Source organism: Arachis ipaensis, chromosome B8 (genome assembly GCF_059453495.1).
Source record: "Arachis ipaensis isolate K30076 ecotype BB chromosome B8, ASM5945349v1, whole genome shotgun sequence".
Taxonomy (NCBI): Eukaryota; Viridiplantae; Streptophyta; class Magnoliopsida; order Fabales; family Fabaceae; genus Arachis; species Arachis ipaensis.
The window spans coordinates 54,527,349-54,599,437 of NC_142443.1; the positions used below are offsets into that span (position 1 = coordinate 54,527,349).

At 38.2% G+C, this 72,089-nt stretch overlaps 3 non-coding genes across 3 annotated transcripts; 1 reads left to right on the plus strand and 2 right to left on the minus strand.

Annotated features, from left to right (window-relative positions):
* The first annotated feature begins 5,692 nt into the window (after positions 1-5,692).
* Positions 5,693-5,796, plus strand: LOC148548148 (small nucleolar RNA R71). The gene has a single exon (XR_015897936.1). It is a non-coding gene; the product is annotated as a small nucleolar RNA R71 (small nucleolar RNA).
* Positions 5,797-19,307: 13,511 nt separating this feature from the next.
* On the minus strand, positions 19,308-19,415 carry LOC148548149 (small nucleolar RNA R71). The gene has a single exon (XR_015897122.1). It is a non-coding gene; the product is annotated as a small nucleolar RNA R71 (small nucleolar RNA).
* Positions 19,416-41,589: 22,174 nt separating this feature from the next.
* On the minus strand, positions 41,590-41,697 carry LOC148548150 (small nucleolar RNA R71). The gene has a single exon (XR_015897123.1). It is a non-coding gene; the product is annotated as a small nucleolar RNA R71 (small nucleolar RNA).
* Between the last annotated feature and the right edge of the window lie 30,392 nt (positions 41,698-72,089).

Below are 72,089 nucleotides of genomic sequence, written 5' to 3' on the forward strand. Positions count from 1 at the left end.
CTTTTTCATGGCCAAAGACATTTATTCATCAAGATCCATAGACAGTTTTCAATTTCTACACAAAAAATGATAATTCTACACTCTATTTCCAGTGATCTGACTTAAACAATCAAGCATACATACCACCACTTAATTCTACTTGATTTGTCACTAATTGAGCCAAGTTACTTTTGTTCAAACTTTTCTTTTATTTTTGGAAACAGAACAAGCATGGCAAGCATTTGTTTAAGAAGGTGAAGTTATATCCAAACATCTAGGCATTCACTTTATTCAAAGCAATAAACAGACAAACATACTAGTAACTTCACATTCCAGAAAGATTCAACAATTACAGTTTAAACCAGAACAAGCATGCTTTTGTTTGCCCTTTTTAAAGAATTGTCAAGGAACAACACCACCTTGTGAAATTTCTTGTTTTCTCTTTGTTGCCAGGAAACAATTTGATTTCTCCTTCTTCTCCTAATTGTTGCTTCATGCTTTAAGATCCTTGTTTCCTTTCCTGCAAAGAGTGATGAAGTTGCTTGCTTCTCAAGCACTTGAGTGGTTAGCTCAACTATGTGTGGGTAAGTCTCTGAGTCTTAAGTTGGTGTGTGAACACCAAACTTAGTCTCCCACTTACTTCTCTGTTCTTTGAATCCTTGAATTCTCTTTGGAATGAAGTTGCTGCTAAGGGTTTTAAGCATTTTTGTGACTGCTTAGAATGGTTGTTCCTTTCATATAATTCAAAGGTTGTTGTGTACAGTTGATCTTTATGGTGGAACACCAAACTTAGAGTCACACATTCCCCTTTGAATTATTGATCCACGAATTCATTGTTTGGTGTGAAACACCAAACTTAATTCTTTGCAATGCACAGAAACTACTTCACCCTTTTTATTGAAACAAATAAAAGAAACAGCAAAAGGGTATTACCTCAGGTTGGGTTGCCTCCCAACAAGCGCTTCTTTAACGTCATTAGCTTGACGGTCAACTTCCTCAGTTGAGGTGATATTTAACCTTGTTCTTCTCCTCCACATCTCCCAAGTAATGTTTGAGTCTTTGACCGTTCACAATGAAGATTCGTTGTGACTTTTCTTCCATGATTTCTACTTGTCCATATTGGGAGACCTTGGTGACAAGGAATGGTCCAGACCACCTTGATTTTAGCTTCCCTGGAAATAGCTTCAGCCTAGAATTGTAAAGCAATACTTTTTTTCCTTCTTCAAATTTCCTTGGGGCTATGTTGCTGTCATGCTTCTTCTTTGCTCTTTCTTTATAAATTTTGGCATTCTCATAAGCTTCAGCTCTGAATTCTTCCAACTCTTGGATTTGCAACATCCTTCTTTCTCCAGCAGCTTTGCTGTCCAAGTTCAAAAGTTTCAAGGCCCAGTATGCCTTGTGCTCCAACTCTAGTGGCAAATGGCAAGCTTTTCCATATACTAGTTGGAAAGGAGACATTCCAATTGGTGTTTTGAAAGCTGTCCTATATGCCCAAAGAGCATCATCTAGCTTAATCGACCAGTCCTTCCTTGAAGTTCCCACAGTCTTTTCCAGGATTCTTTTGAGTTCTCTGTTAGATATTTCGGCTTGTCCACTTGTCTGTGGATGGTATGGTGTGGCTACCTTGTGTTTGACTCCATATTTTAGAAGCAATGCCTCTAATGGTTTGTTGCAGAAGTGGCTTCCTCCATCACTGATGATTGCTCTTGGAACCCCAAAACGGTAAAAAATGTGTTTTCTGAGGAAGTTCATGACTACCTTATTATCATTGGTTGGAGTTGCTATTGCTTCAACCCATTTGGAGACATAGTCTACTGCCACAAGAATGTAATTATTTGAGTATGAGGAGGGAAAGGGTCCCATGAAATCTATCCCCCATACATCAAACAATTCAAGTTCCAGAATGAATTGTTGTGGCATTTCATTTCTTCTTGGCAGGTTCCCCGCTTTCTGGCATTCATGGCAGTGCTTCACTAGTTCCTTTGCATCTTTGAAGATCGTGGGCCAATAAAAACCACACTGCAACACCTTAGCTGCTGTTCTTTCTCCTGCAAAATGTCCTCCATAAATGGAGCCATGGCAGTCCCATAAGACTTCCCTTCCTTCTTCCTCTGATATGCATCTTCTGAGTATGCCATCCGAACATTTTTTGAACAAGTATGGTTCGTCCCAGATGAAGTATTTGGCATCATTTACCAATTTCTTCCTTTGATGCTTGTTAAATTCCAACGGCAAACTCCCAGTGGCCTTGAAGTTTGCTATGTCTGCAAACCAGGGTGCCTTGTGAATTACCATGAGTTGTTCATCAGGAAAGCACTCATTTATATGTGTGCTTTGTGCGCTTCCTTCTTCACATGGTATCCTTGATAAATGGTCTGCCACCTTGTTCTCTACACCCTTCTTGTCTTTGATTTCAATGTCAAATTCCTGCAACAAAAGAACCCATCTAATAAGTCTTGCTTTGGATTCTTGTTTAGCAAGTAAGTACTTTAAAGCTGAATGATCAGTGAAGACAATGACTTTAGATCCAATGAGATAGGATCTAAATTTGTCAAATGCAAAGACTATTGCCAAGAGTTCTTTTTCAGTGGTTGTGTAATTCCTTTGGTTATCATTCAAGACTTTACTGGCATAATAAATCACATGTACCAAATTGTCTTTCCTTTGTCCTAACACTGCCCCAATAGCAAGGTCTGATGCATCACACATCAGTTCAAAAGGTAAGTTCCAATCAGGTGGGGCAATGATAGGTGCAGAGGAAAGTTTTTGCTTCAAAAGTTCATAGGCTAGCATGCAATTTTTATCAAATACAAAGGGTGTATCAGAGACAAGCAAGTTACTCAAAGGTTTGGCTATTTTAGAAAAGTCTCTAATAAACCTTCTGTAAAAACCAGCGTGTCCCAAAAAACTCCTAACTGCCTTGACATTACTTGGTGGAGGTAGTTTTTCAATGAGTTCCACCTTAGCTCTGTCCACCTCAATGCCTCTATTAGAGATTTTGTGGCCAAGGACTATTCCTTCTGTGACCATAAAATGACACTTTTCCCAGTTTAATACTAGGTTAGTCTCTTGGCACCTCTTAAGCACCAAGGCAAGGTGGTGTAGGCAGCTAGGAAAAGAATCTCCAAACACAGAAAAATCATCCATGAAGACCTCAATAAATTTTTCAATCATGTCCAAAAAGATGGACAGCATGCATCTTTGGAAAGTGGCAGGTGCATTGCACAATCCAAAGGGCATGCGTCTATAAGCAAAAACTCCATATGGACAAACAAATGATGTTTTCTCTTGATCTCTAGGATCAACTACTATCTGATTATAGCCTGAGTATCCATCCAAAAAGCAATAGTAAGCATGTCCTGCAAGCCTTTCAAGCATCTGATCCATGAATGGGAGTGGGAAATGATCTTTTCTGGTGGCTTCATTGAGCTTCCTGTAGTCTATGCACATCCTCCACCCAGTGACAGTTCTTGTGGGTATGAGTTCGTTCCTCTCATTTGGCACCACAGTTATGCCACCTTTCTTGGGAACTACATGGATGGGACTAACCCATGGGCTATCAGAAATGGGGTAGATTACCCCTGCCTGCCATAACTTCATGACCTCCTTTTGTACCACTTCTTTCATGACGGGATTCAATCGTCTCTGAGATTGGATGGAGGGTCTAGCATCCTCTTCTAACAAGATTTTATGCATGCATATGGATGAACTTATCCCCTTCAAATCAGCTAGGGTCCATCCAATGGCATCTTGATGAGTTTGTAGCACCTTGATCAATTCTTCTTCCTGTTCTTGACTCAGGGCAGAGCTAATGATAACAGGATGACTCTCATCACTACCCAAGTATGCATACTTGAGATTAGGGGGCAATGCTTTGAGCTCAGGTTTTGGTGCTTCCTTCTCTTCTCTCACTATCTCTGGCATGCTTGGCATGGTTGTTTCAGCAGCCTTGATGTCACTAACTTCTATGTCCTTGGTGAACTCCTCCTCTGCCACTTCCTTTGTTGTTTCCTCAAAGGTTTCTTGTACTGCAATGTCCACTACATCCACCCTCATGCATTCCCTTAGTGATTCTGATGGATAGCTCATTGCCTTGAATACGTTAAACACCAATTTCTCATCATGTAGTCTAAGAGTGAGTTCACCCTTTTGTACATCTATGATGGCTCCAGCAGTAGCCAGGAAGGGTCTTCCCAGAATTATTGAAGCTTTGGCTTCTTCCTCCATATCTAACACCACAAAATCAGCAGGAAATATAAAATCTCCCACTTTCACCAACAAATCCTCAACTATCCCATGAGGGAATTTAAAAGTTCGATCTGCCAATTGGAGGGCCATTCATGTTGGTTTGGCTTCCTCAATCTTCATTCTTCTCATCATTGTTAGAGACATCAAATTGATACTGGCCCCTAAGTCACACAAGGCCTTCTCCACCATGACTTCTCCTATGATGCAGGGGATTTGGAAACTGCCTGGATCCTTCAATTTCTGAGGCAATTTGTGCTGAATGATGGCACTGCATTCTTCAGTTAACAACACAGTTTCCTCATTTCTCCAGCTTCTCTTCTTGGTCATCAATTCCTTTAAGAATTTTGCATATAGTGGCATTTGCTCTATTGCCTCAGCAAAGGGAATGTTGATTTGAAGCTTCTTGAAAATTTCCAAGAACCTGGAGAATTGGCCATCCTTTTCACTTTTCATCAAACGTTGAGGATATGGTGCTTTAGGTGTATAAGACTTCAGGACCTCTTTTTCTTTTTCTTTTGCTGCAGACGATGTAAAAGATTGTCCTTGTTCCTTATCTCTCACATTTTCCTTTGCTTCATCCTCTGTGGTTTCCTTTGAGATCTCCTTTAGATTTTTCCCACTTCTGAGGGTTATGGCCTTACATTCTTCCCTTGCAATAGCCTTGGCAGGATGAGAAACGCTTGTCCCAGGGGTTTGCTTAGACAAATACACAATTTGATTTTCTAGCTTCTGGATGGCAGCTCCTTGGTTTTGCAGGTTAGAATTTACTTCTTCCTTAAAAGCTTTCAATTCGGTTATGTCTTGACTCATGGTTGCAAGCATTTCTTCTATCCTGTTTAATTGATCTTGAAATTGTTGGTTCGGGTTAGGTTGGGTAGGTTGATTATTTTGGCCATGATATGGTGGTTGAGAGTAAGTGTTTTGTGTGGCTTGGTATGATCTTTGGTTAGATTTTTGGTATGTGGAATCATTATGTTGGTTGTGGTTGTAAGGTTTGTGGTTTTGTGGTTGGGTTTGTTGGTTTTCCCACCCAAAGTTTAGGTGGTTTTTCCATCCTGGGTTGTAAGTGTTGGAATGTGGATCATATGATTGCCTTTGTTGGTTTCCCACATAGTTGGCCTCTTCCCGATCACCTCCTTCAGTTTTTACTTCCTCTTGATCTTGTGTGTGTATTGCAGCCACTTGTTTTGTTTCTAATTTCCTGGTGAGCTCTGCTAGTTGCTTGGCAAACACCTTGTTTTGGGCTAGAATTGTATCAACATGGTTCAGCTCCATGACTCCCTTAGTGTTGTGTCTCTCTGATGCATAGTAGTACTCATTCTCAGCCACTGTCTCAATCACTTCAATGGCTTCTTCCACAGTCTTTTTCCTGTTCAATGAACCTCCTGCTGAATGGTCTACAGCCTTCCTTGATTCATAAGACAGTCCATCATAGAAAATATGCAATTGCACCCAATCATGGAACATGTCTGGTGGGCATTTCCTTGTCAAATCCTTGAATCTCTCCCATGCCTCGTAGAGAGTTTCACCATCTTGTTGTCTAAAAGTCTGAACCTCAGATCAAAGCCTATTGACCTTTTGTGGGGGGTAGAAACGTGCCAGAAACTTGCTTTCCACCTCGTCCCATGTTGTTAGGCTCCCCCTTGGGAATGATTCCAGCCACTTAGCTGCCTTGTCCCTAAGTGAAAATAGGGACAAAAGCAGTTTATAGGCATCTTCCTGGACTCCATTGGACTTCACAGTGTCGCAAATTCTCAGGAATTTTGTGAGATGTTGGTTTGGGTCTTCATTAGCACTTTCACCAAATGAACAATGATTCTCCACAAGTGATATTAGCTGTGGTTTGAGCTCAAAATTGTTGGCCTGAATGGGTGGTTTCTGGATGCTGCTACCACAATTCCCAGAGGTTGGGTTTATGTATGAACTAAGAACCCTCCTCTCAGGAATGGCATTGTTTCCATCAGCTCTCTCATGGTTGTGAATTTCTCTATCCATGTTGAGATCTAAAGCTTCCTCAAAATTGTCCTCAGATTCTCCTTCAGATTCTTCTTCTCCCAGTATTCTCTTCCCTCTTGCTTCCCTTCTAAGTCTATGAAGGGTCCTCTCTGGTTCAGTATATGGAGGAGTTGATGTCTCTCCTCTCCTACCTGTCATACAAGAACACAGCACAGGCAACAAACAAGTGAAATACTCTTGGTTAATGGAAGAGTATGGTTAGAGCAGTTGAGGAATTAATTCAAACAGTTAGTGAGTCAGTGAGTTAGTTGCTTGAATTTAAAGGCATGAAGAAAGAAAGCATGTAACAGAGTGCAGAAATTAAAATTCAACAAGTAACTTGTACTGAATTAATCAAAACAAAAAAAAAATGCTCAATCTAGTTAACTTCCAATTTGAGAATTGTCAATCGAAAACCAATCCCCGGCAACGGCGCCATAAACTTGATGCGCATAAACTTGTTATGCCACGATTTTAGGAAATTGCACGATCGGCAAAATTCCTTCCGGCAAGTGCACCGGTTATCGTCAAGTAAAAACTCACAATAGAGTGAGGTCGAATCCCACAAGGATTGGTTGAATGAGCAATTCGGATTAGAAGTGTGTTCTAGTTGAGCGGAATCAAGATTTAGATGAGAATTGCGGAATGTAAAATTGGCGGGAAAAGTAAATGACAAGAAATTGAAATGGCGGAATCTTAAATTGCATGAATTAAAGAGCAGAAGCTAAATTGCTGAAATTAAAAGGGAATGGGGGTGATTGCATGAATTTAGTTGCAGAATGTAAAGAGAAAGTGGAAATCAGAAATGGGGAATTCATTGGGTTATAGGAGATATTGAGATCTCCGAATCAAAACATGTTTATCTCTTCCTCAACCAATGCGTTCATTAAATTTTGCTTGGCAATCTTATATGATTGGATCCCAATCCCTTGGCTCACCAATTCTCTCTAAAAACAAACAAATTCCCAATCCCTTGGTTTAAATGTTCATAAGAAGAGATGATGCTCGATCACTGATTATACCACACAGCTTCATGAACCACAATTTGGTAGGATTACATGTCACAATATCCATCCAAACCCCAATCCAATTCACTGTGAGAAAGCTTCTCTAGCATGAATCCTCCATTCCTTTCCCAAGGTTCCGAAGGATTCCAATTATGGGTAGTTTCTTTCCCAAGACAACTACCCAATGGAATTAGATCGAGAAGCTTTCTAACAAAATTCAAGAGAAAAGATTGAAGAAGAAAATAAACTATTATTGATTCATTGAATTACAATAGAGCTCCCTAACCCAATGAAAGGGGTTTAGTGAGTCATAGCTCTGAATTCAATTACAAAGATATGAAAACTAGCCAAATGAAAAAGTAAAAGTCCTTCCTAACTTAAATTCTATCCTATTTATACACTTTCTATATTGAGCTTCTGTTGTGTTTCTTGGGCTTTGAGGCCTCTCCCTGCTTTCCTTTTTGCCTTGGGTTTATGATCCATAATCTTGATGAGGCTGTTGATCCAAATTCTGTAATATTCATTGAGCCAACTTAGTGATAATCAAATAAAGACACATGACTCAATAAATTGAAATTTCAGACTCATCAATCCTTCAGGCCTAATCCCATAAACCATGATATTCAATTGGGTTTCATACCAGAGTAAGTTTAAGTTAATGTTTGTGTTCAAATACTAACTTAAACTGCAATATTTTTGGCCCAGAACCCTTTTCCAAGAGTGGCGTTTAAGTTGCAGTTTAAGCTTAAACTGTAGCTTAAACGCCAGACACTTCCAGTGATGCCTTTTGTGGGAGCACGTTTAAGCTTCAGTTTAAGGTTAAACTGAAGCTTAAACGTGGAAATGGAAGAAGGCAGCCCTGGAGGGTAACTTAGTCGAACACGTTTAAGCTTCAGTTTAAGGTTAAACTGAAGCTTAAACGTGGAGATAGGAAAGGCAGCCCTGGAGGTCGAACACGTTTAAGCTCCAGTTTAAGGTTAAACTGGAGCTTAAACGTGGAAATAGAGAAAGCCATCCTGGAGGTCGAACACGTTTAAGCTCCAGTTTAAGGTTAAACTGGAGCTTAAACGTGGAAGCTGAGAAAGGTAGCCCTGGAGGTGTCGAACACGTTTAAGCTCCATTTTAAGGTTAAACTGGAGCTTAAACGTGGAAATGGAGAAAGCAACCCTGGAGGAGAAAACTTGGTCGAACACGTTTAAGCTCCAGTTTAAGGTTAAACTGGAGCTTAAACGTGGAATTGGCTCCCTGGTGCATTTCCCATTTCTGGCGTTTAACCTCCAGTTTAAGGTTAAACTGGAGGTTAAACGTGGAAATGCTTCCTGAGTGGCATTCTCATTCTGGCGTTTAACCTCCAGTTTAAGGTTAAACTGGAGGTTAAACGTGGAAATGCTTCTTTGGTGAGACTTTCATTCTGGCGTTTAACCTCCAGTTTAAGGTTAAACTGGAGGTTAAACTTCAGTTTCAGCATTTCTTAGCCTTCATGATTCTGGCGTTTAAGCTCCAGTTTAAGCTTAAACTGGAACTTAAACTCCACATGTGATATTCAAGCTTCCTTTATTGATTTTGTTGCTTCCTTGCTTAGCCTCTTCTTTCCTGAAATCATCCAAACAATTGCATCAAAGTCTTGCAAAATTTCATGAGAATTCTTCCATTCATAGCATTCAAGTAATATAACTAAAACTCATGGAATTTGCATCAAAATCATACTGTTTGGATGGTTCATTGTTTTGTTATTCATTTAACCATTCTTGGTTACTTTAAGCTCAAGAAAATGCATAAAACCACTAAAACTAACAGAAAAATGCTAGTGAAACTAGCCTAAGATGCCTTGGCATCAATAGTGTTATTTGAGTTATTTTTTTCTATTGATAATTGTTAGTGGGTACTTGTGATTTCCAATTAATTTTACAATTTAAATATGTCTTTAGTTAGTGCCTACCATGTGTTTGATGAAATGTTTTCTTTGATTATGGAGTAGTTTTCTATACTCTTGGCCTAGGCTAAGGGAATTGGGTGACCTTGAGTCATTGGGTCTAATTGATTTGGTAGTTTGAGAACCCTTAGTGGTCAAATTGATACCCATTGACACTAATCTACTACTAAGGCAATTAGTAGTTGGATTGGGACTTATGAGTTAAAATTGATCAAGCTATTTGACATACTTCACTTGTAGAAGTAGACTTAATGGGATTGGTTCCTCATAATTGTCAATATATGGTTATTAGACAAGGATAGTGATCCTAATTCCTATGACTTAGCCAAGAGTCCTTTTTATAATTCATATTTGAACCCAAAAATCCGAATTGCTTGATTCTTGTTATAGTTAGTTTAGTTGTATACTTAGTTCTAGAGTAGAAGTAGATTTATATGTTACCTTGTTAGATTACATTTACTTATACCTTGCCTTAATTGCTTCGATTTAGTTTCTTTTGTAACACCCTAATTACCCTAAGCCTTACCTCTAGCCGTAAAGCAAAGGTTAATCAAAGGTTATGACAATTCTAAGGCTTGTACATATTTATATAGAAGGAAATAATATATTCTATAAGCCCGATAAAGGATTAAGCTCAAAGACAGAAATACGAAAGCGCGAAACGTTCACACAAAGCTAACGTACAAGATACAAGATATAGATGCAAGAGAATAGAACATATATAGATATAAGAATATAATAATCATAGGGGACTAGCCGCAGCTTGCACAGTTTAAGCCGACTAGTTAAGACCAGAGAAATACAGAGTTTTGGAATTTAAAACAGCTTATACAACTTATTTCTCAAGTAGGCCTCTAAGGCCATAAAAATAAATATACAAAGAGATGTGAGAGTAACTACAAAAGGTAAAACAGAAATGAACCAAGGAGGAACCATACTCCACTCTGTCATCATATCCGCAATCTCACCGAAGTGGATTTGTAACCTGCATATGAAAAACAACAACAACATATGATATGAGAACCGGAGGTTCTCAGTATGGTAACAGTGCCCAATAATGTAAGATGTAAGGCTTCGGGATGCCAAAGGCAATCCTAGAACTTCACATCAAACTGATATTCAAGCCTAGAACAATTATAATTAACGTAAACCTTAAACAATAAACAGGGTTTTCTAAACTTAAAGGATTTTAACTAATACTAATCATACTGTTGTATCCCACAACCTTCGCCAACCTAACCTCCGTGCGATCCCATCACCACCACCTACCTAACCTCCTCAGCACCAGAAAAACACAAGATAAATGCAAGCAAGTAAAACACAGATAGTATTCATTTACAGCAAGTAATTCAAGAAGCAAGTAGGCATGTTATACAATTAGGCAAGATCAAGTAAACAAAGCAAGCAAGCATATAGAAGATTCATATGATGAATGTCTATCCTATTGGCTGTGATATCATATGTCGGTTGTAATGCCAAACCCAACAGAAAATCCGGTCGACAACTCCCGGATTAATCTCCCTATTGCGCATAAGGAGGAATAACTCCGAGGGATGAGTGCCTTACAACCTTCTCCTTTCAGAGGGAAACATTCCGAGGGAGCGTGTCCTACCACCTTCCTCTGGTTGTCGCATGATTCCGTGGGTTAGTGCCCTACCACCTTGCAATCAGAGAGACATCGCATTTTCAGGAGGAATAATTCCGAGGGATGAGTGCCCTACCACCTTCTCCTTTTTAGAGGGAAACATTCCGTGGGAGCATGCCCTACCACCTTCCTCTGGTTGTGAAAAATATGAGTGAGAAGCTCAGCTTTAACTCTCACATCTGCACGTTGGCGGGAGACTGCTACAGCCCCTACGACGGATAACAAAACATATCATAATCACAATTTCAATCTCAAGGGCCAGTGCTCATGGCACCCTTCCACCCATACTCATTCCATTAACCATAATCATTACTTTCCAAGTTCTCAACTCATCACAATTCATCACCAATATCATAAATATTCCATTTTGAACTCATTGGTTCATCAGTTTGCTCATCTCATTATCGGTAATCACCAAGTTCACTACTCTTCCTTTTCTCTTAACCAAACTCATCCTCAATACACCAGAATCCTAAACCTCCGTTCGCTAACTTTTCAAAGTAACACCAAATAAATTCTCCTAAGGCCTTTGCCATGTTCCAATGCCCCAAAAATAAGCCCAAGAGTCTTTAAATGGTGTCATAGAAGTATACAATCTTGTTGGGAAAGTGAATAGTTTAAAAACAAAGTTTAAGTTATAAAAAGGACTTGTGCGTACATACAGGGGTGTGCATGCGCACGCCCAGTAGATTTTTAAGATGTGTGCATACACATAGAGGTGTGCGTACACACAGGCATTGACCTTCCCAACTTGTGCGTGCGCACAGGTTGTAAAACCTCATTGGGTATGTGCGCGCACAAATTGTGCTAGCGCTCTCAACAGGAAGCCTTTCCCTGCCTGTGCGTACGCATAGGGCTGTGCGTGCACACTGGTTTAAATTTACACAGGGGTGTGCATGCGCACATACCAAAAATCACAAAATTCTGCAACCTTGCAGAATTTCAGATTTTGACACCAAACTTTGAATGATCATAATTTCCTCTACAAAAATCCAAATTTTACAAACTTTATATCAATTTTAAGACTTTTCAATGAACTTTAATTCTAAACAAGTTTCAACAAATTTTTAAAACTGAGGCATAAGTTATGACTCATCAAAATTTACTAAAAACCAGTTTTTACCAAAAACCTCAAAACCTCAATTTCACCAAAACTCACAATTCAAAACCAAACTAATCATAACCCAAAAAATACTAAAAAAACATCAAAGTCTATACCATTTCTCTCCCAATTCAATCATCCATAATATCCCAATTACATCATTCAACACCATAAAAATCCTTTGTCATTAACATCCAAAACCATCATAATCATTCATAATCATCATCAATCAACATCAACATCAACCACTACAATTCCTCATATTACTCTCATAAAACTCACATCTTCAAACCATAGTTATCAAAATCAACATTCATATTACCAATATCAACATACACACTCACCCACAGCAATCAACATCATAATTCATCATTAACACCAATACTTCTCAACAATCACCCACAAATATCAATTATTCATCATTACTCATTAACCATATCAACCACCCTTATCAACAATAATAGTCCACAATATTTATAATCCACTTTTTCAACACCAACAACCACCAACATATAATATTACTCCCCAACCATATCCACTCCATACACGGTTATATCAATCACTAAATCACAATTCACTTTCAATTAACATATACATTCAATTCAATCCTATCTTAAGGTCAACTAGCTTAAGTTTCCAGAAACATTATAGATTACATAAAGGAAACCGAAACGATACCTTGGCCGATTCCCAATATGCACAAAACACTACTTGAGTCCAAACAAGCTTCCAAGACTCACCAACAAGCCACCAAAGCTCAACTAATATAATATATATGTGAAAATCAAAATCTAGAAACCCAAACATACAACACCACAAGGGTTTATGAGCAACTTATCTTGTCTAAAGAGGATTGGGGCAATTTCCAACAATTATCCGCTACTAAATATCACCTAAACAACCAAAACCACAAAACTTGCTCAAAAACCAAACCAAAAAATGCACAGAAAACTAGGGCTGGAAACTGGGAAGTGAGATGCAATTTCTTACCAGGTTTTCTTAAATAGAAACGTAGAGCTCGACAAGATCTTCGTGTGGCCATAAACGGCACGTCAATTGGAGTTCCGTAGCTCAAGTTATGGCTCCCAGAAATGGAGGATGAATAGTGTTCCCATGGTTTCTCTTCTCTCTTCTCTCATAACCGAACTCCCTCTCTCTCTCTTTAATAAAAATGAGCTGAAAGTTCATTAAAGGAGGCATATATAAGTTGGACTTGGGCTCAACTTGGACCCGGTCCAACCCGTTAGCGGTTTTAGCCCGTTTGGCCCACTATGGACCAAAATCTTTAAGATTAGTGCCCGATTTTTAATTATAAATTATTTTTATCCTTTCAAAATAATAAATCAATTTTCAAAATCTTATTTTTCAAAATACGCAGTACTGGACAGAATAGAGCCGGCACTGCCAGCTTAAGTGCCAGTACGCATTTTTACAAAAACTTTTCAAAAAAGATACATTTTCCAACTCAGAAAAATTCACTAAAATCAAATTTCACCTTTCTATTTTCAAATTTAAACTTCTAAATTTTGAATCTATTCCAGACACTAAAATTATTTTATTAAAACAGTTTTACCTGAAAAATTCCGGTTCTTACATCTTGCACTTAATATTCTTGCATGCTAAGCTTTAGTAGTTTAAATTCTTGTTTATGAATCTCAACCCCGGAATTCTAACCAATATTGATGCATATGTTTGCCCATTCTCTTGAGGACGACCTGAGACTAATACTCTCAGTTTCTTTTTATTGGGATTGAACTTGTGACAATCATATCAAAATTTGATCAAAATAGTTATTTGTTGGTCTAGGACTATACTGTGACATGATTTTCTATTGAGAAATTCTAGACGAACAATAATCTTCACTATCAAATTTTTGGCGCCGTTGTCGGGGAATGGTTGCAATGTGTGCTTTGATATTAGTTATGTGAATATTGTAGATAGTTTACTTGCTTTCATTAGTTTGCTTTTAGTTTAGTTTTTCTTTAATGCATGAGCTATGACTTTTAAGTTGAATGACTCGGTTTCAACCAGATTCTAGCTTATCCGAGTTTGATCCCGAAATTGAAAGAAACTTACTTCATACTCGGTAAGCTAGACGTCGGTTGGATTACACGGCTAGTATTTCGGCCTTCCTTGAGGAACCTTCCGAACCACTAGACAGAACTGAGAGTGATCTAGAGTCCACATTCAATGAAGGAACTTCCTATTCCTCTGTTGGCACTACTGATATATCCTTGCACATGGTGGAGCCATGTAGGATTATCTTGCACGAGCAAGGAGCACCGGATCTCATTCTTCGACTGTTGCAAGCTAGGTATCCGAATCTTGATTGTAATTTTGAGCTGAAGAATAGTCTGATCAACTTGCTTCCTAAGTACCATGGACTACCGGGCCAAGACCCCATTAGGCACTTGAGAGACTTCTAAATAGCTTGTTCTACGGCTCGAAGGTATGGCGCTGATGAGATTGCTATCATGGTTTTTGCTTTCCCCTTCTCCATTGAGAGGCAAACAAAAGAATGGTTCTACTCCCAACCTGATGAAGTGGTGATTGAATGGGACCTATTGAGAAGAGAGTTCTTAGATAATTTCTTTCCTCCAAAGAAGACCGACTACATCGGAAAGAAAATTTTTGGAATAATGCAAAGAGACCAAGAGACACTCTATGAATATTGGACTCGATTTAAGAGGTTGTTGGAATCTTGTCCACATCATGGATTAGATACTCATTTTCTCATTAGCTATTTCACTGGAATTTTTTGTGCACCAGATAAGAGATTGCTCACCGCCTCCAATGGTGGTTCCCTTTCTAAGAACAAGACAGCGGCGGAAGCATGGAGTTTGATCAATGATGTCGCCAAAACTACCTAACATGTAAGAGTGAGGAACAATCCTCCCAAGAGTGTGGTGGAAGCACCTTCTTCCAACTTGGCTAGCTTTGACTAAAGTACTTAGAGAAATGACTACTCTCCTCAAGGAGATTCACCAAGGACAAAAGGCATCTCAATCAATCCAAGCCATCCAAGGCCCACCTCAAATCTTCCAACTTGAAGGACCTCCTAGAGTGTGTGGTTTATGCTTTAGTACCTCGCACTATACCAACCAATGCCATCAAGTCCAAGGGTATTACGCTCTTACGGTAGCCAACAACTACAACAATCGCCCACCCTATCAATCTCAAGGTCAAAGCAATTACTCCCATGGTAATAACTCTAATCATAGGTGGAGAGATAATTCTCAAGGAAACAACCACAATTGATGAGCGGATAATTTATACGCTTTTTGGCATTATTTTTAGTACATTTTTAGTAGAATCTAGTTACTTTTAGGGATGTTTTTATTAGTTTTTATGTTAAATTCACATTTCTGGACTTTACTATGAGTTTGTGTGTTTTTCTGTGATTTCAGATATTTTCTGGCTGAAATTGAGGGACTTGAGCAAAAATCAGATTCAGAGGTTGAAGAAGGACTGCTGATGCTGTTGGATTCTGACCTCCCTGCAATCAAAGTGGATTTTCGGGAGCTACAGAACTCAAAATGGTGCGCTTTCAATTGCGTTGGAAAGTAGACATCCAGGGCTTTCCAGTAATATATAATAGTTCATACTTTGGCCGCGTTTAGATGACGCAAAAGGGCGTTGAACGCCAGTTCTACGCTGCAGTCTAGAGTTAAACGCCAGAAACACGTCACGAACCAGAGTTGAACGCCAAAAACACATTACAACTTGGCGTTCAACTCCAAAAGAAGCCTCTGCACGTGGAAAGCTAAAGCTCAGCCCAAGCACACACCAAGTGGGCCCCGGAAGTGGATTTATGCATCAATTACTTACTTCTGTAAATCCTAGTAGCTAGTTTAGTATAAATAGGACTTTTTACTATTGTATTAGACATCCTGGATTGTATTTTTGATCCTGTGATCACGTTTTGGGGGCTGGCCTCTCGGCCATGCCTGAACCTTTCACTTATGTATTTTCAACGGTAGAGTTTCTACACTCCATAGATTAAGGTGTGGAGCTCTGTTGTTCCTCATGATTTAATGCAAAGTACTACTATTTTCTATTCAATTCAACTTATTCTGATTCTAAGATATCCATTCGCACCCAAGAACATGATGAATGTGATGATTATGTGACGCTCATCATCATTCTCACTTATGAACGCGTGCCTGACAAACACTTCCGTTCTACATGCAAACAAGCTAGAATGAATATCTCTTGGATATCTAATACAGGGGACCGAGTCCGAGTTATTAGAATCCTCGTGGTATAAGTTAGAACCCATGGATGGCCATTTCATAGATCCGGAAAGTCTAAACCTTGTCTGTGGTATTCCGAGTAGGATCTGGGAAGGGATGGCTGTGACGAACTTCAAACTCGCGAGTGCTGGGCATAGTGACAGACACAAAAGGATAGTAAATCCTATTCCAGTATGATCGAGAACCTCCAGATGATTAGCCATGCCGTGACAGAGCATTTGGACCATTTTCACAGAGAGGATGGGATGTAGCCTTTGACAACGGTGATGCCCTTACATAAAGCTTGCCATGGAAAGGAGTAGGAAGGATTGGATGAAGACAGCAGGAAAGCAGAGGTTCAGAGGAACGAAAGCATCTCTATACACTTATCTGAAATTCTCACCAATGAATTACATAAGTATTTCTATCTTTATTTTCTATTTATTTATTATTATTATTCGAAAACTCTATAACCATTTGATATCCGCCTGATTGAGATTTACAAGGTGACCATAGCTTGCTTCATACCAACAATCTCCGTGGGATCGACCTTTACTCACGTAAGGTTTTATTACTTGGACGACCTAGTGCACTTGCTGGTTAGTTGTGCGAAGTTGTGAAGTTATGTCTGGACCATAGTATTGTGCACCAATTATTGGTGCCATTGCCAGGGAGAGAACGAACAACAAATTTTACAACCTCAGAGTAACAATTTCGCATGTATCAAGTTTTTGGCGCCGTTGCCGGGGATTGTTCGAGTTTGGACAACTGACGGTTCATCATGTTGCTCAGATTAGGTAATTTTCTTCTTATTTTGTTCTCAAAGAAAAAATTTTCAAAAAAAAAATTTTTTTTCAAAAATCTTTCAAAAAAATTTTATTATGTTCTTCAGAATTTTTAAGAATGGATTCTAGTGTTTCATGAAGCATGTTGAAGCCTGACTGGCTGTAAAGCCATGTCTAAATTTATTTGGACTAGGGCTTCCAACCCAACATTATCAAGAGCAAGCTAGTTGTTGCTAATCCACCTGCTGCTGTTCCAGATCCACCTGATTTACATGCTAAAGCTTGACTGGCTATTAAGCCATGTCTAACCCTTTGATTGGAGCTTTGGGCTAATATTGAAAGATTCCTGGAATTCTTCTTAAAGATTTTGGAATCCTTATTTCTCTTTTTCACATTAATTTTCGAAAAAAAAAATCCAAAAAAATCATAAAATCATAAAAATAAAAAATTATTTCATGTTTCTTGTTTGAGTCTTGAGTCAAATTGTAAGTTTGGTGTCAATTGCATATTCATTTTGCATTTTTCGAAAATTCATGCATTCATAGTGTTCTTCATGATCTTCAAGTTGTTCTTGGTAAATCCTCTTGTTTGATCTTGATGTTTTCTTGTTTTGTGTCTTTTCTTATTTTTCATGTGCATTGTTGCATTCATAGTGTCTGAACATGAAAGATTTCTAAGTTTGGTTTCTTGCATGTTTTCTTTGCATATAAAATTTTCAAAAATATGTTCTTGATGTTCATCATGATCTTCAAAGTGTTCTTGGTGTTCATCTTGACATTCATAGCATTCTTGCATGCATTCATTGTTTTGATCCAAAAATTTTCATGCATTGAGTCTTTTTCATGTTTTTCTCTTTCATCATAAAAAAAATTCAAAAATCAAAAAAATATCTTTTCCTTTTTTTTCTCATAAATTCGAAAATTTGAGTTGACTTTTTCAAAAATTTTTAAAATTCAATTATTTCTAATGAGTCAAATCAAATTTTCAATTTAAAAATCTTATCTTTTTCAAAATCTTTTTCAAAAATCATATCTTTTCCATTTTTTATTATTTTCAAAAATTTCAAAAATCTTTTTCAAAATATTTTTCAAAAATCTTTTTCTTAATTTTATATCATAATTTTCGAAAATATCATCAACAATTAATGTTTTGATTCAAAAATTTCAAGTTTGTTACTTACTTGTTAAGAAAGATTCAAACTTTAAGTTCTAGAATCATATCTTGTGATTTCTTGTGAATCAAGTCATTAATTGTGATTTTAAAAAATCAAATATTTTTCAAAACTATTTTCAATCATATCTCTTCAAAAATATCTTTTTTATCTTATCTTTTTCAAAATCATATCTTTTTAATCATAGCTTTTCATATCATATCTTTTTCAACTATCTTTTCTAACTTCTTAACTTCTTATCTTTTCAAAATTGATTTTCAAAATTTGTTTCAACTAACTAATTGACTTTTTGGTTATTTCTCATCTTGTTCAAAACTACCTAACTAACTCTCTCTCTCTAATTTTTGAAAATATCTTCCCTCTTTTTCAAAATTCCTTCTTAATTAACTAATTATTTTAATTTTTGATTTTAATTTTCAAAAATTACTAACCTTTTTCAAATACTATTTTCGAAAATCACTAACTCTTTTTCAAAAATTATTTTCGAAAATCCTCTTTCTCTCTCATCTCCTTCTATTTATTTATTCATCTACTAACATCTCTCCCCCACTCACCAAAAATCCGAACCCTCTCTCTCTGAGTTCAGATTTTCTCTTCTTTTCTTCTACTCACATAAGGGAACCTCTATACTTGGGCAAAAAGGATCTCTATTATTATTATTTTTCTGTTCCCTCTTTTTCATATGAGCAGGAGCAAGGACAAGAACATTCTTGTTGAAGCAGACCCTGAACCTGAAAGGACTCTGAAAAGGAAACTAAGAGAAGCTAAAATACAATCCAGAGATAACCTTACAGAAATTTTCGAACAGGAAGAGGAGATGGCAGCCGAAAATAATAATACAAGGAGGATGCTTGGTGACTTTACTGCACCTAATTCCAATTTACATGGAAGAAGCATCTCCATCCCTACCATTGGAGCAAACAATTTTGAGCTTAAACCTCAATTAGTTTCTCTGATGCAACAAAACTGCAAGTTTCATGGACTTCCATCTGAAGATCCCTTTCAGTTCTTAACTAAATTCTTGCAGATCTGTGATACTGTTAAGATCAATGGAGTAGATCCTACAGTCTACAAGCTCATGCTTTTCCCATTTGCTATAAGAGACAGAGCTAGAGTGTGGTTGGACTCTCAACCCAAAGATAGCCTAAACTCTTGGGATAAGCTGGTCATGGCTTTCTTAGCCAAGTTCTTTACTCCTCAAAAGCTGAGCAAGCTTAGAGTGGATGTTCAAACCTTTAGACAGAAAGAAGGTGAATCCCTCTATGAAGCTTGGGAGAGATACAAGCAACTGACCAAAAAGTGTCCTTCTGACATGCTTTCAGAATGGACCATCCGGGATATATTCTATGATGGTCTGTCTGAATTAGCTAAGATGTCATTGGATACTTCTGCAGGTGGATCCATTCACCTAAAGAAAACATCTGCAGAAGCTCAAGAACTCATTGACATGGTTGCTAATAACCAGTTCATGTACACTTCTGAGAGGAATCCTGTGAGTAATGGGACGCCTCAGAAGAAGGGAGTTCTTGAAATTGATACTCTGAATGCCATATTGGCTCAGAATAAAATATTGACTCAACAAGTCAATATGATTTCTCAGAGTCTGAATGGAATGCAAGCTGCATCCAACAGTACTCAAGAGGCATCTTCTGAAGAAGAAGCTTATGATGCTGAAAACCCTGCAATAGCAGAGGTGAATTATATGGGTGAACCATATGGAAACACCTATAATCCCTCATGGAGAAATCACCCAAATCTCTCATGGAAGGATCAAAAGCCTCAACAAGGCTTTAATAATGGTGGAAGAAATAGGTTTAGCAATAGCAAACCTTTTCCATCATCCACTCAGCAACAGACAGAGAATTCTGAGCAGAATCCATCTAGCTTAGCAAATTTAGTCTCTGATCTATCTAAGGCCACTGTGAGTTTCATGAATGAAACAAGGTCCTCCATTAGAAATTTGGAAGCACAAGTGGGCCAGCTGAGTAAAAGAATCACTGAAACCCCTTCTAGTACTCTCCCAAGCAATACAGAAGAGAATCCAAAAGGAGAGCGCAAGGCCATTGAATTGACCATCATGGCCGAACCCACAAGAGAGGAGAAGGACGTGAATCCCAAGGAGGAAGGCCTCCTGGGACGTCCAGTGATCAATAAGGAGTTTCCCTCTGAGGAACCAAAGGAATCTAAGACTCATCTAGAGACCATAGAGATTCCATTGAACCTCCTTATGCCATTCATGAGTTCTGATGAATATTCTTCTTCTGAAGAGAATGAGGATGTCACTGACGAACTAGTTGCCAAGTTTCTTGGTGCAATCATGAAGCTGAATGCCAATTTATTTGGTAATGAGACTTGGGGAGATGAACCTCCCCTGTTCACCAATGAACTAAATGCATTGGATCAACTGAGATTGCCTCAGAAGAAACAGGATCCTGGAAAGTTCCTGATACCTTGTACCATAGGCACCATGAACTTTGAGAAGGCTCTATGTGACCTGGGGTTAGGAATAAACCTCATGCCACTCTCTGTAATGGAGAAACTGGGAATCTTTGAGGTACAAGCTGCTAAAATCTCATTAGAGATGGCAGACAATTCCAGAAAATAGGCTTATGCACAAGTAGAGGACATATTAGTAAAGGTTGAAGGCCTTTACATCCCTGCTGATTTCATAATCCTAGATACTGGGAAGGATGAGGATGAATCCATCATCCTTGGAAGACCCTTCCTAGCCACAGCAAGAGCTGTGATTCATGTTAACAGAGGTGAACTAGTCTTTCAATTGAATGAGGACTCCCTTGAGTTTAAAACTCAAGGACATCATTCTGTAAACATGGAAAAGAGGCACAGTAAGCTTCTCTCAAAACAGAGTCAACCAGAGCCCCCACAGTCAAACTCTAAGTTTGGTGTTGAACTCCCATATCCAACTCTAAGTTTGGTGTTGGGAAGTCTCAACAATGCTCTGAACATCTGTGAGGCTCCATGAGAGCCCACTGTCAAGCTATTGACATTAAAGAAGCGCTTGTTGGGAGGCAACCCAATTTTTATTTATCTAATTTTATTTTTATTTTTGTTGTTCTTTCATGTTTTATTAGGTTCATGATCATGTGGAGTCACAAAATAAATAGAAAAATTAAAAACAGAATCAAAAACATCAGAAGAAAAATCACACCGTGGAGGAGGAGTTCACTGGCGTTCAAACGCCAGTAAGGAGCATCTGTCTGGCGTTCAACGCCAGAACAGAGCATGGATCTGGCGTTGAACGCCAGAAACAAGCAGCATCCTAGCGTTCAGACGCCAGAAATGCACACTGAGGAAGAGCTGGCGCTGAACGCCAGAAACAAGCATCTGGGCGCTAAACGCCCAGAACAAGCATCAATTCGGCGTTTAAATGCCAGAATTGCCTGCAATGGCATTTTACATGCCTAATGGGTGCAGGGATGCAAATTCTTGACACCTCAGGATCTGTGGACCCCACAGGATCAACTCAGCATCTAAGGGCCCCACAAGATCCCCACCTACCACCACTCACTCTCTTCCCTCTTCTCAATGTTCATCCTCTCTTTCCAATAAACACTCTTCCCCAAAACTATTCACCAATCACCTCAATCTCTCTTCCCTATCACCACTTCACCACTCACATCCATCCACTCTTCCCCATAAACCTACCTCATAAACCCCACCTACCTTCAAAATTTAAAATCAATTTCCCACCCAAAACCCACCCTTATGGCCGAACCTTACCCCCCCTCCCTTCCCTATATAAAGCCCTCCATTCTTCCTCATTTTCACACAACACACCCCTCTCTTCTCTTCTTGGCCGAATACACCTCTCCCCCCTTTCCTCCATATTTTCTTCTTCTTCTTCATCTATTCTTTCTTCTCTTGCTCGAGGGCGAGCAATATTCTAAGTTTGGTGTGGTAAAAGCATAAGCTTTTTGTTTTTCCATTACCATTGATGGCACCCAAGACCGGAGAATCCTCTAGAAAAGGAAAAGGGAAGACAAAAGCTTTCACCTCTGAGTCATGGGAGATGGAAAGATTCATCTCCAAAGATCATCAAGACCACTTCTATGATGTTGTGGCCAAGAAGAAGGTGATCCCCGAGGTCCCTTTCAAGCTCAAGTGAAATGAGTATCCAGAGATTCGACATAAAATCCAAAGAAGAGGTTGGGAAGTTCTAACAAACCCCATCCAACAAGTCGGCATCCTAATGGTTCAAGAGTTCTATGCCAATGCATGGATCACTAAGAACCATGATCAAAGTAAGAACCCGAATCCAACGAATTATATTACAATGGTTCGGGGGAAATACTTAGATTTTAGTCCGGAAAATGTGAGGTTGGCGTTCAACTTGCCTATGATGCAAGGAGATGCACGCTCATACACTAGAAGGGTCAACTTTAATCAAAGGTTGGACCAAGTCTTCATCGACATATATGTGGAAGGAGCTCAATGGAAGATTGACTCCAAAGGTAAACCAGTTCAATTACGAAGACTGGACCTCAAGCCTGTAGCTATAGGATGGTTGGAGTTCATCCAACGCTCCATCATCCCCACTAGCAACCGATCTGAAGTTACTGTGGATCGGGCCATCATGATCCATAGCATCATGATTGGAGAGGAAGTAGAAGTTCATGAAGTCATCTCCCTTGAACTCTACAAAATAGCCAAAAAGCCCTCTCCTTGGGGCAAGGCTAGCTTTTCCTCATCTTATTTGCCATCTATGTTACTCAGTTGGAGCTTCCATAGAAGGAGACATTCCCATTGAGGAAGAGAAGCCCATCACTAAGAAAAGGATGGAATAAGCAAGAGAGCCCATTCATGGATCTCAAGAGACGCATGAAGCTCATCACCATGAGATCCCGGAGATGCCTCAAATGCATTTTCCTCCACAAAACTATTGGGAGCAAATCAACACTTCCCTAGGAGAATTAAGTTCCAACATAGAACAACTAAGGGTGGAACATCAAGAGTACTCCATCATCCTTCATGAAATTAGAGAAGATCAAAAAGCAATGAGGGAGGAGCAACAAAGACAAGGAAGAGACATAGAAGAGCTCAAGGACATCATTGGTTCCTCAAGAAGGAAACGCCACCATCACTAAGGTGGACTCATTCCTTGTTCTTAAATTCTCTGTTTTTCGTTTTCTTTATGTTAAGTGCTTATCTATGTTTGTGTCTCCATTACATGATCATTAGTATTTAGTAACTTTGTCTTAAAGTTATGAATGTCCTATGAATCCATCACCTCTCTTAAATGAAAAATGTTTTAATTCAAAAGAACAAGAAGTACATGAGTTTCGAATTTATCCTTGAACTTAGTTTAATTATTTAGATGTGGTGACAATATTTTTTGTTTTCTGAATGAATGCTTGAACAGTGCATATGTCTATTGAAGTTGTTGTTTAAGAATGTTAAATATGTTGGCTCTTGAAAGAATGATGACAAGGAGACATGTTATTTGATAATCTGAAAAATCATAAAAATGATTCTTGAAGCAAGAAAAAGCAGTAAAGAACAAAGCTTGCAGAAAAAAAAAATAGAAAAAATAGAAAAAAAGAGAGAAAAAGCAAGCAGAAAAAGCCAAAGCTCTTAAAACCAAAAGGCAAGAGCAAAAAGCCAATAGCCCTTAAAACCAAAAGGCAATGGTAATAAAAAGGATCCCAAGACTTTGAGCATCAGTGGATAGGAGGGCCTAAAGGAATAAAATCCTGGCCTAAGCGGCTAAACCAAGCTGTCCCTAACCATGTGCTTGTGGCGTGAAGGTGTCAAGTGAAAACTTGATACTGAGTGGTTAAAGTCAAGGTCCAAAGCAAAAAAATAGAGTGTGCTTAAGAACCCTGGACACCTCTAATTGGGAACTTTAGCAAAGCTGAGTCACAATCTGAAAAGGTTCACCCAATTATGTGTCTGTGGCATTTATGTATCTGGTGGTAATACTGGAAAATAAAGTGCTTAGGGCCACGGCCAAGACTCATAAAGTAGCTGTGTTCAAGAATCATCATACTGAACTAGGAGAATTAATAACACTATCTGAACTCTGAGTTCCTATAGATGCCAATCATTCTAAACCTCAATGGATAAAGTGAGATGCCAAAACTATTCAAGAGGCAAAAAGCTACAAATCCCGCTCATTTGATTGGAGCTATGTTTCATTGATAGTTTAGAATTTATAGTATATTCTCTTCTTTTTATCCTATTTAATTTTCAGTTGCTTGGGGACAAGTAACAATTTAAGTTTGGTGTTGTGATGAGCGGATAATTTATACGCTTTTTGGCATTATTTTTAGTATATTATTAGTAGAATCTAGTTACTTTTAGGGATGTTTTTATTAGTTTTTATGTTAAATTTACATTTCTGGACTTTACTATGAGTTTGTGTATTTTTCTGTTATTTCAGGTATTTTCTGGCTGAAATTGAGGGACTTGAGCAAAAATCAGATTCAGAGGTTGAAGAAGGACTGCTGATGCTGTTGGATTCTGACCTCCCTGCAATCAAAGTGGATTTTCTGGAGCTACAGAACTCAAAATGGCGCGCTTCGAATTGCGTTGGAAAGTAGACATCCAGGGCTTTCCAGCAATATATAATAGTCTATACTTTGGCCGAGTTTAAATGATACAAAAGGGCGTTGAACTCCAGTTCTACGCTGCAGTCTGGAGTTAAACGCCAGAAACACGTCACGAACCAGAGTTGAACGCCAAAAACACGTTACAACTTGGCGTTCAACTCCAAAAGAAGCCTCTGCACGTGGAAAGCTAAAGCTCAGCCCAAGCACACACCAAGTGGGCCCTGGAAGTGGATTTATGCATCAATTACTTACTTCTGTAAATCCTAGTAGCTAGTTTAGTATAAATAGGACTTTTTACTATTGTATTAGACATCCTGGATTGTATTTTTGATCCTGTGATCACGTTTTGGGGGCTGGCCTCTCGGCCATGCCTGAACCTTTCACTTATGTATTTTCAACGGTAGAGTTTCTACACTCCATAGATTAAGGTGTGGAGCTCTGTTGTTCCTCATGATTTAATGCAAAGTACTACTGTTTTCTATTCAATTCAACTTATTCCGCTTCTAAGATATCCATTCGCACCCAAGAACATGATGAATGTGATGATTATGTGACGCTCATCATCATTCTCACTTATGAACGCGTGCCTGACAAACACTTCCATTCTACATGCAAACAAACTAGAATGAATATCTCTTGGATATCTAATACAGGGGACCGAGTCCGAGTTATTAGAATCCTCGTGGTATAAGTTAGAACCCATGGATGGCCATTCCTGAGATCTGGAAAGTCTAATCCTTGTCTGTGGTATTCCGAGTAGGATCTGGGAAGGGATGGCTATGACGAACTTCAAACTTGCGAGTGCTGGGCGTAGTAACAGACGCAAAAGGATAGTAAATCCTATTCCAGTATGATCGAGAACCTCCAGATGATTAGCCATGCCGTGACAGAGCATTTGGACCATTTTCACAGAGAGGATGGAATGTAGCCATTGACAACGGTGATGCCCTTACATAAAGCTTGCCATGGAAAGGAGTAGGAAGGATTGGATGAAGACAGCAGGAAAGCAGAGGTTCAGAGGAACGAAAGCATCTCTATACACTTATCTGAAATTCTCACCAATGAATTACATAAGTATTTCTATCTTTATTTTCTGTTTATTTATTATTATTATTCGAAAACTCCATAACCATTTGATATCCGCCTGACTGAGATTTACAAGGTGACCATAGCTTGCTTCATACCAACAATCTCTGTGGGATCGACCCTTACTCACGTAAGGTTTTATTACTTGGATGACCCAGTGCACTTGCTGGTTAGTTGTGCGATGTTGTGAAGTTATGTCTGGACCATGGTATTGTGCACCAATTATTGGCGCCATTGCCAGGGAGAGAACGAACAACAAATTTTACAACCTCAGAGTAACAATTTCGCATGTATCAACAATCAAAGATGGAACCTAGACAACTCATCTTCTCAATACCACAACAACAACCAACCTTCTTCCTAATACCACAACAATACCTACCAAGCTAACAACCATAGATACCAAACGCCTCACCAAAGACAAAAACCCAATCAACCTTCTTCTTCTCCCACAAACCTAGGTGATGACTCTCACCGTGCACTCTACCAAGAACAAGAGAGACCTAGGGCTATGATAGAGAAAAATGAAGAGAACACTAAGAATCTCAACGCACAAGTTGGCACTATGAGTGCTCAAATATCCTTCATAGCCGAGATTCTCTCAAGGTTGTCCCTACCTCCTACCAACAATACCAACACCAACTAAGCCTGTAGCTCATCTAGCCTTCCTTCCCAACCTATTCCAAACCCAAGGGGTAGCATTAATACAATCACCTTGAGAAGTAGTACAATGCTTGAGGAAGTTAAGCCCAAGCCTATCAAGTTGGCAGAGGATGTTCCTAATGTACAAGTTGGTGAAACAATGCAGATAGATGAAGATGAAAAGGAAGAAGAAGTTGCAAAGGAAGAAAAAGAGCAATTGAGGGCCAAGGAACCGAAGAGGAAGAACAACTTAGAGAAAAAAATTCCTATACCTTTTCCTACGATAGCTAAGAAGGCCAAGAAGCATGAGGAGCTTGATCCCAACATAATGCAAATCTTCAAGAATGTAGAGGTAACTATTTCACTCTTTGATGCCATACATCAAGTCCCAAAATATGCTAAATTTCATAAGGATGTGTGCACTCATAAAGAGAAGATTGGTGGGCTAGAGATGAATCTATTAGGTAATTCTGTTTCTCCTGTGATGGATGATTTTCCTAAAAAATATAGTGATCCCGGTCCTTGCTTGGTATCTTGTATGATTGGTGAGATTCAACTTAAGGATTGCATGTGCGACCTAGGGTCATGTGTGACCATTATGCCACTCTCGATTTATGAGAAGTTGAACCTTGCACCGCTGAGGCGAATCGGGGCAAGTTTTGTGCTTGTGGACAAGAGTATAATTTCAGTTGTGGGTATTGCTGAGAATGTATTGGTGAGAATTCATGCCTTAATTTTTGCGGTGGATTTTCATATCCTAGAGACACCTCCCATTGATTCGGATAGGCCATCCTCCATCCTACTTGGGACGCCATTCTTAAAGACATCCCGGTTTAAATTAGATGCATATTTGGGGGATTACTCATTTGAAGTCAAAGGAAAGGTGGTGAAGTTCAAATTGGAGGAGACCATGAGGCAACCTCTAGAGGGGTTCATTCAATTTTTGGTTGTGACATTGTTGAAGATGATGTAATTGAAGAACACTTTGGGAGTGATGGTGAGATAAGTGTTAATAGAAACTTGGGGATAAGAGGAATTAGCAAGGAAAAAGGAAAGGATACACAACTTCCATATTTTCAAGTAAACAAGGCACCCAATCATGGTTCAATTGACAAGTGGAAGCATCTTCCCTTGAAGGACACTCTTACAAAGGGACAAGAAGGATAAGATGGATATCCTTGAGGATGTTCCAAAGAGGTGATCGTGAGCTCATGACCGTCCAACTTAAGAACATTAAAGAAAAGTGTTAGGTGGGAGATACCCCACCTTGGTATGATCCCCTTGTACATAGTTTCTTGCATGTAGTTTTAGAGTCTTTGTTTGATTTTGTGAGTTTGTTTAAGTGTGCTTGATTTTGTTTGATTTTGTCGAGTTTGTTAAAGTCTTCATGAGGATTTCATTGATCTTGGTTTGATTAAATTGGCAATTTTGAAGAAAAATGCTTGATTTTGAGTATTGCATGAAATTCCAAGTGTTTTTGAAGTATCTAGCTTGAATGAATGCCAATATTGTGCTATCATTGTCTTCCTTCATGTTTTTGAAAAAAAAGGGGGGCATTCCACGCGTAAGCGTAGATGACGCGTAAGCGTCAAATTCATTGCCGCAACTCCTGCTACAAAAACCAGAGAGTTGCGTTGGTACTGTGCGAATTTCATGCTCGGAGCACAATTGCTCTCCACGTGTAGGCGTGGACGACGCTCACGTGTCAGTCGCTCTTTATGCCATCCACGCGTGTGCGTCACTAAGGTGTACGCGTCGTATTTACTTCAGCAGCTCCCTATTACCAAAACCAGAGAGTTATACGGGTCCTGTGCAGCCTCTATGCAAAAATCACGACTTGGCCCCGCGCGTACGCGTACCTGACACATACACGTCCCCTTCCATTTCTGCTCTCCACGCGTAGGCATGGACGACACTCACGCGTCACTCTCCTTTTTCATCTTCCACGCATACGCGTGGATGAGGCACACGCGTCACACTGCCGACGTAGCTATAGGGTAGCGCACCCTGCTTCTTTTCTTTCCTTAATTCTTTCCTCTACTCCTTCTTCCTTTCTTCTTCGTTCTCCTTACCACCTCTTCTCCATCCATAACCACCAGCGACCTCAACCACCAGTGACCACCACCTCCAGCGGTCCCACATCTTCTCTCTCCTCTCTTCTTCTCCTTCTTCTTCTCCTATTCTCACTCACACTCAACCTCACTTTCTTCCTCCTTTTAAGGTTTCATTTCTCTTCTTTCTCTTTTGCTTTTTAAAATTTTCCTTTGATTGTTGCATTTAAGTACTCTACTCTCTTTGTTCTTAGTGCATTTTAATTTTGTTATTTGTAGCTCACTTTTGTTTCTTTTCCTTCTTCTTATATTCTTTCATGGGTGTTAATTTCATTTTATATTTTGAGTTGGTGGATTATTTTGCCATTTCTTGGTTTGTTTATGCTATATGGGTATTGCTTTGATGATTGACATTCTATTTTGGGGCATATTTCTCTTGGACTCATCAAACTTGCTTGTTATTTACACTTTACACACCAAGTGTTTGTGAAAAAGGGCCAATGACACTTTAGTTCACTTTTGACCTTTTTCTTTCAACTTAGTGCCTCCTTTTCATAACACTTGCGCACCATGTTCATTGAGCTTCATTTCCATGATTTTTCATCATCAAATGCTCATTAATTTTGGTTTGCTATGCTTTTAGCGTCATGTAAGAATTAGTGGTTCAATGTTCTCTAACCTCACATCTTTCAATTCTATGATTAATTGTCTTGGAGTTAGTTGAGCCAATAGTTTCTTGTGATTCCCACCACCCTTGCATGTGTGTATCATTTTTGTATCGATGCTTGAGTTTACTCCTCTCATGCCTTATACTTGCATGCATCTTTCACTCTTGCATCTAGTGCTAATGAAGTGCCTCCATGATTATCTTGACGTCTTACTTGCATGTAGTAGCTACCATGTTTTTAAGACGCTTTACTCTTTTGAGGCATTTATTCTCACTTGCATTTTCTTACCTCCGGTGTTTATCTCTCTGAGCTTAATATTTCTTCTTCTTCTTTCTTTTCAGGATGGCCATCAGAAAAGGAAAAGAAAAGACCTCTAAGAAGATACCTATGGACGGGGTGTATGTAAAGACACTCGCAAGAGAACAAGCTTCAAAGTCAAGTGCCAATTTCCACCTCCTAAGCGGTTGACAACACATCAACCGCATTGATGAGGCAGAGGAAGCCACCCCCACAAGGGAAGTGGACTAAGTCCTACAATTGCAACTAAATAGAAGGATGAGAATCTACATGCGGATATTGCTAACCCATAAGCTCCACCATAAGCTCACTGGTCGCACCAACCCACCTACGGCGGAAACCGACACTCCGGAATCCACTTCGGATCATGGCAAAGAAGTAATTAAGAGGTGAACATGGAGACGTCCTTTTTTCACCATCCTATGGCCATTGCGAGTGACACTCTTGAACCTACTCTGCTCATCATTGATAGCACGGAGCACCGTGCAAATTTTTAAGTGTGGGAAAGTCGTTTACCAACTTCCGTAGGTAACAACCCATCTTTTCAACACCCAAATCTTAATTTTTTTTGTCAATTAAGATAATTTGCATTGCATGGATAGTTTTTACATTTAAGAACTTTTTGCATGGTAGTTGTTTTGTATTTAATCACTTCCTGCTAGGACTACTTGGTTAGGATGATGATTTCTTTTCCAAGAAACTATTTTAGGGTACCATACCAATTTAAAAAATTTTTGTGTTGAACTTGCTTGAAGAAACTAATTTTGGAATATGTTTTTGAGCTAAGAACACACAAGCATGTGAGTTTTGAGCTTAATTGCGTGGTTACATCATATAACCACTTATTTCCATTCTTGTGTGCATTGTTCTCTTTCTATGATTGTAATCTTTGATTTGTTTGATTCTTTATGTCCATTATTTTGTGTACGAATGTATTTATATGATTGAGGTCATTATTTCAATAGCTCACTTACCCAAATAGCCTTATCTTTTATCTACCATTGTTAGCCAATTTTGAGCCTATGTTATATCCCTTTTTTTGTTCTTTAATGTAGCGCATCACTGCCCCTAATTGAAAAATAATAAATGTCCTCTAATTTGGATCTTTGATTAGCTTAGGCTAGTGAGAGTGTGTGTCACTTAAGCGGGAGGGAAGCTTGAAAACATTGGTAGAGGTAAAAGTGTATTTTTGTATTTTTAATAAAAATATTGGGAATTGGGTACACACTCATGTGTTGAATGTTTAAACCATATGCATTAGTACCGTTGTATATAATTCATCAAAAGAAAAAGAGAAAAAAAGAGAAAAAAAAAAGAAAAAAATGTGGAAAAATAACTAGAAAAATAAAAAGAAGAAAAATATATAGAAAAAGAAAGCAATAAAAAAGGAACAAAATGCACCAAGGTGAAGCCAATAATAACCAATGCATATGGGTTGTGAATTAAAAGAGAATGCAAGAGTGTGTGAAAAGTGAATAAATGGGTAGCTAAGTTTGTATTTAAATCGTATAGGATGTTATTTGTGTTAGGTGAGAGCTTAGGTTAATCAAGAATTTAAATTTCAAGCTCACTTGACCAAATACAATCCCACCTTGACCCTAGCCCCATTACAATCTAAAGATAAGTCCTCATGATGAATGTATACATGCATTAAATAATTGTTGATTGTTAGATGAAAAACAAATCTTAGAAAGCATGATTAGAAGAGAATTGAGCGAATCAATCCTATAAACTTGAGTGACTAGAGCGGATACACTTACGGTGAGGGTTCGATGCTCAACTCCTTGTTCCCTGCTTTCACAAGCTTTCTTCTTGCAAGTTGTTTACACTCCATTCTGATATTTGAATTGGTAGAGTTCATGAATCATCATATCACCTTGGCCCTATGTATATGTTCTTGGGAGATTGACTTACTCTTAATCAAGTAGATAGAAGCATTGGATAGTGTTACTTGAGTTATTTTCTATTGATAATTGTTAGTGGGTACTTGTGATTTTCAATTAATTTTACAATTTAAATATGTCTTTAGTTAATGCCTACCATGTGTTTGATGAAATGTTTCCTTTGATTATGGAGTAGTTTTCTATACTTTTGGCCTAGGATAAGGGAATTGGGTGACCTTGAGTCATTGGGTCTAATTGATTTGGTGGTTTGAGAACCCTTAGTGGTCAAATTGATACCCATTGACACTAATCTACTACTAAGGCAATTAGTAGTTGGATTGGGACTTATGAGTTAAAATTGATCAAGCTATTTGACATACTTCACTTGTAGAAGTAGACTTAATGGGATTGGTTCCTCATAATTGTCAATATATGGTTATTAGACAAGGATAGTGATCCTAATTCCTATGACTTAGCCAAGAGTCCTTTTTATAATTCATATTTGAACCCAAAAATCCGAATTGCTTGATTCTTGTTATAGTTAGTTTAGTTGTATACTTAGTTCTAGAGTAGAAGTAGATTTATATGTTACCTTGTTAGATTACATTTACTTATACCTTGCCTTAATTGCTTCGATTTAGTTTCTTTTGTAACACCCTAATTACCCTAAGCCTTACCTCTAGCCGTAAAGCAAAGGTTAATCAAAGGTTATGACAATTCTAAGGCTTGTACATATTTATATAGAAGGAAATAATATATTCTATAAGCCCGATAAAGGATTAAGCTCAAAGACAGAAATACGAAAGCGCGAAACGTTCACACAAAGCTAACGTACAAGATACAAGATATAGATGCAAGAGAATAGAACATATATAGATATAAGAATATAATAATCATAGGGGACTAGCCGCAGCTTGCACAGTTTAAGCCGACTAGTTAAGACCAGAGAAATACAGAGTTTTGGAATTTAAAACAGCTTATACAACTTATTTCTCAAGTAGGCCTCTAAGGCCATAAAAATAAATATACAAAGAGATGTGAGAGTAACTACAAAAGGTAAAACAGAAATGAACCAAGGAGGAACCATACTCCACTCTGTCATCATATCCGCAATCTCACCGAAGTGGATTTGTAACCTGCATATGAAAAACAACAACAACATATGATATGAGAACCGGAGGTTCTCAGTATGGTAACAGTGCCCAATAATGTAAGATGTAAGGCTTCGGGATGCCAAAGGCAATCCTAGAACTTCACATCAAACTGATATTCAAGCCTAGAACAATTATAATTAACGTAAACCTTAAACAATAAACAGGGTTTTCTAAACTTAAAGGATTTTAACTAATACTAATCATACTGTTGTATCCCACAACCTTCGCCAACCTAACCTCCGTGCGATCCCATCACCACCACCTACCTAACCTCCTCAGCACCAGAAAAACACAAGATAAATGCAAGCAAGTAAAACACAGATAGTATTCATTTACAGCAAGTAATTCAAGAAGCAAGTAGGCATGTTATACAATTAGGCAAGATCAAGTAAACAAAGCAAGCAAGCATATAGAAGATTCATATGATGAATGTCTATCCTATTGGCTGTGATATCATATGTCGGTTGTAATGCCAAACCCAACAGAAAATCCGGTCGACAACTCCCGGATTAATCTCCCTATTGCGCATAAGGAGGAATAACTCCGAGGGATGAGTGCCTTACAACCTTCTCCTTTCAGAGGGAAACATTCCGAGGGAGCGTGTCCTACCACCTTCCTCTGGTTGTCGCATGATTCCGTGGGTTAGTGCCCTACCACCTTGCAATCAGAGAGACATCGCATTTTCAGGAGGAATAATTCCGAGGGATGAGTGCCCTACCACCTTCTCCTTTTTAGAGGGAAACATTCCGTGGGAGCATGCCCTACCACCTTCCTCTGGTTGTGAAAAATATGAGTGAGAAGCTCAGCTTTAACTCTCACATCTGCACGTTGGCGGGAGACTGCTACAGCCCCTACGACGGATAACAAAACATATCATAATCACAATTTTAATCTCAAGGGCCAGTGCTCATGGCACCCTTCCACCCATACTCATTCCATTAACCATAATCATTACTTTCCAAGTTCTCAACTCATCACAATTCATCACCAATATCATAAATATTCCATTTTGAACTCATTGGTTCATCAGTTTGCTCATCTCATTATCGGTAATCACCAAGTTCACTACTCTTCCTTTTCTCTTAACCAAACTCATCCTCAATACACCAGAATCCTAAACCTCCGTTCGCTAACTTTTCAAAGTAACACCAAATAAATTCTCCTAAGGCCTTTGCCATGTTCCAATGCCCCAAAAATAAGCCCAAGAGTCTTTAAATGGTGTCATAGAAGTATACAATCTTGTTGGGAAAGTGAATAGTTTAAAAACAAAGTTTAAGTTATAAAAAGGACTTGTGCGTACATACAGGGGTGTGCATGCGCACGCCCAGTAGATTTTTAAGATGTGTGCATACACATAGAGGTGTGCGTACACACAGGCATTGACCTTCCCAACTTGTGCGTGCGCACAGGTTGTAAAACCTCATTGGGTATGTGCGCGCACAAATTGTGCTAGCGCTCTCAACAGGAAGCCTTTCCCTGCCTATGCGTACGCATAGGGCTGTGCGTGCACACTGGTTTAAATTTACACAGGGGTGTGCATGCGCACATACCAAAAATCACAAAATTCTGCAACCTTGCAGAATTTCAGATTTTGACACCAAACTTTGAATGATCATAATTTCCTCTACAAAAATTCAAATTTTACAAACTTTATATCAATTTTAAGACTTTTCAATGAACTTTAATTCTAAACAAGTTTCAACAAATTTTTAAAACTGAGGCATAAGTTATGACTCATCAAAATTTACTAAAAACCAGTTTTTACCAAAAACCTCAAAACCTCAATTTCACCAAAACTCACAATTCAAAACCAAACTAATCATAACCCAAAAAATACTAAAAAAACATCAAAGTCTATACCATTTCTCTCCCAATTCAATCATCCATAATATCCCAATTACATCATTCAACACCATAAAAATCCTTTGTCATTAACATCCAAAACCATCATAATCATTCATAATCATCATCAATCAACATCAACATCAACCACTACAATTCCTCATATTACTCTCATAAAACTCACATCTTCAAACCATAGTTATCAAAATCAACATTCATATTACCAATATCAACATACACACTCACCCACAGCAATCAACATCATAATTCATCATTAACACCAATACTTCTCAACAATCACCCACAAATATCAATTATTCATCATTACTCATTAACCATATCAACCACCCTTATCAACAATAATAGTCCACAATATTTATAATCCACTTTTTCAACACCAACAACCACCAACATATAATATTACTCCCCAACCATATCCACTCCATACACGGTTATATCAATCACTAAATCACAATTCACTTTCAATTAACATATACATTCAATTCAATCCTATCTTAAGGTCAACTAGCTTAAGTTTCCAGAAACATTATAGATTACATAAAGGAAACCGAAACGATACCTTGGCCGATTCCCAATATGCACAAAACACTACTTGAGTCCAAACAAGCTTCCAAGACTCACCAACAAGCCACCAAAGCTCAACTAATATAATATATATGTGAAAATCAAAATCTAGAAACCCAAACATACAACACCACAAGGGTTTATGAGCAACTTATCTTGTCTAAAGAGGATTGGGGCAATTTCCAACAATTATCCGCTACTAAATATCACCTAAACAACCAAAACCACAAAACTTGCTCAAAAACCAAACCAAAAAATGCACAGAAAACTAGGGCTGGAAACTGGGAAGTGAGATGCAATTTCTTACCAGGTTTTCTTAAATAGAAACGTAGAGCTCGACAAGATCTTCGTGTGGCCATAAACGGCACGTCAATTGGAGTTCCGTAGCTCAAGTTATGGCTCCCAGAAATGGAGGATGAATAGTGTTCCCATGGTTTCTCTTCTCTCTTCTCTCATAACCGAACTCCCTCTCTCTCTCTTTAATAAAAATGAGCTGAAAGTTCATTAAAGGAGGCATATATAAGTTGGACTTGGGCTCAACTTGGACCCGGTCCAACCCGTTAGCGGTTTTAGCCCGTTTGGCCCACTATGGACCAAAATCTTTAAGATTAGTGCCCGATTTTTAATTATAAATTATTTTTATCCTTTCAAAATAATAAATCAATTTTCAAAATCTTATTTTTCAAAATACGCAGTACTGGACAGAATAGAGCCGGCACTGCCAGCTTAAGTGCCAGTACGCATTTTTACAAAAACTTTTCAAAAAAGATACATTTTCCAACTCAGAAAAATTCACTAAAATCAAATTTCACCTTTCTATTTTCAAATTTAAACTTCTAAATTTTGAATCTATTCCAGACACTAAAATTATTTTATTAAAACAGTTTTACCTGAAAAATTCCGGTTCTTACATCTTGCACTTAATATTCTTGCATGCTAAGCTTTAGTAGTTTAAATTCTTGTTTATGAATCTCAACCCCGGAATTCTAACCAATATTGATGCATATGTTTGCCCATTCTCTTGAGGACGACCTGAGACTAATACTCTCAGTTTCTTTTTATTGGGATTGAACTTGTGACAATCATATCAAAATTTGATCAAAATAGTTATTTGTTGGTCTAGGACTATACTGTGACATGATTTTCTATTGAGAAATTCTAGACGAACAATAATCTTCACTATCAAATTTTTGGCGCCGTTGTCGGGGAATGGTTGCAATGTGTGCTTTGATATTAGTTATGTGAATATTGTAGATAGTTTACTTGCTTTCATTAGTTTGCTTTTAGTTTAGTTTTTCTTTAATGCATGAGCTATGACTTTTAAGTTGAATGACTCGGTTTCAACCAGATTCTAGCTTATCCGAGTTTGATCCCGAAATTGAAAGAAACTTACTTCATACTCGGTAAGCTAGACGTCGGTTGGATTACACGGCTAGTATTTCGGCCTTCCTTGAGGAACCTTCCGAACCACTAGACAGAACTGAGAGTGATCTAGAGTCCACATTCAATGAAGGAACTTCCTATTCCTCTGTTGGCACTACTGATATATCCTTGCACATGGTGGAGCCATGTAGGATTATCTTGCACGAGCAAGGAGCACCGGATCTCATTCTTCGACTGTTGCAAGCTAGGTATCCGAATCTTGATTGTAATTTTGAGCTGAAGAATAGTCTGATCAACTTGCTTCCTAAGTACCATGGACTACCGGGCCAAGACCCCATTAGGCACTTGAGAGACTTCTAAATAGCTTGTTCTACGGCTCGAAGGTATGGCGCTGATGAGATTGCTATCATGGTTTTTGCTTTCCCCTTCTCCATTGAGAGGCAAACAAAAGAATGGTTCTACTCCCAACCTGATGAAGTGGTGATTGAATGGGACCTATTGAGAAGAGAGTTCTTAGATAATTTCTTTCCTCCAAAGAAGACCGACTACATCGGAAAGAAAATTTTTGGAATAATGCAAAGAGACCAAGAGACACTCTATGAATATTGGACTCGATTTAAGAGGTTGTTGGAATCTTGTCCACATCATGGATTAGATACTCATTTTCTCATTAGCTATTTCACTGGAATTTTTTGTGCACCAGATAAGAGATTGCTCACCGCCTCCAATGGTGGTTCCCTTTCTAAGAACAAGACAGCGGCGGAAGCATGGAGTTTGATCAATGATGTCGCCAAAACTACCTAACATGTAAGAGTGAGGAACAATCCTCCCAAGAGTGTGGTGGAAGCACCTTCTTCCAACTTGGCTAGCTTTGACTAAAGTACTTAGAGAAATGACTACTCTCCTCAAGGAGATTCACCAAGGACAAAAGGCATCTCAATCAATCCAAGCCATCCAAGGCCCACCTCAAATCTTCCAACTTGAAGGACCTCCTAGAGTGTGTGGTTTATGCTTTAGTACCTCGCACTATACCAACCAATGCCATCAAGTCCAAGGGTATTACGCTCTTACGGTAGCCAACAACTACAACAATCGCCCACCCTATCAATCTCAAGGTCAAAGCAATTACTCCCATGGTAATAACTCTAATCATAGGTGGAGAGATAATTCTCAAGGAAACAACCACAATTGATGAGCGGATAATTTATACGCTTTTTGGCATTATTTTTAGTACATTTTTAGTAGAATCTAGTTACTTTTAGGGATGTTTTTATTAGTTTTTATGTTAAATTCACATTTCTGGACTTTACTATGAGTTTGTGTGTTTTTCTGTGATTTCAGATATTTTCTGGCTGAAATTGAGGGACTTGAGCAAAAATCAGATTCAGAGGTTGAAGAAGGACTGCTGATGCTGTTGGATTCTGACCTCCCTGCAATCAAAGTGGATTTTCGGGAGCTACAGAACTCAAAATGGTGCGCTTTCAATTGCGTTGGAAAGTAGACATCCAGGGCTTTCCAGTAATATATAATAGTTCATACTTTGGCCGCGTTTAGATGACGCAAAAGGGCGTTGAACGCCAGTTCTACGCTGCAGTCTAGAGTTAAACGCCAGAAACACGTCACGAACCAGAGTTGAACGCCAAAAACACATTACAACTTGGCGTTCAACTCCAAAAGAAGCCTCTGCACGTGGAAAGCTAAAGCTCAGCCCAAGCACACACCAAGTGGGCCCCGGAAGTGGATTTATGCATCAATTACTTACTTCTGTAAATCCTAGTAGCTAGTTTAGTATAAATAGGACTTTTTACTATTGTATTAGACATCCTGGATTGTATTTTTGATCCTGTGATCACGTTTTGGGGGCTGGCCTCTCGGCCATGCCTGAACCTTTCACTTATGTATTTTCAACGGTAGAGTTTCTACACTCCATAGATTAAGGTGTGGAGCTCTGTTGTTCCTCATGATTTAATGCAAAGTACTACTATTTTCTATTCAATTCAACTTATTCTGATTCTAAGATATCCATTCGCACCCAAGAACATGATGAATGTGATGATTATGTGACGCTCATCATCATTCTCACTTATGAACGCGTGCCTGACAAACACTTCCGTTCTACATGCAAACAAGCTAGAATGAATATCTCTTGGATATCTAATACAGGGGACCGAGTCCGAGTTATTAGAATCCTCGTGGTATAAGTTAGAACCCATGGATGGCCATTTCATAGATCCGGAAAGTCTAAACCTTGTCTGTGGTATTCCGAGTAGGATCTGGGAAGGGATGGCTGTGACGAACTTCAAACTCGCGAGTGCTGGGCATAGTGACAGACACAAAAGGATAGTAAATCCTATTCCAGTATGATCGAGAACCTCCAGATGATTAGCCATGCCGTGACAGAGCATTTGGACCATTTTCACAGAGAGGATGGGATGTAGCCTTTGACAACGGTGATGCCCTTACATAAAGCTTGCCATGGAAAGGAGTAGGAAGGATTGGATGAAGACAGCAGGAAAGCAGAGGTTCAGAGGAACGAAAGCATCTCTATACACTTATCTGAAATTCTCACCAATGAATTACATAAGTATTTCTATCTTTATTTTCTATTTATTTATTATTATTATTCGAAAACTCTATAACCATTTGATATCCGCCTGATTGAGATTTACAAGGTGACCATAGCTTGCTTCATACCAACAATCTCCGTGGGATCGACCTTTACTCACGTAAGGTTTTATTACTTGGACGACCTAGTGCACTTGCTGGTTAGTTGTGCGAAGTTGTGAAGTTATGTCTGGACCATAGTATTGTGCACCAATTATTGGTGCCATTGCCAGGGAGAGAACGAACAACAAATTTTACAACCTCAGAGTAACAATTTCGCATGTATCAAGTTTTTGGCGCCGTTGCCGGGGATTGTTCGAGTTTGGACAACTGACGGTTCATCATGTTGCTCAGATTAGGTAATTTTCTTCTTATTTTGTTCTCAAAGAAAAAATTTTCAAAAAAAAAATTTTTTTTCAAAAATCTTTCAAAAAAATTTTATTATGTTCTTCAGAATTTTTAAGAATGGATTCTAGTGTTTCATGAAGCATGTTGAAGCCTGACTGGCTGTAAAGCCATGTCTAAATTTATTTGGACTAGGGCTTCCAACCCAACATTATCAAGAGCAAGCTAGTTGTTGCTAATCCACCTGCTGCTGTTCCAGATCCACCTGATTTACATGCTAAAGCTTGACTGGCTATTAAGCCATGTCTAACCCTTTGATTGGAGCTTTGGGCTAATATTGAAAGATTCCTGGAATTCTTCTTAAAGATTTTGGAATCCTTATTTCTCTTTTTCACATTAATTTTCGAAAAAAAAAATCCAAAAAAATCATAAAATCATAAAAATAAAAAATTATTTCATGTTTCTTGTTTGAGTCTTGAGTCAAATTGTAAGTTTGGTGTCAATTGCATATTCATTTTGCATTTTTCGAAAATTCATGCATTCATAGTGTTCTTCATGATCTTCAAGTTGTTCTTGGTAAATCCTCTTGTTTGATCTTGATGTTTTCTTGTTTTGTGTCTTTTCTTATTTTTCATGTGCATTGTTGCATTCATAGTGTCTGAACATGAAAGATTTCTAAGTTTGGTTTCTTGCATGTTTTCTTTGCATATAAAATTTTCAAAAATATGTTCTTGATGTTCATCATGATCTTCAAAGTGTTCTTGGTGTTCATCTTGACATTCATAGCATTCTTGCATGCATTCATTGTTTTGATCCAAAAATTTTCATGCATTGAGTCTTTTTCATGTTTTTCTCTTTCATCATAAAAAAAATTCAAAAATCAAAAAAATATCTTTTCCTTTTTTTTCTCATAAATTCGAAAATTTGAGTTGACTTTTTCAAAAATTTTTAAAATTCAATTATTTCTAATGAGTCAAATCAAATTTTCAATTTAAAAATCTTATCTTTTTCAAAATCTTTTTCAAAAATCATATCTTTTCCATTTTTTATTATTTTCAAAAATTTCAAAAATCTTTTTCAAAATATTTTTCAAAAATCTTTTTCTTAATTTTATATCATAATTTTCGAAAATATCATCAACAATTAATGTTTTGATTCAAAAATTTCAAGTTTGTTACTTACTTGTTAAGAAAGATTCAAACTTTAAGTTCTAGAATCATATCTTGTGATTTCTTGTGAATCAAGTCATTAATTGTGATTTTAAAAAATCAAATATTTTTCAAAACTATTTTCAATCATATCTCTTCAAAAATATCTTTTTTATCTTATCTTTTTCAAAATCATATCTTTTTAATCATAGCTTTTCATATCATATCTTTTTCAACTATCTTTTCTAACTTCTTAACTTCTTATCTTTTCAAAATTGATTTTCAAAATTTGTTTCAACTAACTAATTGACTTTTTGGTTATTTCTCATCTTGTTCAAAACTACCTAACTAACTCTCTCTCTCTAATTTTTGAAAATATCTTCCCTCTTTTTCAAAATTCCTTCTTAATTAACTAATTATTTTAATTTTTGATTTTAATTTTCAAAAATTACTAACCTTTTTCAAATACTATTTTCGAAAATCACTAACTCTTTTTCAAAAATTATTTTCGAAAATCCTCTTTCTCTCTCATCTCCTTCTATTTATTTATTCATCTACTAACATCTCTCCCCCACTCACCAAAAATCCGAACCCTCTCTCTCTGAGTTCAGATTTTCTCTTCTTTTCTTCTACTCACATAAGGGAACCTCTATACTTGGGCAAAAAGGATCTCTATTATTATTATTTTTCTGTTCCCTCTTTTTCATATGAGCAGGAGCAAGGACAAGAACATTCTTGTTGAAGCAGACCCTGAACCTGAAAGGACTCTGAAAAGGAAACTAAGAGAAGCTAAAATACAATCCAGAGATAACCTTACAGAAATTTTCGAACAGGAAGAGGAGATGGCAGCCGAAAATAATAATACAAGGAGGATGCTTGGTGACTTTACTGCACCTAATTCCAATTTACATGGAAGAAGCATCTCCATCCCTACCATTGGAGCAAACAATTTTGAGCTTAAACCTCAATTAGTTTCTCTGATGCAACAAAACTGCAAGTTTCATGGACTTCCATCTGAAGATCCCTTTCAGTTCTTAACTAAATTCTTGCAGATCTGTGATACTGTTAAGATCAATGGAGTAGATCCTACAGTCTACAAGCTCATGCTTTTCCCATTTGCTATAAGAGACAGAGCTAGAGTGTGGTTGGACTCTCAACCCAAAGATAGCCTAAACTCTTGGGATAAGCTGGTCATGGCTTTCTTAGCCAAGTTCTTTACTCCTCAAAAGCTGAGCAAGCTTAGAGTGGATGTTCAAACCTTTAGACAGAAAGAAGGTGAATCCCTCTATGAAGCTTGGGAGAGATACAAGCAACTGACCAAAAAGTGTCCTTCTGACATGCTTTCAGAATGGACCATCCGGGATATATTCTATGATGGTCTGTCTGAATTAGCTAAGATGTCATTGGATACTTCTGCAGGTGGATCCATTCACCTAAAGAAAACATCTGCAGAAGCTCAAGAACTCATTGACATGGTTGCTAATAACCAGTTCATGTACACTTCTGAGAGGAATCCTGTGAGTAATGGGACGCCTCAGAAGAAGGGAGTTCTTGAAATTGATACTCTGAATGCCATATTGGCTCAGAATAAAATATTGACTCAACAAGTCAATATGATTTCTCAGAGTCTGAATGGAATGCAAGCTGCATCCAACAGTACTCAAGAGGCATCTTCTGAAGAAGAAGCTTATGATGCTGAAAACCCTGCAATAGCAGAGGTGAATTATATGGGTGAACCATATGGAAACACCTATAATCCCTCATGGAGAAATCACCCAAATCTCTCATGGAAGGATCAAAAGCCTCAACAAGGCTTTAATAATGGTGGAAGAAATAGGTTTAGCAATAGCAAACCTTTTCCATCATCCACTCAGCAACAGACAGAGAATTCTGAGCAGAATCCATCTAGCTTAGCAAATTTAGTCTCTGATCTATCTAAGGCCACTGTGAGTTTCATGAATGAAACAAGGTCCTCCATTAGAAATTTGGAAGCACAAGTGGGCCAGCTGAGTAAAAGAATCACTGAAACCCCTTCTAGTACTCTCCCAAGCAATACAGAAGAGAATCCAAAAGGAGAGCGCAAGGCCATTGAATTGACCATCATGGCCGAACCCACAAGAGAGGAGAAGGACGTGAATCCCAAGGAGGAAGGCCTCCTGGGACGTCCAGTGATCAATAAGGAGTTTCCCTCTGAGGAACCAAAGGAATCTAAGACTCATCTAGAGACCATAGAGATTCCATTGAACCTCCTTATGCCATTCATGAGTTCTGATGAATATTCTTCTTCTGAAGAGAATGAGGATGTCACTGACGAACTAGTTGCCAAGTTTCTTGGTGCAATCATGAAGCTGAATGCCAATTTATTTGGTAATGAGACTTGGGGAGATGAACCTCCCCTGTTCACCAATGAACTAAATGCATTGGATCAACTGAGATTGCCTCAGAAGAAACAGGATCCTGGAAAGTTCCTGATACCTTGTACCATAGGCACCATGAACTTTGAGAAGGCTCTATGTGACCTGGGGTTAGGAATAAACCTCATGCCACTCTCTGTAATGGAGAAACTGGGAATCTTTGAGGTACAAGCTGCTAAAATCTCATTAGAGATGGCAGACAATTCCAGAAAATAGGCTTATGCACAAGTAGAGGACATATTAGTAAAGGTTGAAGGCCTTTACATCCCTGCTGATTTCATAATCCTAGATACTGGGAAGGATGAGGATGAATCCATCATCCTTGGAAGACCCTTCCTAGCCACAGCAAGAGCTGTGATTCATGTTAACAGAGGTGAACTAGTCTTTCAATTGAATGAGGACTCCCTTGAGTTTAAAACTCAAGGACATCATTCTGTAAACATGGAAAAGAGGCACAGTAAGCTTCTCTCAAAACAGAGTCAACCAGAGCCCCCACAGTCAAACTCTAAGTTTGGTGTTGAACTCCCATATCCAACTCTAAGTTTGGTGTTGGGAAGTCTCAACAATGCTCGGAACATCTGTGAGGCTCCATGAGAGCCCACTGTCAAGCTATTGACATTAAAGAAGCGCTTGTTGGGAGGCAACCCAATTTTTATTTATCTAATTTTATTTTTATTTTTGTTGTTCTTTCATGTTTTATTAGGTTCATGATCATGTGGAGTCACAAAATAAATAGAAAAATTAAAAACAGAATCAAAAACATCAGAAGAAAAATCACACCGTGGAGGAGGAGTTCACTGGCGTTCAAACGCCAGTAAGGAGCATCTGTCTGGCGTTCAACGCCAGAACAGAGCATGGATCTGGCGTTGAACGCCAGAAACAAGCAGCATCCTAGCGTTCAGACGCCAGAAATGCACACTGAGGAAGAGCTGGCGCTGAACGCCAGAAACAAGCATCTGGGCGCTAAACGCCCAGAACAAGCATCAATTCGGCGTTTAAATGCCAGAATTGCCTGCAATGGCATTTTACATGCCTAATGGGTGCAGGGATGCAAATTCTTGACACCTCAGGATCTGTGGACCCCACAGGATCAACTCAGCATCTAAGGGCCCCACAAGATCCCCACCTACCACCACTCACTCTCTTCCCTCTTCTCAATGTTCATCCTCTCTTTCCAATAAACACTCTTCCCCAAAACTATTCACCAATCACCTCAATCTCTCTTCCCTATCACCACTTCACCACTCACATCCATCCACTCTTCCCCATAAACCTACCTCATAAACCCCACCTACCTTCAAAATTTAAAATCAATTTCCCACCCAAAACCCACCCTTATGGCCGAACCTTACCCCCCCTCCCTTCCCTATATAAAGCCCTCCATTCTTCCTCATTTTCACACAACACACCCCTCTCTTCTCTTCTTGGCCGAATACACCTCTCCCCCCTTTCCTCCATATTTTCTTCTTCTTCTTCATCTATTCTTTCTTCTCTTGCTCGAGGGCGAGCAATATTCTAAGTTTGGTGTGGTAAAAGCATAAGCTTTTTGTTTTTCCATTACCATTGATGGCACCCAAGACCGGAGAATCCTCTAGAAAAGGAAAAGGGAAGACAAAAGCTTTCACCTCTGAGTCATGGGAGATGGAAAGATTCATCTCCAAAGATCATCAAGACCACTTCTATGATGTTGTGGCCAAGAAGAAGGTGATCCCCGAGGTCCCTTTCAAGCTCAAGTGAAATGAGTATCCAGAGATTCGACATAAAATCCAAAGAAGAGGTTGGGAAGTTCTAACAAACCCCATCCAACAAGTCGGCATCCTAATGGTTCAAGAGTTCTATGCCAATGCATGGATCACTAAGAACCATGATCAAAGTAAGAACCCGAATCCAACGAATTATATTACAATGGTTCGGGGGAAATACTTAGATTTTAGTCCGGAAAATGTGAGGTTGGCGTTCAACTTGCCTATGATGCAAGGAGATGCACGCTCATACACTAGAAGGGTCAACTTTAATCAAAGGTTGGACCAAGTCTTCATCGACATATATGTGGAAGGAGCTCAATGGAAGATTGACTCCAAAGGTAAACCAGTTCAATTACGAAGACTGGACCTCAAGCCTGTAGCTATAGGATGGTTGGAGTTCATCCAACGCTCCATCATCCCCACTAGCAACCGATCTGAAGTTACTGTGGATCGGGCCATCATGATCCATAGCATCATGATTGGAGAGGAAGTAGAAGTTCATGAAGTCATCTCCCTTGAACTCTACAAAATAGCCAAAAAGCCCTCTCCTTGGGGCAAGGCTAGCTTTTCCTCATCTTATTTGCCATCTATGTTACTCAGTTGGAGCTTCCATAGAAGGAGACATTCCCATTGAGGAAGAGAAGCCCATCACTAAGAAAAGGATGGAATAAGCAAGAGAGCCCATTCATGGATCTCAAGAGACGCATGAAGCTCATCACCATGAGATCCCGGAGATGCCTCAAATGCATTTTCCTCCACAAAACTATTGGGAGCAAATCAACACTTCCCTAGGAGAATTAAGTTCCAACATAGAACAACTAAGGGTGGAACATCAAGAGTACTCCATCATCCTTCATGAAATTAGAGAAGATCAAAAAGCAATGAGGGAGGAGCAACAAAGACAAGGAAGAGACATAGAAGAGCTCAAGGACATCATTGGTTCCTCAAGAAGGAAACGCCACCATCACTAAGGTGGACTCATTCCTTGTTCTTAAATTCTCTGTTTTTCGTTTTCTTTATGTTAAGTGCTTATCTATGTTTGTGTCTCCATTACATGATCATTAGTATTTAGTAACTTTGTCTTAAAGTTATGAATGTCCTATGAATCCATCACCTCTCTTAAATGAAAAATGTTTTAATTCAAAAGAACAAGAAGTACATGAGTTTCGAATTTATCCTTGAACTTAGTTTAATTATTTAGATGTGGTGACAATATTTTTTGTTTTCTGAATGAATGCTTGAACAGTGCATATGTCTATTGAAGTTGTTGTTTAAGAATGTTAAATATGTTGGCTCTTGAAAGAATGATGACAAGGAGACATGTTATTTGATAATCTGAAAAATCATAAAAATGATTCTTGAAGCAAGAAAAAGCAGTAAAGAACAAAGCTTGCAGAAAAAAAAAATAGAAAAAATAGAAAAAAAGAGAGAAAAAGCAAGCAGAAAAAGCCAAAGCTCTTAAAACCAAAAGGCAAGAGCAAAAAGCCAATAGCCCTTAAAACCAAAAGGCAATGGTAATAAAAAGGATCCCAAGACTTTGAGCATCAGTGGATAGGAGGGCCTAAAGGAATAAAATCCTGGCCTAAGCGGCTAAACCAAGCTGTCCCTAACCATGTGCTTGTGGCGTGAAGGTGTCAAGTGAAAACTTGATACTGAGTGGTTAAAGTCAAGGTCCAAAGCAAAAAAATAGAGTGTGCTTAAGAACCCTGGACACCTCTAATTGGGAACTTTAGCAAAGCTGAGTCACAATCTGAAAAGGTTCACCCAATTATGTGTCTGTGGCATTTATGTATCTGGTGGTAATACTGGAAAATAAAGTGCTTAGGGCCACGGCCAAGACTCATAAAGTAGCTATGTTCAAGAATCATCATACTGAACTAGGAGAATTAATAACACTATCTGAACTCTGAGTTCCTATAGATGCCAATCATTCTAAACCTCAATGGATAAAGTGAGATGCCAAAACTATTCAAGAGGCAAAAAGCTACAAATCCCGCTCATCTGATTGGAGCTATGTTTCATTGATAGTTTAGAATTTATAGTATATTCTCTTCTTTTTATCCTATTTAATTTTCAGTTGCTTGGGGACAAGTAACAATTTAAGTTTGGTGTTGTGATGAGCGGATAATTTATACGCTTTTTGGCATTATTTTTAGTATATTATTAGTAGAATCTAGTTACTTTTAGGGATGTTTTTATTAGTTTTTATGTTAAATTTACATTTCTGGACTTTACTATGAGTTTGTGTATTTTTCTGTTATTTCAGGTATTTTCTGGCTGAAATTGAGGGACTTGAGCAAAAATCAGATTCAGAGGTTGAAGAAGGACTGCTGATGCTGTTGGATTCTGACCTCCCTGCAATCAAAGTGGATTTTCTGGAGCTACAGAACTCAAAATGGCGCGCTTCGAATTGCGTTGGAAAGTAGACATCCAGGGCTTTCCAGCAATATATAATAGTCTATACTTTGGCCGAGTTTAAATGATACAAAAGGGCGTTGAACTCCAGTTCTACGCTGCAGTCTGGAGTTAAACGCCAGAAACACGTCACGAACCAGAGTTGAACGCCAAAAACACGTTACAACTTGGCGTTCAACTCCAAAAGAAGCCTCTGCACGTGGAAAGCTAAAGCTCAGCCCAAGCACACACCAAGTGGGCCCTGGAAGTGGATTTATGCATCAATTACTTACTTCTGTAAATCCTAGTAGCTAGTTTAGTATAAATAGGACTTTTTACTATTGTATTAGACATCCTGGATTGTATTTTTGATCCTGTGATCACGTTTTGGGGGCTGGCCTCTCGGCCATGCCTGAACCTTTCACTTATGTATTTTCAACGGTAGAGTTTCTACACTCCATAGATTAAGGTGTGGAGCTCTGTTGTTCCTCATGATTTAATGCAAAGTACTACTGTTTTCTATTCAATTCAACTTATTCCGCTTCTAAGATATCCATTCGCACCCAAGAACATGATGAATGTGATGATTATGTGACGCTCATCATCATTCTCACTTATGAACGCGTGCCTGACAAACACTTCCATTCTACATGCAAACAAACTAGAATGAATATCTCTTGGATATCTAATACAGGGGACCGAGTCCGAGTTATTAGAATCCTCGTGGTATAAGTTAGAACCCATGGATGGCCATTCCTGAGATCTGGAAAGTCTAATCCTTGTCTGTGGTATTCCGAGTAGGATCTGGGAAGGGATGGCTATGACGAACTTCAAACTTGCGAGTGCTGGGCGTAGTAACAGACGCAAAAGGATAGTAAATCCTATTCCAGTATGATCGAGAACCTCCAGATGATTAGCCATGCCGTGACAGAGCATTTGGACCATTTTCACAGAGAGGATGGAATGTAGCCATTGACAACGGTGATGCCCTTACATAAAGCTTGCCATGGAAAGGAGTAGGAAGGATTGGATGAAGACAGCAGGAAAGCAGAGGTTCAGAGGAACGAAAGCATCTCTATACACTTATCTGAAATTCTCACCAATGAATTACATAAGTATTTCTATCTTTATTTTCTGTTTATTTATTATTATTATTCGAAAACTCCATAACCATTTGATATCCGCCTGACTGAGATTTACAAGGTGACCATAGCTTGCTTCATACCAACAATCTCTGTGGGATCGACCCTTACTCACGTAAGGTTTTATTACTTGGATGACCCAGTGCACTTGCTGGTTAGTTGTGCGATGTTGTGAAGTTATGTCTGGACCATGGTATTGTGCACCAATTATTGGCGCCATTGCCAGGGAGAGAACGAACAACAAATTTTACAACCTCAGAGTAACAATTTCGCATGTATCAACAATCAAAGATGGAACCTAGACAACTCATCTTCTCAATACCACAACAACAACCAACCTTCTTCCTAATACCACAACAATACCTACCAAGCTAACAACCATAGATACCAAACGCCTCACCAAAGACAAAAACCCAATCAACCTTCTTCTTCTCCCACAAACCTAGGTGATGACTCTCACCGTGCACTCTACCAAGAACAAGAGAGACCTAGGGCTATGATAGAGAAAAATGAAGAGAACACTAAGAATCTCAACGCACAAGTTGGCACTATGAGTGCTCAAATATCCTTCATAGCCGAGATTCTCTCAAGGTTGTCCCTACCTCCTACCAACAATACCAACACCAACTAAGCCTGTAGCTCATCTAGCCTTCCTTCCCAACCTATTCCAAACCCAAGGGGTAGCATTAATACAATCACCTTGAGAAGTAGTACAATGCTTGAGGAAGTTAAGCCCAAGCCTATCAAGTTGGCAGAGGATGTTCCTAATGTACAAGTTGGTGAAACAATGCAGATAGATGAAGATGAAAAGGAAGAAGAAGTTGCAAAGGAAGAAAAAGAGCAATTGAGGGCCAAGGAACCGAAGAGGAAGAACAACTTAGAGAAAAAAATTCCTATACCTTTTCCTACGATAGCTAAGAAGGCCAAGAAGCATGAGGAGCTTGATCCCAACATAATGCAAATCTTCAAGAATGTAGAGGTAACTATTTCACTCTTTGATGCCATACATCAAGTCCCAAAATATGCTAAATTTCATAAGGATGTGTGCACTCATAAAGAGAAGATTGGTGGGCTAGAGATGAATCTATTAGGTAATTCTGTTTCTCCTGTGATGGATGATTTTCCTAAAAAATATAGTGATCCCGGTCCTTGCTTGGTATCTTGTATGATTGGTGAGATTCAACTTAAGGATTGCATGTGCGACCTAGGGTCATGTGTGACCATTATGCCACTCTCGATTTATGAGAAGTTGAACCTTGCACCGCTGAGGCGAATCGGGGCAAGTTTTGTGCTTGTGGACAAGAGTATAATTTCAGTTGTGGGTATTGCTGAGAATGTATTGGTGAGAATTCATGCCTTAATTTTTGCGGTGGATTTTCATATCCTAGAGACACCTCCCATTGATTCGGATAGGCCATCCTCCATCCTACTTGGGACGCCATTCTTAAAGACATCCCGGTTTAAATTAGATGCATATTTGGGGGATTACTCATTTGAAGTCAAAGGAAAGGTGGTGAAGTTCAAATTGGAGGAGACCATGAGGCAACCTCTAGAGGGGTTCATTCAATTTTTGGTTGTGACATTGTTGAAGATGATGTAATTGAAGAACACTTTGGGAGTGATGGTGAGATAAGTGTTAATAGAAACTTGGGGATAAGAGGAATTAGCAAGGAAAAAGGAAAGGATACACAACTTCCATATTTTCAAGTAAACAAGGCACCCAATCATGGTTCAATTGACAAGTGGAAGCATCTTCCCTTGAAGGACACTCTTACAAAGGGACAAGAAGGATAAGATGGATATCCTTGAGGATGTTCCAAAGAGGTGATCGTGAGCTCATGACCGTCCAACTTAAGAACATTAAAGAAAAGTGTTAGGTGGGAGATACCCCACCTTGGTATGATCCCCTTGTACATAGTTTCTTGCATGTAGTTTTAGAGTCTTTGTTTGATTTTGTGAGTTTGTTTAAGTGTGCTTGATTTTGTTTGATTTTGTCGAGTTTGTTAAAGTCTTCATGAGGATTTCATTGATCTTGGTTTGATTAAATTGGCAATTTTGAAGAAAAATGCTTGATTTTGAGTATTGCATGAAATTCCAAGTGTTTTTGAAGTATCTAGCTTGAATGAATGCCAATATTGTGCTATCATTGTCTTCCTTCATGTTTTTGAAAAAAAAGGGGGGCATTCCACGCGTAAGCGTAGATGACGCGTAAGCGTCAAATTCATTGCCGCAACTCCTGCTACAAAAACCAGAGAGTTGCGTTGGTACTGTGCGAATTTCATGCGCGGAGCACAATTGCTCTCCACGTGTAGGCGTGGACGACGCTCACGTGTCAGTCGCTCTTTATGCCATCCACGCGTGTGCGTCACTAAGGTGTACGCGTCGTATTTACTTCAGCAGCTCCCTATTACCAAAACCAGAGAGTTATACGGGTCCTGTGCAGCCTCTATGCAAAAATCACGACTTGGCCCCGCGCGTACGCGTACCTGACACATACACGTCCCCTTCCATTTCTGCTCTCCACGCGTAGGCATGGACGACACTCACGCGTCACTCTCCTTTTTCATCTTCCACGCATACGCGTGGATGAGGCACACGCGTCACACTGCCGACGTAGCTATAGGGTAGCGCACCCTGCTTCTTTTCTTTCCTTAATTCTTTCCTCTACTCCTTCTTCCTTTCTTCTTCGTTCTCCTTACCACCTCTTCTCCATCCATAACCACCAGCGACCTCAACCACCAGTGACCACCACCTCCAGCGGTCCCACATCTTCTCTCTCCTCTCTTCTTCTCCTTCTTCTTCTCCTATTCTCACTCACACTCAACCTCACTTTCTTCCTCCTTTTAGGGTTTCATTTCTCTTCTTTCTCTTTTGCTTTTTAAAATTTTCCTTTGATTGTTGCATTTAAGTACTCTACTCTCTTTGTTCTTAGTGCATTTTAATTTTGTTATTTGTAGCTCACTTTTGTTTCTTTTCCTTCTTCTTATATTCTTTCATGGGTGTTAATTTCATTTTATATTTTGAGTTGGTGGATTATTTTGCCATTTCTTGGTTTGTTTATGCTATATGGGTATTGCTTTGATGATTGACATTCTATTTTGGGGCATATTTCTCTTGGACTCATCAAACTTGCTTGTTATTTACACTTTACACACCAAGTGTTTGTGAAAAAGGGCCAATGACACTTTAGTTCACTTTTGACCTTTTTCTTTCAACTTAGTGCCTCCTTTTCATAACACTTGCGCACCATGTTCATTGAGCTTCATTTCCATGATTTTTCATCATCAAATGCTCATTAATTTTGGTTTGCTATGCTTTTAGCGTCATGTAAGAATTAGTGGTTCAATGTTCTCTAACCTCACATCTTTCAATTCTATGATTAATTGTCTTGGAGTTAGTTGAGCCAATAGTTTCTTGTGATTCCCACCACCCTTGCATGTGTGTATCATTTTTGTATCGATGCTTGAGTTTACTCCTCTCATGCCTTATACTTGCATGCATCTTTCACTCTTGCATCTAGTGCTAATGAAGTGCCTCCATGATTATCTTGACGTCTTACTTGCATGTAGTAGCTACCATGTTTTTAAGACGCTTTACTCTTTTGAGGCATTTATTCTCACTTGCATTTTCTTACCTCCGGTGTTTATCTCTCTGAGCTTAATATTTCTTCTTCTTCTTTCTTTTCAGGATGGCCATCAGAAAAGGAAAAGAAAAGACCTCTAAGAAGATACCTATGGACGGGGTGTATGTAAAGACACTCGCAAGAGAACAAGCTTCAAAGTCAAGTGCCAATTTCCACCTCCTAAGCGGTTGACAACACATCAACCGCATTGATGAGGCAGAGGAAGCCACCCCCACAAGGGAAGTGGACTAAGTCCTACAATTGCAACTAAATAGAAGGATGAGAATCTACATGCGGATATTGCTAACCCATAAGCTCCACCATAAGCTCACTGGTCGCACCAACCCACCTACGGCGGAAACCGACACTCCGGAATCCACTTCGGATCATGGCAAAGAAGTAATTAAGAGGTGAACATGGAGACGTCCTTTTTTCACCATCCTATGGCCATTGCGAGTGACACTCTTGAACCTACTCTGCTCATCATTGATAGCACGGAGCACCGTGCAAATTTTTAAGTGTGGGAAAGTCGTTTACCAACTTCCGTAGGTAACAACCCATCTTTTCAACACCCAAATCTTAATTTTTTTTGTCAATTAAGATAATTTGCATTGCATGGATAGTTTTTACATTTAAGAACTTTTTGCATGGTAGTTGTTTTGTATTTAATCACTTCCTGCTAGGACTACTTGGTTAGGATGATGATTTCTTTTCCAAGAAACTATTTTAGGGTACCATACCAATTTAAAAAATTTTTGTGTTGAACTTGCTTGAAGAAACTAATTTTGGAATATGTTTTTGAGCTAAGAACACACAAGCATGTGAGTTTTGAGCTTAATTGCGTGGTTACATCATATAACCACTTATTTCCATTCTTGTGTGCATTGTTCTCTTTCTATGATTGTAATCTTTGATTTGTTTGATTCTTTATGTCCATTATTTTGTGTACGAATGTATTTATATGATTGAGGTCATTATTTCAATAGCTCACTTACCCAAATAGCCTTATCTTTTATCTACCATTGTTAGCCAATTTTGAGCCTATGTTATATCCCTTTTTTTGTTCTTTAATGTAGCGCATCACTGCCCCTAATTGAAAAATAATAAATGTCCTCTAATTTGGATCTTTGATTAGCTTAGGCTAGTGAGAGTGTGTGTCACTTAAGCGGGAGGGAAGCTTGAAAACATTGGTAGAGGTAAAAGTGTATTTTTGTATTTTTAATAAAAATATTGGGAATTGGGTACACACTCATGTGTTGAATGTTTAAACCATATGCATTAGTACCGTTGTATATAATTCATCAAAAGAAAAAGAGAAAAAAAGAGAAAAAAAAAAGAAAAAAATGTGGAAAAATAACTAGAAAAATAAAAAGAAGAAAAATATATAGAAAAAGAAAGCAATAAAAAAGGAACAAAATGCACCAAGGTGAAGCCAATAATAACCAATGCATATGGGTTGTGAATTAAAAGAGAATGCAAGAGTGTGTGAAAAGTGAATAAATGGGTAGCTAAGTTTGTATTTAAATCGTATAGGATGTTATTTGTGTTAGGTGAGAGCTTAGGTTAATCAAGAATTTAAATTTCAAGCTCACTTGACCAAATACAATCCCACCTTGACCCTAGCCCCATTACAATCTAAAGATAAGTCCTCATGATGAATGTATACATGCATTAAATAATTGTTGATTGTTAGATGAAAAACAAATCTTAGAAAGCATGATTAGAAGAGAATTGAGCGAATCAATCCTATAAACTTGAGTGACTAGAGCGGATACACTTACGGTGAGGGTTCGATGCTCAACTCCTTGTTCCCTGCTTTCACAAGCTTTCTTCTTGCAAGTTGTTTACACTCCATTCTGATATTTGAATTGGTAGAGTTCATGAATCATCATATCACCTTGGCCCTATGTATATGTTCTTGGGAGATTGACTTACTCTTAATCAAGTAGATAGAAGCATTGGATAGTGTTACTTGAGTTATTTTCTATTGATAATTGTTAGTGGGTACTTGTGATTTTCAATTAATTTTACAATTTAAATATGTCTTTAGTTAATGCCTACCATGTGTTTGATGAAATGTTTCCTTTGATTATGGAGTAGTTTTCTATACTTTTGGCCTAGGATAAGGGAATTGGGTGACCTTGAGTCATTGGGTCTAATTGATTTGGTGGTTTGAGAACCCTTAGTGGTCAAATTGATACCCATTGACAGTAATCTACTACTAAGGCAATTAGTAGTTGGATTGGGACTTATGAGTTGAAATTGATCAAGCTATTTGACATACTTCACTTGTAGAAGTAGACTTAATGGGCTTGGTTCCTCATAATTGTCAATATATGATTATTAGACAATGATAGTGATCCCAATTTCTATGCCTTAGCCAAGAGTCCTTTTTATAATTCATATTTGAACCCAAAAATCCCAATTGCTTGATTCTTGTTATAGTTAGTTTAGTTGTTTACTTAGTTCTAGAGTAGAAGTAGATTTATATGTTACCTTGTTAGATTACATTTACTTATACCTTGACTTAATTGCTTCGATTTAGTTTCTTGCACTTTAAGATTCTTGCATGCTAAGCTTTAGTAGTTTAAATTCTTGTTTATGACTCTTAACCCCGAAATTCTAACCAATATTGATGCACATATTTGTCCATTCTCTTGAGGATGACCTGAGACTAATACTCTCGGTTACTTTTTATTCGGGTTGAATTTGTGACAACCATATCAAAATTTGTTCAAAAGGGTTATTTGTCGATCTAGGACTATACTATGACATGATTTTCTATTGAGAAATTCTAGACCAACGATAATCTTCACTATCAACTGGACTTAGGTGTATGGGGCTGGTATTTGGGTATATCTGGCAGTTATTTGGGTGTATGTTGCTGGTATTTGTGTGTATGTGGCTGGTATTTGGGTGTATGTGACTGTTATTTGGCTTGTATTGACAATATTTTTTATTCCTTACAGTAAAAATGACAAGCAAGAGCCAAAGTGAAAAAAATACAATGTAATGACACACACACATTTTTTCACCTTGGCTCTTGCTTGTCAATTTTACTATATATATGTGTGTGTGTGTGTGTGTGTGTGTGTGTGTGTGTGTGTGTGTGTGTGTGTGTGTGTGTGTGTGTGTGTGTGTCATTACATTGTATTTTTTTCACCTTGGCTTTTGCTTGTCATTTTTACTGTAAGGAATAAAAAATATTGTCAATACAAGTCAATTTTTCCTAGTATAAATATAGGTTATTTAAATGACTCTCTGATGAGTTGGATTTTTGCACCGATTTGGATTTTCACACTCAAGATAACTTACGTTGCAAGTATAGACCAAACCGGCAAATTAAATCCCAAACATCAAAGTTTAATATTTCTAATTTAAACCGAGAGTAATTAAATCTCGGATTGTCTTCCCTAGGAGTTGCAAGTGAGTGTTAAGTTATTGGCTATGAGGGAAATGGGGGTTGGATGATTGCAAGCAAGAGCAAGAAATTAAAGTGGCAAGAAGGTAACTTAACGTGCAAGAAATTAAATGAAGGCAAGTAAAGGCAATGAAAATGGCAATTGAAAGCTAAAAAGGACTCTTGGCAAGAAGTGGGTAATTAAGGATCCATATCCTAGTTGTGGACCACAAACATGATAATTGTGTGTGGATTAATCCCAATTAGTCAACCCTACATCGAGGATAAGTCAACTAGGCATAATTAATTTCAATCCACAAGTCCTAATCAACTCACTAATTAACTTAGTGAAAGACTAGCTTTAGTGAAAACCAAATTAATTAACAACCCTCACACAATGTGGAATGGACATCCACCACTCAAGTTCCCCCAAACCACACAATTTCTCAACCAAGAGTGAGAAAAACTATGCAAAAAGCCAACCAAGCAAGAGATTATTGTGCAGACGCACAGATTATTGTGCGCACGCACACATGGTTTCGTGATTCTTGTGCGTACGCACAGGTGGTTGTGCGCACGCACACTCCAATGTGTGCTTCTCCTTTATTTTCTTCATGTTTTCTCCCTTTGTACATGCTTCCTTCCACTTTTGCCTTCCCAAACTTGCCTCTAGGTCCTAAAATCACTTAACAAATATGTCATGGCATCGAATGGCATATAAGTGGGATAAAAGTGATTAAAATAAGCACAAAATAGCATGTTTTCACATTTAGACACAATTAAGGGAGAGAACACGAAAGCATGCTATTTGGATGAATAAATGTGGGTTTATGTGATGAAATCCACTCAAATCAAACTAAAATATATCAAAAAAAATGGACTCATCAATTCCTCCACACTTAAGCAATAGCATGTCCTCATGCTAATCACAATCAAAGGAGAAGGATAAGGAGGGAAATCAATTTATTCAATGCATCTAACTATATGCATGCAACTATGCTAAATGCTATCTATCTACATATATACATTATGGTTCCTATTGAGTGTGGCAAAAACAAAACAAAAGAATCTCAATCAATACGAGTTAAAGCTTAGGGCTAAGACAAAGCAAATATAGCAATATAATTAATGTCCAAAGATTTGATTTGACATTTTCAAAATTTATTTCAACAACTTGCAAGAAGACATAAGATAAGCAATGGGAACATAGAATTGAGCAATTGAAACCCTCACCAGATGTGTTTACACTCTAATCGCTCAGTGTATAGGGTTTAATCACTCAATCCTCCTTTAATCACGTTTCTCAAAGATTCGCAAGTCGTCAAATAATCAACTAATATTTGATGAATGAATGCAAATATCATGAGGACTTTTGAGGGTCGTAATGGGGCTTAGGTAAAGGTAGGATTAATATGGTTAAGTGGGCTAATAAATTGGATCTTTGATTAGCTCAAGTATCCCACCTAATCCTATATCATCCTATATGCATAACAAAGCAACCTAACTACCCATTTATCCCTTTCTCACATTCACTCATGCATTTTTTTTCTTTCCAATTCAACTACATATGCATCCTTATTTACATTCTTATTATCACTTCTCTTTTTTTCTTCTTCTTTTTTTTTCAAAAGGTATATACACCAAATATTTTTTATTATTTTTTTATTTTTTTTATTTATTTATTTTTTTTATCAACAAAGAGAGATGCATATGTTTCAAGTAACGAACGCGTGAGTGTTTACCCATTTTTTCAAATTTTTCCAATGAACACCCAAAGCACTAACTACCAATGATTTCCTACAAATTTTCCCACACTTGATTAACACACACACACTCAAACCCAAGCTAATCAAAAATACAATCAACGGACATAATGGTTTTTCACTTAGGGTAAATGATGTGCTTATAATGAGAGCAAAGGGGAATTAAAGGCTCAAAAAGTGGTTTACAAAGATAGATGCAAGGGTTGGCCATATGGGTTAGTGAGCTATACAAAGATGGCCTCAATCATACTAAATGCAATCCAAAACAACAAATATAAGACATATAGACTAAAGCAAATCTAAGATCACAATCATAAAAGGAGTTTATAACACACAAGAACAAAATTTGTGATTGAAAATATACAACCACACATTTTAAACTCAAATCTCACTAGGTAATTTGTTCAAGCTCTTTTCTATGTTCCTTAAGAAGAATACTTCAAGCAAGTTCAAAACAAGTTTCAAATCCAATCAATGGAACGCCCTAGAAGAGAATTCTTGAAAATTCTTTGTTGTTTTACCAAACTTATTCAATCTAACATGCAACATACAAGTATTTACTATCATATAACTATAAGCATTAAAGAGATATATACAAATAAACCAAACCAAACCAGAAATGCAAACAAGAACAAAATTGCAAAAATTGAAGAAAAAGGAGCAAAAAGGAATGTTGCAAAGTGTCTAAGAAAAGAAATTTTACCCCCCTTAAAGTTAGCGATCCTCCCCCACACTTAAATAATGCACGGTCCTCCGTGCATGTACACAATCCAAGGGATGAAGGGCTTTGAGGCTCCACCTTCAGCGGGTGGGCTCCGGGGACTCCGGTTGCTTTGTAGACAAAGAAACAACAATTGAGGAAAGGTAAGATGTGTGTGGTATGATAAAAGGCAATGTGTGTATTCTAAATGCGTGCATGATACGAGAGGACAACTAATGTATAGTCTAGATTTTTACAAAATAGAATTCCATCGTTGAGAGTATAGTCTAGACCAACAGTTGAATCCCAAGATCAAATGATGAATTCAATACAAAATATATATACCAAGAGTAGTTCAACCTCGGGTCGTTCTTTGTAGGAATGCAAACGTGGTGCTATTAACTTTTGGTTGTTAAGATAGCAACAAAGGTTTTGTAATGAAAGAACGAAGTATTAAAAGAACTAAGCAATGAAAGAACTAAGAGATGAGCAAAATTGCAATTAATTCAAGCAAAGGGGAGGTAAGGTCAAAACTAATGAAAATGCTATAAATGCAATAAAAGTCTTGACTTGGGAATGAGGATCCAAGGAATCCTATTATCGCCATAACCACAACTATGGTAATTATAATGAGTCAATCTCGCCTAGTTAACCCCAACCATCGAGGAGTAAGTCAAGCAAGCATAATTGAACTTAATCCATAAGTCCTAACCAACTTACCAAACTAGTTGATAAAAGGCTAGTGTCAATGGAAATAAAAGTCAACTAACTACCCAAGAATTACCACTAAATGTCGGACATTATGACTCTAGTATCCTAGGAACTCAAACCACAAGCCAAAATGGGAAAATCTACTCAAAACTTAAAGTTGGCATTTTTACAAACACCTTGTGTGCATAAAAGTAAAGCATAGGAATTTGCAAAGTAAAATAGAAAACTATAACCAACTATCCACAAGACCAAGTATAAACAAGCAATCAAACATAAAGGAAGCATGAAATGTAAAATTCATTAATCAAAACTTCAAGAAACACAAAATTGCAATATGAACAAAGTAACTTGAACTAAAAGAAAATGAAAGTAAAGACAATGTAATTAAAGAGGAAATTGAGAGTACTTACAATTAAAGATGATCAAATCCAAAATTAAGCTTGCTATAAAATACTACAAAGAAAACTACATAAACTCTAGGAGAGCAATACTACACTACTCCTACTCCTACTCCTAATTACTCTCTAAAAACTACCTCAGTGAGCTCCCCCTAGCTAATGTGTTGAATCCCCTTATATAGCACTCCAAATTCAGCTCCAAGCCTTCAAAATTTGGGCCAAAAGCCCTCAGAAAATGCTTAGCATGCGTTTCATTAACAAAATCACGTGCAGAGACCTGTACGGACGCATAGATGTGTGCATCTGCACACGCGGCTAAAAATCGTCATGTGCGTACGCACAGATACTCGTGCGTACGCACACGTCGCTGTGTGTGCTTTCCTTGTTTTCTTTATGTTTTCTCCCTTGTACATGTTTCCTTCCACTTTTGGCCATCTATTCTTGCCTCTAAGGCCTGGAATCACTCACAAACCATATCACAGCATCGAATGACATAAAAGTGGGACTAAAAATCACTAATCTAAGCATTAAAATGCATGTTTTCACTTTCAGAATCAAATTAGGGATCAAACACAAAAGTATGCTATTTTGGTGCTTAAGTGTCAGTTCATATGCTATAATCCATTCAATTCAAGCCAAAATACTTTAGAAAATATGGACTCATCAAATCCCCCACACTTAAACAATAGCATGTCCTCATGCTCAACTAACTAGGAGAATGATCAAAGGGGTAATCAACTTATTGAATGCAGCTATCTATATACATGCAAGTATGTAAATACTATCTATACCTATATATGCATCTATTTATATTGTCCTATTGATATGGTTAAAACAAACAATCCAATTCCAATCAACTGTATGAACATATAGGGTCAATCAAGGAAATAATCCAATGCACTCAAAAATCTAAAGAATTGATTTACTTGTCAAAGTTAATCAACTTGCAAGAATGCGTGAGAAGAGAGGTGGAAACATAGAATTCAATAATTGAACCCTCACTAGGTGTGTATACACTCTAAGCACTCGGTGTTTAGGGTCAATTCACTGAAGTCTCCTTCCAATCATGCTTTCAAAGATTTACTTTTCATCTGACAATCAACAACGAGCGATGCATGAATGCAATTATCATGAGGACTTCATATAGTTGTAATGGGGTTAGGGTAAGGTGGGATAGATATGGCCAAATGGACTAAATGCAATTGAATTCTTGATTAGTTTAAGTTTTCAACTCAACCTTTATCATCCAAGTCAACACAAAATGCAATTTTAGCCTTTCATCACTTATTCACTAGCACCCATGTATGCTTTTCTCACAAAAACATCACATATGCAATTCTTTATTTGATTATCTCTCTACTCTCTAGGGTGACTTTGTGCCCTTTTATGATAAAGACTTTTTTTTTGAAGAATTAGAATTGCATATGGTCTAATTGGTTCATACATGAATGTTCTCATTTTCCAAAATTTTTAATGAAAACCCAAATTAAACATTTTCCCTTACTACCAAAGTTCCCCAAAGATTCCCCCACACTTAATTGAAACATACTTCTTTAACCTAAGCTAATCAAGGATACAATCCAAGGTAAATCATGGTTTTCGCTTAAGGTTGTGATGTACTAAAGTCAAGAATAATGGGGTAAATAAAGCTCAAAGGGGTTGACAATGGTAAATGCAAAGGGTAGGCTATATGGGAGAAGTAAGCTTTTAACAAAGATGGCCTCAATCATGTTCAATGCAATTCAAAACATCAAATATCGGAAATAAAGATTCAAGCAAAACCAAGATCACAATCATAGAAGGGATATATCACACAATGAACAAAATTAGTGGTTTAAAATGTGTAACCACTCAATATAGCTCAAAAAATTCACAAGGTATTTGTTCTTTACTCTTCTATGTTCCAAAAGAAATCATTCAAGCAAGTTTGAAAACAGTTTTCAAATCAATTCAATAGAATGCCCTTGAAGCAAAATTCTTGAAGAATCTTCGTTGTTTTTCACCAAAATTTATTTTCTATACGTATGTATGCATGTTGTGATGGATGCAAAATTTTTCAAAATCTCCTAGTTTTTCTCCTAATTTTCAACAAACAAAAAGTAACATGAACAATTAGGCTTAAAATAAACTAGGCACAAGCTATTCACATTATCCAATCACAATCCATGTCTATACTATATACCATGCAATATGCATATATATACCAAAATGAAAGTGCAATACTAGATATAACCAGAAATAACTAATATATATATTAAAGTAAAAAGTGCATAAGTCAAAGTGCTAAAAGTATCCACAAAAAGCGTAATAAAGGCTAAAAATAAACTAAAATGGCAAGTGTTCAGAGAAGAATATTTACACCCAAAAATAGTGGAACCTCCCCCACACTTAGATGATGCACGGTCCTCTGTGCCAAAATAATGAATCGGGGTAAGTCAAATGCGAGAAGGTGATGGATGATGATGATGATGCTGATAAACAATAACGCCTCTGGATGTCACTGGGGCGGCCTCAGCTCTCGGCTACTCAACTGTCGGGTTAGCTGTCTCAACTGCCATCTCCACTATCGGCTCAGGTCCAGCTGCCTGCTCCTCAACTCTAGGCTCCTTAGCTGTGGGCTCCTCAACCATATGTTATGTGGGCTCCTCAACTGTCGGCTCCTCAGCTCTCTGAACTACTACCTCCTCAACCGTGGGCTCCGTAGGTCTCTGCTACGGGTGATCGACTGCCTGGCCAGCTTCAGCTGTTGGCTCCTTCGATGCAGGCTCCTCGGCCTCAGGCTCTGATGTATCTGGAGGAGGTGACCCAGGATCTCTACCCTCAAACTTTGCCACTATCCACTCGAAGCGGCGAGCATTGCGGCGCTCACGTCGGTGCACGGTCTGAAGGATATCCTGGCACAACTAATATGGTGTCTAAAGTCGGGGTGTAGATACGGGAGCTGCAAGAGGTGCTGAAGGCTCTACTGCTGCTGATGTTGGAGGCTCAGTAGTCTTTCTTTTCTTCTGAGGTGGCCCTTCATAATCACTATATGGCAGAAATGGCTGCTTACTAATGTAGACAGACGTCCTGTCTGTTAGGCGTCTCTCTACACCAGATAGAGCTACGAATCTAGTGATCAATTATGGAAAGGAAATGTTGAATTTTGGCTGTTGGTTCACCTTCATCATCGACTCTCTGATAAGGGGAAGAACAGAGATCCTCTTCCCCTCTAGAATAGCCCATAATAACACTGTCACTCGGACTCTGATATGCGTGGCATGCGTGCTCGGAAGGATGTAATCAGCAATGATCTGCTGCCAAATCCTTGCCTTCGGGTTGAGATTAGTGCACGCAATGCTCAACGGAACTACATTGTCCCCTTTACTGTACTCCCATCTAGCCTCAGGCTGGCCTATTTTCTCTAGGACCACATCCAAAGAAATCTTGCCCAGTGACATATCCTTCATTACTTGAGTGTAAGCATCGCATGCCGAAGGAATATGCGGAATATCTAAGAGGGCCTCTATGGTAGTATCAGAGGTGTCTAAGGTGACACCTCTTAGAAAAATGGTTTGGGCATTCCTCTTTAGGAAATTTGCATAAAATTCTTTGACCTAGTGTTCGTTTACTTCCACCAGGTCAAATTTTACGAATTCCCAATGATAAAAATTTAGTCTGTTAAGAATCATATCCGCATACTTCTCAGGCAGGTTCAGCTTTCTCTCATAATGAAAGGCGTGCTTTTCTAATTTCTTGTACTGTTCTTGGGTTTCAGCATTTATAAAGGTATCTGGTTGGTCACTTGGAGGCACAGGAGGAGGATAAGCCAAAGGATTGGCTTTCTCCTTCCCTTTTTGGGCCATCCTAAAAAAGGTAAAACAGAATACAACTCAGGAGAAGCAGATAAAATTCACAGAACAAATAGGATATTATCAAACAATTCAAGTAATAGCCACTAGAGTAAACATAATTAAATCCAAGGAAAAGATGTACAAAACAGTGAGATCTTCAAAAGAGAAATGGTTTCCCCAAGATTAAGCACGCTAAGTAACCAATGAATGGATGAGCAGACAATGAAAGTATAGATATGTCTTAGGTGCATTGTGTAAGTGAATTGAATTCGAGGAAATTGATTATTGCAATTGTGCCTTTAGGATTGAAAGATTGGCACAAACGGCAAAAATCAGAGTCACAGTGAAAGCGCATGCATATTCATGTTTAGAAGATAAGAAATGATCACATATACATAGCTTCTCGTCCAAAGCAATATCCAATTGAGAAACAGATTGAATTGCTCAAAAACATAAAGGAATAAGTAGCTATGTTTATGGTCATTACTGTTAAAGATACATGAATAAGCATTTGATCAATTCACATAGAAAGCACTGTATGTATTGTTGCCAGTGTCACCAAACAGGTTTCAGAATTTCAAGTTTAATTTGAGTTTGGTGTTGGCGCAAAAAGGGCAAGGCAGCAGATAATGTAGTAATTCAGCGTGCTATGTACTTACAAATGCATCAAACAGAATGAATTTCCACTTGCAGCTGCAGTTTGATGTATCGCAAGAATTAACAAATGAGTGCTTAGCTAGCAATGCATCAAATGGAATTTAATATGCATAAGAGCAATTTACACCAATAGAAGAAACAAGGCTGTGAATGTTAGGTTCAACATGGGGTTCAAGCAGAAATACAGAGTTTATAAATAATTCCATCTCAGGCAACATGCATATTTAACAGAAAGTTGCACAATCAGAGATTAACAATGCAAAATGGAAGGAAAATTGCAAAACCTATGTTGATCAGACACAGAAATTGAATCAAAAATCCCATTCAAGCAATTTATCAAGCATAAGATGTGCAGAACTAGTTAACAGCAGACATAGTTCAATATATCTTGCATCATTCAAAATGCAGGCAAAAGTAACAGCATTCAGTCTCAGACGCAGCAACATCATTCAGTCCAGAAAACAATCCAAAATACTCAGCCAGCATCACCTATTCAATCCGGAACCAGAAATTATCTAACCTATAACCACCTAGTAACTAGAACAGAATTAAAAAGCCGAATTAAAAAGAAGCAGTAAAAAAATGAAGCAGAAAGGAAATGAAATAGGACAGGGAAACAGGGCTTGAACCTGTGTTGCAGAAGCGAGAAGAGGATGAAGGGAGGTGAGGGCGAGGTGGAGAGGGACGCAGCGGCATAGGGGTCCGCCGCTGCTAGGTGCTGCTCGCCGGAGCAGGGAAGCGCGACTAGGGCTGGTGCGGAAGCAGTGTGCAGGCGGTACAGGAACGAGAGAGGGAGGAATGTAGAAGAGAGGAGGAGAAGAAAAAGAAGGAGAGATGGAGAGAGAGGCGGTCGGCGCCGGCGACGGTCGCCGGCGGTAGCGTCGGACGGAGGAACGAGAGGGGTTGGGTGATGGTGGGTGTTCAGAGAGAAGAAAAGAAGAAGAAAGGGTTACTGGGGAAACTGAAGCGCGACACTCCCTCTCTTTTCAAATTAACATTCGAAAAGTGACCTGTGCGAACGCACAAGGCCGTGTGCGGACGCACACAAGAGAGGAAAAGGAAGTATGCGAGCGCACACAGGTCGTGCGAACGTACACAGGAAAAACGAACAGGGTATGCGTGCACACGAAGGCGTGCCGACGCTTCGAAAGAGGTTTAGTGTGTGATCGCACAAGAGGTGCGGTTGCCACGACCAGAAAGGTCGCTACGTGCTTTGCGGGCATACAGAGCGATGCGCTCGCATAGGTGGCTTTTTTTTTTTGAAGCATGATATGGGTGAAGTGTGCAGACGCACGCATGGTGTGCGGCCGCACAGAGGGAAAGAAAGGATTGTGTTCAGACGCACAAAGGGTGCGTCCGCCGTGAGCAGAAGGAGTATATATGGGTGTGCGGGCGCACATTGCTGTGCAGACGCACAAGAACGAGAAAATAGGGGTTCTGTGCGGACATACAAGGCTGTGCGAACGCATAGGTCTCAGTTCCTGCAACAGAAATTTTGGCTCTAAGGCGCCAAACTTGACATCCAAAGCATGTTTCAAGCCCCAAAATATCACAAAACTCCCAAAAGCACATTATTTCACTAAAATTACTCAACAAAAATCAAAACAAATCTAACTAACCAAGCAATATAGCCAATTATTCATGAAACAAAAGGTAAAGAGAGAAGTTGGAAGGATATTTGACGTGGTGGAAATTGGTGAGTTAAGAAATTAATATAAGAGATACGTTGCAAGTACAGTTCTTAACCAACCAGAAATCCGCTTATCAATTTAGAAGGTTGTCACAAAATTTAAATTAAAATACTGGGAGTATGAGTCCCAGGTCGTCTCCCAACGAGTTGCAGAAAGATGTGCTACTTTATTAATGAGATATTTTCAAAAAAATAGTTTGAGTTGAATAACAGGAAATAAAATTAGAGAATTTGTGTAATTTTAAATAAAAGCCTTGGTTGGGAGTAGATTAGTTGGAAGCCCTATTCTTGTTGGAGTACTCTCAAGATTAATTGATAATTGAGGGTTGTTCTGTTTAGTTATCCCTTACTAGGTAAGGGAAAGTCAAACAAGTTGGAAAGCTATTTCTATTCACAAGTCCCAATCCGCTCAATTGAAAAGGATTGGTGTCAGTGACTAGAGGGCAAACCAAAAATAAACCCAATTACAATTTTTCTTTTAAGCATTCCAACTTAAGATCTTCCTTTCAATCAACTCCCATCCAAGTTATGGAACTACTCGCTCATTGTGAATGTAGAATTCATAACATAGGAAAGGGAAATATAGAAAGACATGATAAACAATAATCAAAGGGATCAATTAAAAATAAAGATAGTTCTTGTATTAATAAACACTAAAAATAATTCAATAATAATTCTAAATAAACAAAGGACATGGAAGAGTAAGAGACAGGTAAAGAAAAACAAACTAGAATGATGAAGTCTTGCTGAGGTAATAACTCTTCTCAATATCCCAATGCAAAAAGCAATCAAAATAAAATCCTAAGAACTATGAATGTGTAGAGAGAAAACCTAGAGGAGGAGTAAAACTAGATCTAAAAATGAGAATTGTCTGTAATGAATTGTTGTTTTTGTTTCTGCATGTTCCTTGGCTCTAGTCTGCTTTTCTGGACCGAAAATTGGGTAAAAACAGGGCCCAAAATCACCCCCAGCGGATTCTGCAGATCGTGCATGTCACGCGATCGCGTTATTCATGCGGATGCGTCATTCGGCATTTTGCCTTGCCACGCGTGCGCGTCGTCCACGCCTCCGCGTCACTTGTGCAGTTCCAATCTGCGCGGTCGCGTGAGCCATGCGTCCGCGTCACTGCGATTTCCTCTATGTTGCGCGGTCGCGTGAGCCATGCGTCCGCGTCACTTCTCGCTGGTCATCTCCTCAATTTCTTATGTTCCTTCCATTTTTGCAAGCTTCCTTTCCAATCTCCAAGTCATTCATGCCCTATAAAGCCTGAAACACTTAAAACACAGATCACAACATCTAATGGAATGAAGGAGAATTAAAATACATAATTAAAAGTCTTTAGGAAGCAAATATTCAATCATGTAATAATTTTAGGAAGGAAATATAAATGCATGCCAATCATATGAATAAGTGGGTAAAGAATTGATAAACCATACAATTAAGCACAATATAAACTATAAAATAGTGGTTTATCAACCTCCCCACACTTAAACATTAGCATGTCCTCATGCTTAGTTGAAGGAGATAAAATAAATGAGTAGGAACATGTAAAACTCAAGTAATGCAATGCAACCTATATATGAATGCAACTATATGATTCTTGTCTACTTGATCAAAAGGAAATAGGTTCTTCAAGACAATCACAAATCAAACTCCACTAATTCAATTCTTATACATTCAGAACAGATAAAAATGCAAGAAGGTAGCTCATGAAAGCAGGGAACATAGAATTTTAAGCATTGAACCCTCACTGATGATGTATGTACACTCTAATCTCTCTAATGTATAGGGCAATCACTCTATCCTTCTCTAATCATGCTTTCTAATTTTTTTGTTCTTCACCAAACCAATCAACAACAATTAATATATCAATGCAAACATCATGAGGTCTTTTCAAGGTTGTAATGGGGCCAAGGTAAGGGTAAGGATACATATATGGCTAAGTAAGCTTATAAATCGAATCTTTAATTAACCCAAGCTTTAACCCAACATATATATATTCTATATAACTTAAGATTCATATCTAGCTACCCAAAATTTCTCTTTCACATTTCATACTCATGTATCAACTTTTATTTTGATTTTATCATATATGCATTGATCCCTGAATTTAAACTTAGCATTGGGGGTAATTTTGTCCCCTTATTTATTTATTGAATATTTTTGGATTTTTTTTTTACATAAACATAAAAATAACATAGCTTATCAATGCACATAGATTTTTAATTCTTATAGTTTCACACGAGTAGGTACCCAAATTCCCATTATATTATCATGACACATTCCCTTATTATATTTTGTTCCCACAATTTTCCATACTTAATTAACACACACAATTCTATCTTAAGCTAACCAAAGATTCAATTGGGGTATAAAATTATTTTTCTGCTTAAGGCTAGTAATGTGGTAAAATACAGAACAAATGGGATTTAAAGGCTCAAAGTGGTTAATAAAGGTAATTGAAAGGGTAGGCTTAATTTGGATAAGTGAGTTTAAACAAGTAATGGCCTCAATCATATGCAAACATATAAATATATTAAACATTGGACATATAGGATGAAACAAAATGTAGATTACAATCATGGAGAAGTAAACACACAAGAATAAAATAATTATGGTTAAATAATGTAACCATGCATTTGGGCTCAAATCTCAAATTTCAAGCAAATTTCAACATAAAAGTTTTGATTAAAATTAGTGAAATTTTGTTCTAAAGATAGGATCTTAGAAGGAACTTATTGTCTTTTCAATCAAGTAGAACATGCATGCAACTAATCTATTACTATGCAATTTATCCTATTCTACAAAAGAAAAACTAACTAAATATCCTAATTTATTGGTGTTAGGGAAGAGAAATTACCTCCGGAAGTCAGGTACTGACTGATGCGCATAAACTAGTTATGCTACGATTTAGAAAATTGCACAATCGGCAAAATTCCTTCCGGCAAGTGCACCGGTTATCGTCAAGTAAAAACTCACACTAGAGTGAGGTCGAATCCCACAAGGATTGGTTGAATGAGCAATTCGTATTAGAAGTGTGTCTAGTTGAGCGGAATCAAGAATTAGATGAGAGTTGCGGAATGTAAAATTGGTGGGAAACGTAAATGGCAAGAAATTGAAATGGCGGAATCTTAAATTGCATGAATTAAAGAGCAGAAGCTAAATTGCTGAAATTAAAAGGGAATGGGGGTGATTGCATGAATTGAGTTGCAGAATGTAAAGAGAAAGTGGTAGATCAGAAATGGGGAATTCATTGGGTGTTAGGAGATATTGAGATCTCCGAATCAAAACATTTTTATTCCTTCCTCAACCAATGCATTCATTGAGTTTTGCTTGGCAATCTTATATGATTGGATCCCAATCCCTTGGCTCACCAATTCTCTCTAAAAACGAACAAATTCCCAATCCCTTGGTTTAAATATTCATAAGAAGAGATGATGCTCGATCACTGATTATACCACACAGTTTCATGAACCACAATTTGGTAGGATTACATGTCACAATATCCATCCAAACCCCAATCCAATTCACTGTGAGAAAGCTTCTCTAGCATGAATCCTCCATTCCTTTCCCAAGGTTCCGAAGGATTCCAATTATGGGTAGTTTCTTTCCCAAGACAACTACCCAATGGAATTAGATCGAGAAGCTTTCTAACAAAATTCAAGAGAAAAGATTGAAGAAGAAGATAAAACTATTATTGATTCATTGAATTACAATAGAGCTCCCTAACCCAATGAAAGGGGTTTAGTGAGTCATAGCTCTGAATTCAATTACAAACTTAAAAGAAAATGATCCAAAGTTCTCCGTGTGTAAAAACTCCCCCCTCAGGGGCTGGATTCCCCCTCAATCCCCAAAGTCCCTCTCAAATGCAGAAACTAAGGCATTTAAATAGGCTCCCTAAATTACAAAATGAAAATGAAATTCAAAGCAAATTACAATCAAATGAAAATAAACTATTCTAGATGATTCTTGTGGCCTTGATTTGGTGTTGTTGATGGGCCTTGCTTGCTTGAAGGGTAGAGTGACATAATTGATCCAAAAAGGATAATGATCCATTAAACTACACTCAAACGTTGTACCCTCCTTTCTTGAGTCGTCACTTTGTTCTCTTGTCAACCTTGCCAATTTGATGCCAAATATAGACTATTATACCTCGTTGGAAAGCTATGGATGTCAGCTTTCTAACGCAACTGGAAGCACCTCAATTGGATCTCTATAGCTCAAGTTAAGCTTGATTGAAGGTGACAAGGTTGCTGGTTGGTTTGACAGCGTTTAAGCCAACGTTTAAGTCACTTAAACGTGCTCGAAAATGCCAATTTTGGGAGCTCAGTTGCATTGTCCACCCCATACTTCTATACATCGTTGGAAAGCTCTGGATGTCTACTTTCCAATGCAACTGGAAGCGCATCATTTGGAGTTCTACAACTCGAGTTATACTCCATGGAAGGTGAAGAGGTCAGCTGGCCTGATTGCATGTTGGTACTATGCTCTTCTATGCACATTACGGGGCTGTTTTCTCCCTCAATTTTTAGTATCCACCATGCACGCCATATATTCTTGGAAAGCTCTAGATGTCTTCTTTCCAATGCATTTTGAATCACCTCATTTGGAGTTTTGTAGCTCAAGTTATTTATGTTTGAAGAAGGCATGGTCAAGCTGTTCCATATAACACGTTTAAGCTCCAGTTTAAGCTTAAACTGGAGCTTAAACGCTGGCACTCCCTGGAGGCACAAGCTCGAGCACGTTTAAGCTTCAGTTTAAGGTTAAACTGAAGCTTAAACGTGGAAATGGAAGAAGGCAACCCTGGAGTGTGGAATTGTCGAACACGTTTAAGCTTCAGTTTAAGGTTAAACTGAAGCTTAAACGTGGAAATGGAGGAAAGCCATCCTGGTTCATTTCTCAATTCTGGCGTTTAACTTCCAGTTTAAGGTTAAACTGGAAGTTAAACGCCACTTTCAGCTTTCATGATTTTGGCGTTTAAGCTCCAGTTTAAGCTTAAACTGGAGCTTAAACTCCACATGTGATATTCAAGCTTCCTTTATTGATTTTGTTGCTTCCTTGCCTAGCCTCTTCTTCCCTGAAATCATCCAAACAACTGCATCAAAGTCTTGCTAAAATTCATGAGAATTCTTCCATTCATAGCATTCAAGGAATATAACTAAAAACTCATGGAATTTGCATCAAAATCTTCATGTTGAATGATTTAAGACAAGCGTGACTATTTGGCCCAAATGATTACTTAAGGCTCAAGAAAATGCATAAAACAACTAAAAATAAAAGAAAAAGGCTAGTGAAACTAGCCTAAGATGCCTTGGCATCACAACACCAAACTTAATCCTTGCTTGTCCCCAAGCAAGTTCTGAATTATTGAGAAGAAAGAATGAAACAGAAAGTAAATTCATTAGCCATATCAGTAAGTAATTGACATTGATTAATGGCGTGTTCATGCAGAAAGTTGTTGCAGCATCACTTTATTGTTTCTTAGGTAAGAATGTCACTTTTTATGTTTCCACTAAAACACTGCTATGGCCTCTTGTTATTCACATATCCTTGGCAAGTTTCTTTTCTTTGTTTTTCTTTTTCTTTGAGCTTATTTGCTCCTTGTTGCTCAGTGTCATGTGTTGCACAAGCCTTTGGCATTTTCTTTTTCTTATCAGTGCACTACACATATCCACTACAGGCATTTTAGTTCACATTTCTTCTTGAGACATTGGTACCCAGCACCTCTTTGTGTGACTAAATGTTTTGTATTTAGGTTGCTCTTGATAATGGACTTTTGGTTGATAATCCCGGGTTAGTTAACCCAAGTTACCAAGTGTTGAAACACTCCTCAGAATCTATTCATCCAAGCATATCCTTAATACATAAACACCACAGGCATTTGTCTCAGAAGTTCAAACCATTGGTGCCTAGCTTATTTTCTCAATTTTTTTGCTTTTTGGTTGCCATTTTTCAGTGGCTTTTTCTTCTTCTTCTTCTTTCTTTTTCATGGCCAAAGACATTTATTCATCAAGATCCATAGACAGCATCCTAATTTCCACTAAAAGTGACAATTCTAACTTTATTTCTTAGTGAGCTGACTATTCAATCAAACATGCATACCACCACTTAATCTTATTTGATTTCTTACTAAATGGAATTGAGTTACTTTTGTTCAAACTTTTCTTTTATTTTTGGAAACAGAACAAGCATGGCAAGCATACATTTAAGCAAGTGAAGTTTATCCAGACACTTAGACTATCACTTATTTGGAAATTAAACAAACAGACAAACAAAAACTGCAATGACTCAAACTTAAAGCAGGGGTGCATGCAAACTTCCAATATCAGCAATTCAAAGTACAAGCAATTAAGTGACAATACAACCTTTTAGCATCTTCTTTGTTGTTCATCATCCTTCCTAGCCTTGGTGTTCTCTTTGATGATGATGTATATTCCTTCCATGAGATTGATTGTCTTCCTGCAAAGCTATTAGAAGTTGCTTGTTCCCCAAGCACTTTGAGAATTGGTTAGCATGCATGTATGTTTGTAGGCCTCTGAACTTAGATTGGTGTGTGAACACCAAACTTAGTTCCTTGCCATATGCAGCAATTTGGATCATATGCAGAAAACCTCATGTGCTTTTATTAAGAAAATAACTATGAACTAGAAATTAAACTATTGTTTAAGTAGTTTCCCTGATTGGTTGGAGCTAGTGACTAGTCATGCTGAGGTAGAAATGTGCTTTTAATGAAGTTCTTGGTGGAACACCAAACTTAGAATCTCACATTCACCCTTGAATTGTTTTGGTGTGCAACACCAAACTTAGCTCCTTGCAATACAGATAAATCTACTTAACTCTTTTATTGAAATAACTAGAAAAGAAAAACTACCTTTGGTTGGGTTGCCTCCCAACAAACGCTCGTTTACTGTCATTAGCTTGACATGCTGTTCCTGACTTTCTTCCTCTTCCTCCAGTTTGTTAAGAGGAATGACTTCAAGTGGATAAAGGAGCTAGTTAGTGCCCCTTGTTGTGAATGCCTCTTTCCAGCAAGCTTTCCCTTGTGATTGGCTTGAGTGAACTTGCTTGTTGGCTCAGGAGTTGGATTGTTCTTCGACCTTCTCTTCTTCATGGATATGGTCCTTTGTTTCTCGGTCACAATCCTCATTTTGGTGCTTGTTTCTACTGCCTTCACATTCTTGATCTCAGAACTTGGTTGTTGTTGGACAGTTGGAGTATCCTGTTCATCAAAAGCTTCCTGAATTTGTGGTTCAATGAACCCTTCCT